General features: G+C 46.5%; 6 protein-coding genes, 1 long non-coding RNA gene and 2 pseudogenes across 8 annotated transcripts; 3 read left to right on the top strand and 6 right to left on the bottom strand.

Moving 5' to 3' along the window:
• The first annotated feature begins 7,307 nt into the window (after positions 1–7,307).
• Positions 7,308–9,281, top strand: LOC120693187 (UDP-glycosyltransferase 83A1-like). The gene has a single exon (XM_039976610.1). It carries the CDS (start codon positions 7,354–7,356, stop codon positions 8,917–8,919), a length of 1,566 nt encoding a protein of 521 aa, XP_039832544.1. The 5' UTR covers positions 7,308–7,353; the 3' UTR covers positions 8,920–9,281.
• A 17,029-nt stretch (positions 9,282–26,310) lies between these two features.
• On the top strand, positions 26,311–27,254 carry LOC120692889. The gene is made up of 2 exons (XR_005682775.1): positions 26,311–26,690; positions 26,798–27,254. It is a non-coding gene; the product is annotated as an uncharacterized LOC120692889 (long non-coding RNA).
• A 2,379-nt stretch (positions 27,255–29,633) lies between these two features.
• LOC120691313 (cellulose synthase-like protein D1) lies at positions 29,634–34,515 on the top strand. The gene is made up of 4 exons (XM_039974356.1): positions 29,634–30,958; positions 31,413–32,229; positions 32,309–33,364; positions 33,458–34,515. The coding sequence occupies exons 1-4, from the start codon at positions 30,069–30,071 to the stop codon at positions 34,163–34,165; spliced, it is 3,471 nt and encodes a 1,156-aa protein (XP_039830290.1). The 5' UTR covers positions 29,634–30,068; the 3' UTR covers positions 34,166–34,515.
• Positions 34,131–38,190, bottom strand: LOC120689075 (annotated as a pseudogene).
• A 1,554-nt stretch (positions 38,191–39,744) lies between these two features.
• On the bottom strand, positions 39,745–44,243 carry LOC120689622 (26S proteasome non-ATPase regulatory subunit 13 homolog B-like). 2 transcript variants are annotated; one of them, XM_039971975.1, is made up of 7 exons: positions 44,075–44,243; positions 43,704–43,949; positions 42,400–42,846; positions 42,226–42,306; positions 41,501–41,697; positions 41,321–41,420; positions 39,745–40,318 (listed from the first exon to the last, which is right to left on the bottom strand). In XM_039971975.1, the coding sequence occupies exons 2-7, from the start codon at positions 43,848–43,850 to the stop codon at positions 40,133–40,135; spliced, it is 1,158 nt and encodes a 385-aa protein (XP_039827909.1). In that variant the 5' UTR covers positions 43,851–43,949; positions 44,075–44,243; the 3' UTR covers positions 39,745–40,132. The 2 variants fall into 2 exon arrangements, with proteins under 2 accessions (XP_039827909.1, XP_039827910.1); XM_039971976.1 differs by lacking the exon at positions 44,075–44,243 and having other exon boundaries at positions 43,704–44,057.
• A 2,280-nt stretch (positions 44,244–46,523) lies between these two features.
• LOC120693412 (probable methyltransferase At1g29790) lies at positions 46,524–48,156 on the bottom strand. The gene has a single exon (XM_039976835.1). It carries the CDS (start codon positions 48,040–48,042, stop codon positions 46,819–46,821), a length of 1,224 nt encoding a protein of 407 aa, XP_039832769.1. The 5' UTR covers positions 48,043–48,156; the 3' UTR covers positions 46,524–46,818.
• Positions 48,157–48,962: 806 nt separating this feature from the next.
• Positions 48,963–53,232, bottom strand: LOC120691207 (annotated as a pseudogene).
• Positions 53,233–56,406: 3,174 nt separating this feature from the next.
• On the bottom strand, positions 56,407–59,211 carry LOC120691923 (choline-phosphate cytidylyltransferase 2-like). Its single transcript, XM_039975125.1, has 8 exons — positions 58,954–59,211; positions 58,395–58,508; positions 57,768–57,863; positions 57,633–57,675; positions 57,387–57,542; positions 57,216–57,284; positions 56,994–57,104; positions 56,407–56,840 (listed from the first exon to the last, which is right to left on the bottom strand). Exons 1-8 carry the CDS (start codon positions 59,136–59,138, stop codon positions 56,745–56,747), a joined length of 870 nt encoding a protein of 289 aa, XP_039831059.1. The 5' UTR covers positions 59,139–59,211; the 3' UTR covers positions 56,407–56,744.
• Positions 59,212–62,991: 3,780 nt separating this feature from the next.
• LOC120687300 (4-coumarate--CoA ligase-like 3) lies at positions 62,992–68,859 on the bottom strand. The gene is made up of 6 exons (XM_039969285.1): positions 67,794–68,859; positions 65,842–66,031; positions 65,039–65,175; positions 64,831–64,898; positions 64,638–64,740; positions 62,992–63,495 (listed from the first exon to the last, which is right to left on the bottom strand). Exons 1-6 carry the CDS (start codon positions 68,832–68,834, stop codon positions 63,325–63,327), a joined length of 1,710 nt encoding a protein of 569 aa, XP_039825219.1. The 5' UTR covers positions 68,835–68,859; the 3' UTR covers positions 62,992–63,324.
• Positions 68,860–70,015: the final 1,156 nt, after the last annotated feature.

Here is a 70,015-nt window from a genome sequence, read left to right as displayed (position 1 = left end):
TTCTTCTTCTTGATGAACTTCTTCTTCTTCTTTTCATCATTTTTCTTGTCATTTTTCTTGTTTGGACAATTGACAATGATATGACCTACTTCACCACATTGGAAGCAAATCTTGTCCACAAAAGGATTTTTTCTTGATGATTGACCTCTCTTGCCAAAGTTCTTCTTGCTCATCATTCTATTGAATCTCTTGACAAAGAGAGCCATCTCCTCATCCGATTCTTCTTCTTGGCACCCACTTTCTTCTTCATTTTTGCTATCTTGAGCTTTGAATGCCACACTTTTCTTTTTCACATCAATTTCTCTACCATGAGCTTCATCTTGAGATTTCTTGAATATGTCATGGGTGAGAATTTCTCCCAATATTTGTGTGGGAGTTGCGGTCTTCACATTTGACCTTACAAGTAAGGTCACAATTGTGTCATATCTTTCCGGAAGACATCTAAGAAACTTGTGGTTGAAATCCCCATCCGGTACCTCAAATCCAAGTCCCTTGAGGTCATTCACAATGTCATTTAGCCGGTTGAACATCTCGGCTATACTCTCATCCTTCTTCATGGTAAATTCACTAAAATTCCCTTTAAGCAAATATAACTTGGCCTCCTTCACAGTTGATGTGCCCTCATGAATTTCCATGAGCTTCTTCCATATGTCATTTGCATTTGTGAGGCTCTTGACTCTATTAAATTCATTCACATCAAGAGCACTAAAGAGCACATTAACCCCTTGATCATTTAGTGTCTCATTTTCCTCATCTAGGGGTGTCAAACTCTTTGGGTCCAAAATGACATATCCATCACTTACTACTCTCCATAGCTTTCTACTCATGGCTTTGAGATGAGCCGACATCCTAGTCTTCCATTAATCATAATTGTTCCCATCAAAGAACGGTGGCTTCCCAACATGAATTCCATAATCACTAGTCATTGTTCTACTCCAAGATGGTTAAATCCGCAATTAATAGAGTACTTACCTCTGGTACCACTTGTAGGATCAAGAACACCGACTAGAGGGGGGTGAATAGGCGGTTTAAAATCTAAAGCCAACAATACTAGAGAAATTTAATTAGTAACAAAGGAAAGCCCTATGTCAAGCTATTACTATCTCTAGATGGGTTTGCAACCTAGGCTGACAAGATACAAAACAAGCTCTAGTAAAGTAAATTGCTCAAAGTAAAAACAAGAATTAAAGTGAGCAAGAGAAGTAACCAAGCTTGACACTAGAATTTATCCCGTGGTGTCGATGACTTGCCGGTCACCCCTAATCCATGTTGAGGTGGATTCCAAGAATCAACCGCTCCTCTATCAAGAACCTCTTGATCTTGAGCCGGCTTGAATCAAAGAACCGCTCCACACCTCGATTCCACTAGAGTTGCTCTTCACCACTCCGGTGAGGTGAGCACAAGACCTCTCACAACCGAAATCGGGGCTCCTCAACAATCTCCTTGGAGGAGCTCCACGAAATCCTCTTCTCCAAGCCGTCTAAGGAGTGGCAACTCCCAAGAGTAACAAGTCGATGACGCTTGCTTGAAGTTTCCCTAGTGCCACAAAGCTCAAACTCTAGATGCAATGCACTAGGAGGCTCTCACACCCTCAAGAATGCAATATCTAAGCAAGTGTGTGTGAGAGAGGGATGTCTTAGCTTTAAGATGTCAAGTATGCAGTCCAAATGGCCAATAGAGACCCCCAATGGCCGGGCAATGGGTATATATAGACATCCCTCCAAAAACTAGCTGTTACACTCTTTTCTGTGAAATCGCGGACAGTCCGCATTTCAAAAACCGGACTGCCCGCCGTTATAAACCAGTGAGTCAGAGTGCATTTAATGCGTGTCAGAACTAGCCGTTAAGCCCTGGCAGACCGTCCGCGACCCAGGTGCGGACCGTCCGCAGTGAGTGTTCCACACCACTAGAGACGAAACATCGTCTCTGGTACAACTTTGAAATTAGCCTGCGGACCGTCCGCGCCTCAGGAGCGGACCGTCCACAGTTCAACCTTGAAAACCCACCAGAGACAACAATGTCTCTGGTACAAATTGTCAAATAGCCGGCGGACCGTCCGCGCCCCAGGGGCGAACCGTCCTCCGCACAGATCATAAGCCCAACCAGAGAAAACACCCTCTCTGGTACAATTTGAGTTAGAGTTGCGAACCGTCCGCCCACCTGGGCCGTACTGTCCGCCAGACACCTCTAAAAACCACCAGAGCCAAACATGCTCTCTGGAACGATTGCGGACCGTCCGCGCCCCAGGGGGCGGACTGTCCGCGCTTGTGCAGTCAGCTCTCAAACTTGTTCTTTTTCAAATCTTTTCAAAACGTCGTTAGCCCTCATGCATGCAACTAGACATTTTGAGCAAAATGGCACTAAAGACCCGTCAAGCATGAGTACACAACTCCTCTTGATAGTACGGCTATCTATCCAACAAATCCGGTCACTTTTCATCCACTAAACGCCTTGTGACTGGTAAAATGCAAAAGCCCTATTTTATACCTTTGCCTTGAGCCCGAGATTTGCTCATCATCTCCAAAACTTCATACGTTCACAACCAAATCTCTTTCATCCATGGATCAACCTATACTCATTATCTCAAACGAAATCGTTAATCCACAAACCGTTGTCATTAATTACCAAAACTCGAATTAGGGGCCTAGATGCTTTCAGCATGGCTTCAGTGGCGACATAGAGACGTATCGAAGCCGACAGAGAAGAAAGACTGAAGTAGTAGAGAAGGTGCGTGCCCTAGAAGAACGGGTTGCTTCGATCGAAGGTGCACTTACAGCTAGCCAACAGCAGCCACCGGAAGCCAGATCAACGGCTCAGCTGGAGACTAGCTCCGTCGGCTCGCAGCGTCGTAGCAGCGTCACTTCAACGGAACACCCAGCCGCAGATCGAGAGGAAACGGTTGCGGAACATTACCCCGTGGACGACATCGCCGTGAGGACCCCCTGTGAGCTTCTATTTCCGCTAAGGAAAAAACTGAAAGTAGTCGCTCACGGGGTTGCTGAAGTCCCTGTTCAAGGCGGGACAATCCATGGCATGGCAATTCCAGAAGGATATGCTAGAGTCATGGTTGACCGTGTCGAGAATGGATGGGAAGACCTCGACCTCGAGATCCCTAGAGGCGATGGAGAAGAGGAACTAGGATAGGCCCTCCACACTTGGATCTGTTGGAAAAAACAGTACATAAGAATTGCAGGAAGGGATCCTAGCCCGTCTCCGAGGTCACCGCCAGCTGCTCAAGGGTCTCCGAGGCCCAGTGTGGATCCACCGTCACCGCCCGCAGCCCGAGACCCCAGCGTTAGTCCATCGCCGTCACCAGCCACTTCCGGGGAGCCTAGTGTTAGTCCGCCTCCGCCATCTCCTCGCCCCGCAAAGAAGAAGAAATATGCTTGGGTGCCGCCACCGCCACCTCCAAGATATAAGAAGACCCGAGAACAAAAGAAGAAAGAGAAGCCCACGCCAGAGAAGTCAGGTTACAAAATGACTCCAGAGGAATTGGATGCTTGGGTGCAAGAAGACGTGCGCAAGCAGTTGAAGCCAAAGAAGCCTCCGCCAAAGGAACCAGTGGATCCGGCTAGCGAAGAAATTCTATCTATCCATGATGTGCCAACCAAAGCCTCCACTGATGTCGGACTACGACCGCTTGATTACAAAATCATGGGAGAAGAAGAGTAATCGGAGGTACAACCAAGTCCCCCAGCTCGGCGAACAACCCAAACAAAGCGTACCCCCTCTAGTAGTGCTTTCAAAAGAGGATGAAGCTACTGCTGAGTTTGTCAAGGAAACAAACCTCACAAAAGCTCAGCTCCTAGGTCAGGAAAAAATCCTGGTTCACCAAGGGGCAGGAAGAAAGCCATTTGTACTGGGGGAACCTCTGATGTGGCAAGAGTTGATTGACACCCTACCAACAAGAATGCGTGAGTTACATCAGTGGTACTTGAAAGCATGTGTAGAGGGGTATATAATGCTAGCTGCTCGAATTAAACATACCCATTTCTATCGGGGAATGGATGACATTTGGATTGATTTTGACCATTTTTGGTTTCTATTCCATCAAGACGCCCTAGACAAGTCCCTCGTCAGTGTATGGTCTATGTAAGTGTTTTCTGTCAATTGTATACTCTAGCTCTACTAAGTCATTTAGATTTCTCATTCCCACCTTTTATTTGTAATCGTGCAGGATGAAAATGCAAGAATGCCGGAAGAGCGGGATTTACAACGTTGGCTTCATAGATCCGAATGTTGTACATGAGGAGTGTGTACGCAAATATCCTAATCGGACCGAGAATAATTTAGTCATGTCCTTGGAAGGGCAGCACGATCGCACATTCATTCTGTTGCCGTACAACTTCAAGTGAGTCCTTTCACTTTTTAAGTCACTTCAACTAGCCAATAAGTGTATATATCTAACATTTCTTGTATCCATATGTATGTATCAATAGTTTCCATTGGATCCTACTTGTGATCGAAATCGATCGGTCCCGAGTTACTGTGTGGGACTCCTTGAATAAGCCACCAGAATTATATCAAAATCTCGTAGACATCATGCAAAGGGCATGGTCTCGGTTCCTCAAAACACAATTAGGAGTCGCGTCAACACCGACTGAGCTTGAATTCAACTATAACAAGCCGGTACGAATATCGCACATCTACTTTCATTTATTCAAACAGCATGAATATTTCATAACATGTATATATGTATATATGTATATAGTGTTTGAGATAGCAACAAGGAACCAACCTCTGCGGATACTACGTATGTGAGCACATGCACTTTTTTTTTTGCAGAGAAACCAAGAGGGTGACACAAGAAAACTTCGAAGTACGTATAACATTAGTAACAATTTCTTGTATCTAATTCCATACAGGTACTAAATTAAACTATTGGTGTTTATTTATTGTTGACAAATTTGGAGACTGAAAGAGAACCTCATCGAACCAGAAAGAATCAGGGCAATTCAAGAAGCACTATGTGGATTCCTGTTGGATGAGGTGATAAATCCAAATGGTGAATTTTATTCCGATCCAATGATAAGTGTGGCTCGAGCTGATAAACTCAACAAACGCCGTAAGAAGGATGCCGGTGCCGATGACGATGTAGATGATTAGAATTATTGAAGAATTTGTCGGAAAAAACTTATGAGAATTCATACTTGTAAATATTATTGTCTTTTATCCATGTATGTATATAATTTCTAACATTTCTTTTATCCATGTATGTATATGTATATAATTTTTTTATTTGCTTTGCTCCATATACAAATACGAATTCTAGATACGAGTACGAGTACGAATACACAAACCGCTGCGAGTACGACTACTAATACTAATTAATTGAAATTGAAAGGAAAAGAGAACAAATATAAAGCATCAAAAAGAAAAAAATCATTTAGTACCGGTTGGTATTACCAACCGGTACTAAACTGCTCGCCCTAGCTGCTGGCGTGGCCAACAATTTAGTACCGGTTGGTGTTACCAACCGGTACTAAACAGACCAGTTTAGTACCGGTTGGTGTTACCAACCGGTACTAAATGGGTCGTTTAGTACCGGGCCAGCTGACCGGTACTAAGTGCGCGTGCACTTAGTACCAGAGGAGCGGTACCGGTACAAACCGGGGGTTCCCGACCGGTACTAATGAGAGATTTTCTAGCAGTGCAAGTTGGTAGAGATCTAGTGCATTTTACTCTATTTTATATCAAACGCCAACTCAAGTTAAGCACCAACGTATGGAAGTGGCACTGTTAGCTTAGTTGTGTTTGCACTTTGCACAGTGACGGCAAGGCACGGACTTGCTCAACGAATTTGCGCTGGCGGGATACTAAACCAAGCACCAACATAAATGGACATTTATGCTGGCAGAGAGTTCATGGGGGACGCTCCAACGAGCACATGCCATTTGACCACCAGCACAAACCAGCTCGACCTCGCTTTTAGATGAGCCGATCTGGGTTTCCAGCTTGTTAGGGCATGTATAACGCGGTGTTGCAAGCCGTCTGCAAGAGATACGTTTTGCACAAAGCACCCTGGCGCAGGGAGATGACGGCGCCCTCGTCGCCTCGTGAGGCGACGGTGCGGACTCGTTGCCCCAGGCTATACCGCCGGCTGCTCCTGCGTTGTATGGCTCGCTTCAACCCATAGACGGCGTCTCCAGATCTCGTGTGGTTGGGAGACCTTTTTTTTTTTTGCCCGCATACCTCTGCCCCGTCGTCCTTCACTGGAGGCCCAAGCTTTGCCGCCGCACAAGCCGCCCATGTCGAGCCCGGCGCGGTGCTCAAATGCCGCGTCGTCGTCGGACAGCATGGCCTCTGACGGCAACGGCGGAGCCGATGGACGCGACGTGTACACGCGCATGGTGGCGTGTGAGTAGGTTGGCGTCATGGGCAGAGCACAACGGTGTCGGCCTTGCAAGTGACATCGGTGGGGGCGACTTGCAGCCACAGCACCACCGGCCGACAACGCCACAGTACTTGTGCAGCTCCAAGGGGTGCCGGTCGGTCTCGCATGGGAGCCAGCCGGCCGCCACTACGCCTTGCCCGCCGACGACTATCCTCTGAGTTGTGCAACCTCCGCTGGCTAGCCCATCTGCCGCCGGACAGTCCATGCGAGCCATACGAAGGAAGAGAGTGAAAGGATAGCTTTTTTCACCGAGAGTGGAAAACTGGAAAGATCGAGAGGATAGAAGTGCGCTCGCAACCACACATGGTAGATATTTTAGATGATACTTTTTACCATTCGGCAATTACAATTTAGTAATACAATCACCGTAGAAGATAATTATCTCATATAAGTCCTTTTTGCAAGCAAAATGACATGGAATAAAGTAAGAAATTGTATAACAATCCTTCTAATTTACTTGTATTCTCTCCAACGACGCGAACTATGTATTATGTTTAAGAAACAACAAAATGGGATACAAAAATCTATTGCATACTTGATCACCATGTTTTATGTGCTCATGCATGAATTAAATAGCTAACAGACATACTAATAGACACCTCATTGTATAAGTTGTCTATTTCGTTGTCTGTGTACGGTGTTCTAGAGATTTATAGATAACAACCGTCTATATCATTGTAACATGTCGACCCGTGGGAGCTCGTTATCCTAATGGGCCGGACCCAGTTGAGCGGAGCCAAAATGTACAATGGTCTGTGTCGCACGCGTTACACGTGGCAGTGGCAGCTTTGACATGTCACTTGCTAAATATAGCGACGCACGAGCCTATACGTGGCACGTAATTCGACAATGATGTAGAAATAGAGAGCCTACGGGTCAGAGACGTGCTGCGAAGCCACAGCCCCCCGGCGTAGCCGCCGGCGGGGTTGCTTGAATTGCTTTGACCGGCAGACGCCGGCATGTACTTGTATTCCCTATTTATTCCGAACCTCGCGGAGACTTGCGCACTCGGCTGTCGGCTCACCCAACAACACTCCGATAGATCGATCCGGCGCCACCGGACGCACACGCTGAGATCGATGGCCACCCACGGCGACGCCGCGGCACCGCACGCGCTCCTCCTCCCCTACCCGGCGCAGGGCCACGTCATCCCGTTCATGGAGCTCGCCCACCGCCTCCTCGACCGGGGCTTCGCCGTCACCTTCGTCAACACCGACTTCAACCACCGCCGCGTCGTCGAAGCCGCCGCGGGCGCGCCGCCGGCTGCCGGAGGCGGGCGGCGCCTGCGGCTCGTCGGGGTCCCCGACGGGATGGGCGACGGCCAGGACCGCGACAACCTGGTCCGGCTCAACGCCACCATGCAGGAGGCCATGCCGCCGCGGCTGGAGGCGCTTCTCGACGGCGGCGAAGGGGGCGAGGGCCTGGGCAGGGCTACGTGTGTCGTGGTCGACGCGGGCATGTCGTGGGCGCTGGACGCGGCCAAGCGGCGGGGGCTCCCCACGGCCGCGCTCTGGGCGGCGTCGGCGGCGGTGCTCGCGGTGATCGTGGGCGCCAAGAGCCTCATCCGCGACGGCGTCATCGACGACGACGGTGCTCCGGTCAAGATTGGGAGCGGCAGCTCGTTCCGGCTGGCCGAGTCCATGCCGCCCATGGACGCGACCTTCCTCGCCTGGAACTACATGGCGGGCAGCCGCGACGCGGCGCGCATGGTCTTCCACTACCTCACCACCACCGCCTGGGCCGCCGTCGCCAAGGCGGACGTCCTCCTCTGCAACACCTTCCCCGATCTCGAGCCGGGCATCCTCACCCCCGACTCCCCTGCCGCCTCCGTCCTCCCCATCGGCCCGCTCCGCACATGCCGCCCAACAACCGGTGGCGAGGCGGCGCCGCTCGTCGGGCACTTTTGGCGCGCCGACGGCGAGGCCTGCCTGTCCTTCCTCGACGCGCAGCCCCAGGGCTCCGTCGTGTACGTCGCGTTCGGCAGCTTGGCCGTCATGAGCCCCGCGCAGCTCCGGGAGCTCGCGCTCGCGCTCGCTCTGGGAGCGTCCGGCCGCCCGTTCCTGTGGGTCTTGAGGCCGGGGCTGGCAGGCAAGCTTCCGGCAGAGCTCACAGACATGGTGGCGCAGGCGCAGCATGGGCGGCTTGTGGAGTGGGCTCCGCAGGAGCGCGTGCTCGCGCACCCGGCTGTCGGGTGCTTCCTGACGCACTGCGGGTGGAACTCGACGCTGGAGGGCATCCGCAACGGCGTGCCGCTGCTCTGCTGGCCCTACTTCACCGACCAGTTCAGCAACCAGACGTACATCTGCGACATCTGGAGGGTGGGGATGAGGATGACGGCGGCACCCGTTGGCAGCCGAGGCGTCGTGAGCAAGGAGGAGATCGTGGAGAGGTTGGAGAGCCTGCTGGGTGATGGTGGCGTCAAGGAAAGGGTGGGTAAGTTGAGGGAGCTGGCGGAGAGGAGCGTGAGTGGAGAGGGACAGTCGTTGAAGAATCTCAACGTCTTCATGGAGCTTATGAGAAAGTGAACATCACACAGCATGGTTGGTACACTGACGATGCAGTTCCACAGAAGTGTACTAGTAGGCTACTGGATTTTCTCCTCCCCCGTCACCGTTATTGAGATACGTGTGCACAAAACAATAAATGGAACCCCATGGCCATTTCAAACTGTGATGCTTGTTCAAAACAAGAAGAAATCGTCCCTGTTCCTGGCAGCTGACCCTGGCGCTGAGGCACCGCACGTGCGCACACACTCTGACACAAACAAACCAAACGGATGATACATCAGTACATCACAGTATCACACACAGGCAGGGAATTTGTGACTAATAAATTTGTTCATGCATTTCTACGGGTCAAATAATTCAATATCACACGGATATAGATGTACTACGGCTCAATCGTTTTTCATTTTGATCATATCCCGGTAAAATATACGGATATCGCCGCACTGCCTGCACACCCTGTCCCCCTTCATCGCTACCGGAGAGCCGCCGCGACATGGAGCCCGAAATCACCACCATCTTGTTAGAGCAAGTAAATCAGCAATTATTATACAGTCTATTGCCGGTTATTACGACTTTCGAGAGCAAATTGAAAGGCGACAACCTCAGCCATCCTCTCATGAGGCGACGGTCATCTGGCCACCGCCTCTTCGGACCTTGCTACGCCTATTTTTTCTTTCTCTTTGTCATCACTTGAACCTAAAAGTCTAAGAATGGTCATCTTAACAATCATATTAGTCCAAGTGTTGTGTTGTCATTCGATCACCAAAATCACTTGAAATGGCATAAATGGTGTCATGTTCCTTACACTCATCAAAGTTGAACGGGGCATCTTTTGCCAGCAGGTTCGTCAAGGGTCTGGCTATACGGGAGAATTCCTTAATGAACCTCCTGTAGAAACCGGCATGACCCAAGAAACTCCTGACTCCCTTGACATTAGTCGGGGGCGGCAACTGTTTGATAACATCGAATTTTGCCCGATCCACTTCTATCACTCGCTCAGACACTCTATGTCCGAGAACAATTCTCTCTCTGACCATGAAGTGACACTTTTCCTAGTTGAGCACTAGGTGTGTCTCTTGGCACCTCTTAAGAACTTTTTCTAAGTTCTCAAGGCATTGATCGAAGTCTTTGCCATAGACTGAGAAGTCATCCATGAACACTTCTATGATGTGCTCAATCAAGTCTGAGAAGATTGCCATCATGCACCTTTGGAATGGCGCTGGTGCGTTGCATAGACCGAAAGACATTCGCCGATAGGCGAACGTACCATAGGGGCAGGTGAAGGTAGTCTTGCTCTGGTCATCGGGGTGGATAGGAATCTGATGATACTAGAGTATTCATCGAGGTAGCAAAAGTATGAGTGCTTTGCCAACCGTTCAAGCATCTCGTCGATGAAGGGAAGAGGGAAGTGATCTTTCCTGGTAGCCTTGTTGAGCATCGGGTAATCGATACACATCCTCCATCCGGTCACTGTCCGCTGAGGTATGAGCTCGTTCCTCTCATTTCGGACTACCGCCATACCTCCCTTCTTCGGGACCACTTGAACTGGGCTGACCCACTCACTGTCTTGTACGGGGTAAATGATAGCCGCGTGTAGTAGCTTAAGCACCTCTTTCTTGACTACCTCCCTCATCACATCGTTAAGTCTCTGTTGATGTTCTCGTGACAGCTTATGTTCCGGCTCTATTGGAATGCGATGGGTGCATAAATTGGGGCTGGTCTCCTTCAAGTCTTGGAGAGAATATCCAATGACAGACCAATATTTCTCTAAGACTGCAACGAGCCACCTAGTTTCACTCTCTGTCAGCTTGTTGCTAATGACAACTGGCGTGGCTCTGTTGTCGTGGAGGAATGCATACTTCAGATAAGGGGGCAGCAGCTTCAGCTCTGGAAGAGGAGGTTGCGTTATCTTCTCTTCGTTGAGCTTACTTTTTCCGGCCGGATCTGTTTCCTGGGTGATGTGTGAGACATCTTCCTCAAGAATGGGTTGATCCTGCAATGGGTCTTTCTCCGATCTAGCCTCAGCAATGGTGTTGCATGAATGGACTAGATTGACCGGAACTTTTTCTTTGCCAACCTTGACCTCGAGAATTGCTCGGTCTCCATTTGGGTTGACAAGGGGCTCTATTGGCTGACCAATCAAGACAAACTCTTCACCTTCCGGGACATCGAAGACATGGAAGTCCAGGAAGACCTTGTTACGTCCCATCTTCAGGGACATAGCCTGGAGAATTCCCTTACTTTCCACTATCTGGGCGTCGATCCACTTCAGGTGCTTACGCTCCACTTCAGGTGCTTACGCGAGAAGGTCAGTGGCTCACACAAAACGTGATCCGCCAAGGTTTTGGACATCACGTTCACCCCAACCTTCGGGTCGTAATAAGTTTCTTGTGGTTCAGTGTCCCCAATAGTGCAGAGGAGCACTCTAGGATTGCAGTAGATCTGAATAATGCTACTGCTACCCTCGGCTTCCCCTGTCCATTCCTTACTTATGATCGCAGAAAGACCCTCTATCTACAATGAAGCTTCGGGAATGAACGCCTCAGATCTTGAGCATATACACTTATGCTCCTTCGGCATGCTTGTAGCATTACCGAGTTCCAAGTACTCTTCCTCTGTGAAGAGATCGGGTATGAACATAGGCATGTCTACAATGATGGGCTCATGATCTAGGGACTTTGGTGGTTCGGTGATTTCCTCTATGTATGGTGGAGGTGGAGAGGATGCGGCTGAGAGGATTTGAAGCTGTTGTGTCTCGCTGGACTGCTCTATCGGCTCTGGTGGATTGTCATACATACCGGTGTAGTCAGTGCTGTTCAGAACCTTCTCTAGGAGAGTTCTGACTTCAGCTACTATCTTGTACATGACGGACCCCTCGGAAGCCACATTCATGAAATGTGCACTTCCCGGTTTAAGGCCATAGAAGAAGTGTTGTATAAGTATTTCCTCCGGCATCTGATGTGGTGGCCCGGAGTCTACTAAATGCATGAATCTAGCCTAGGCTACTCCAAGTGATTCATCGCCTTGCTCGAATGATAGCAGTTGTTTCCGATGGGGAATCACTTTGGAGATAGGATAGAAGAACAAGCAGAATTCATCCTTCAACTGTATCCTATCTCCTCCGACTCTCCTTGCCATCCGGTTGTACCAAATCCTGGCTTCCCCCGTCAGAGAGAACAGGAATAGCTTTCACCGTAAGGTGTTTTGGGTCATACCCGGTATAATAAGAAGAGAGCAATTCTCTTCGAAGATTTGCAAGTGAGCATAGGGACACTCGTCCTTCCTACCAGAGAAGGACTGTGCACGAACCATGGCTATGGGACTGGGAGGGATCTCGTAACCATCGGATAGAATGGGGGTGGCAAGATGGTGGCGGCTCCAAGTACTCGCGAGATGGAACTGCCAGATAACTAAAAGAGAACGCCATATGGATGGATGGAAATTCATACAGCTGATTAACTCTAAGTCTAGTGTTGCTACCGTTCCCCGGCAACGGCGCCAGAAAGCTTGTTGGCACTCCTTAGCCTAACGAATTACTCCGCAAGCGCACAGAGACCGATTGTAGCTTTCACCAGAGAGTATACCTGGGATATCGAATCCAAGGAACGGTAAAGCTTCGACCAAACTTAGAGATCTTCAACCGGACACAACCAGCGAGAAGAAGACCAAGGAAAGAGGGCCTAACTCCAGATAACCTATTGTCCTGACTAGTTGATAGGCTAACTACTGACTTGATCTGCTTTGGCGGCTGGAAGAGGAAGGACTTCAAAAAGGGATGAGAGGGGAGTCCAACGGCTACCTGCACTACTGCTAAGAAAACACCCGAACGTGGTGGACTACGAGGGAAGGATAGGGCTGTCACCACCTACCGCCTACCACAACGGCTCTGTGGGGTGGAACACAACCTGAGATAACTACCAAGCCTGGGCACCACACCCACAGCTCTCGAGCTACTTGCTCCTACCGTGTACTTAGATAGAAAGCAACCTCAAATAAGCAGAACTTGCTACTTACACAGACTCAGGATTCTGTAGATCAAAGAAAGTAATTAAACAAGTAATTAAGATAGAAAGTAAAGCTAGCGAGAAACTGAAATTGAGACAAGGAACTTACTCAAAGTATAATCCTCCGAGGTGGATACAAAATGTGGAGTAAGACTGAGAGAACTTGAGTCTGCTCCTTTAGCTCGGCTTTCACCAGAGCACTCACCTGACTCTCTTCCTACTCTAACTCAAGAGTGTAACAAAGAGACTCTCTTCTCTAAGGGATGGTGTGTCTTACAAGAGGGGGGGTTTGAGCTCTATTCATACTACTTCAGGGTCGGTACTGAGCTGAGCGTCGGTTGTACACAGGTAAGATGGTTGTGCTTGTCTTTTATGCCAAGGGAGAGCACCAGAGGCTGCCAGGTGGGGCCGGCCGGCCTAGGGATGCAGCCATCTGGCCACCGCCTCTGCGTGGACGCTCTTGATTCCCTCCTGAGGTTGGTGGCGGTTGCGTGGCTCCAATGGAGGTGGTTAGAGGCCGGCTGGCCTCTCCTAGGCTGGTCAGCCTGGCTCTGGCTCGGTTCGGGCCTTGGTCGTTCTAGGACATTGTTCACAGGATCCACATTGCTGCTTAAGCGGGTTTGGGTCTCAATTCTCTGGTTTGTTCTTGGAATTGAGCCCATCTTGACTTGGTTCAAGCCTTTCGATCTCAACTTGTGAATTTTGCCTGAACCACCCTTGAGTTGGCTTGTTCTTGGGCTCAGGATCATGAACCACACAGCTGTAATATCAAATCTCATAGTGGTAGGCCGGTCGGCCTGGCCTAGGCCGGCTGGCCTGGGATTCTCCACAATTTGGCTCCATTTTGTATATGTTGCTCCTGAATTCAAATACTCACCCAAACTTATGGAACTTGTTAATGTTAGTAAAAATCATAACAAAATAGTACCAAAAGCATGAAATCCGAAGGAATGTTGGTGGTAAAAATCATCGAAATCGACCGCCAACAACGTGCTGCTGATTGGGCGGTGGCGCAATGTCATCATCTTCTTCATCGCCATCTCCAGACATATTCAGAAATGAATCAGCTGTCATAGCATCTTCTTCACCGATTTTTCTGGGCAGTGTTGGTCCTCGTATCTTTGTTTATTGCGTCCAACATGTATTGCCCGGCGGCCTCCTCATCACCGAAGGGGTCCATCCTTAACTAAAACCGTAAAAATGTGTTAGAGTATGTGTTCATCCTTAACTGAAGCACGAGAATTCAATTCTTTGAACGAATGTGTGTGTGTGTGTGTGTGCGTGTCTGAGTGTGTGTGTGTGTGTGTGTGTGTGTGTGTGTGTGTGTGTGTGTGTGTGTGTGTGTGTGTGTGTGTGTGTGTGTGTGTGTGTGTGTGTGTGTGTGTGTGTGTGTGTGAGTGTGTGTGTGTTAGAGGGAGAGAGAGTGTGTGTGTGTTAGAGAGTGTGTGTGTGTGTGTATTTGCGTGTTAGAGGGGGGGAGAGAGAGAGAGTGTGTGTGTGTGTTAGAGGGAGAGAGTGTTGACATTTCTTAGCGTCGCCACTAGGAGGGGTTAGTTCCTAGCAACGACACCACGGAAATGACGTGTGGTATGTCTTAACGTTTATAGAAGGATCCACAAGCGCATGGATATACTGTTGTAGAATTTCACCCGGAAGTATTCAGTGTATCGTTATTTATATTTTCCCAAGGGATGGCTAGGTTGTGTAAAGATATTTACTAGTTCCATAACCATGACACGTATGAAGTAAGATGAAGACCACTGACTATACAGGGGTAGGTGATAAATAATGAATAATTAAGGGTAATATGACACACACAGAACAGCCAACTCTCATGAATAAAGAATAAACAAGTACACCTAAGGTTAGTGGGAGCATAGGCAAAGATTCCTAGTATACTATCCATGTTAGCAGATAAGTTACGTTAGCCACATGCTTAGAACTACAGGTGCCAGGAAATTAGGGACATCAGGGAGAATGACCCGCACTGGAGAACATCCAGTCCCGTTTCATCTTTGCATGAACTCCTACACGATACCCGAACGTCGGGGAGTACACTAACCGAGAAGCAGCTTCCCTGCGGACCGACAGGGCTGTCACCACCTGCGGTCTACCCCAGTCACACCATGGAGCACCATCATATCCGAAGGATCCCGCATACCCGGGCACCATGCCCGCATATGAGGTCACTACCCTAGCACCCCCGGGTCCCCCACCCTTCGAATGGACAGGTAAGATGCTAAGGCAAGCCCGAAAGCACAACGAACCGATATCCTTACCCAGATCATCTGGTCTAAACAAGCAACTACTATAACTTGATGAAGCACTGATCAAGACTAAGCAAGCTACGAACATAGCAAGATAACCAAGAACAAACTCAATATGAATAGCATAATGAAAGTCGGAATACAAAACCATACCAGAGGCCGACGATTGCTCGCCGACCCCGAGTACGACTGGATTCGCTAAGGAGATGAAGTACTAGCCTAACTCCACTACCCTAAGGAGTACAAGTCATAAGTGAGTGTGAGAGAGAGGCCTTCAAGTGGTGTGTGTGGTAAGAGTGGTGGGAGGCCCCTTATATAGTGCTTGAGGTCGGTTCCCGCCAACTCTTTACATGGAAACATCCCTAACCGACCTCTAGAGGATAAGATCAAACTTCCCGCCAAAACTCAGCCTGTTTGGCTGACATAGGGGGCTAGCCAAACCCCTATTCCCGCCTCTGGCCACTGTCCTTCTCTGATACACTGCCTGGTGCGTCCTGATGTCAGATGGTCGGTGCCGGGGCTTGGTTGGTCGGTTTGGTCTGGTTTGTGGGCCTCCTTTGCTTGTGTTACGCAGGACGCGATCGTCTGTGACTTCTGTCTGCGTATTCATCGTGTTTTCTTCTTATTCCGGACTTGTACTCCTGAAATCATAGATCTTCGAAAACAACTGTGGAGCTAGGTTAGTGATACAAATATGTGAGTAAGAGGTATAGTTTTCCTTCTTTTATGAGTATAGTTGATGGTCATATTTCGCACTTAACGATCGTCAACAGAGAGAGAGAGAGTGTGTGTGTGTGTGTGTGTGTGTGTGTGTGTGTGTGTGTGTGTGTGTTAGAGGAGATAGCGAGAGGTCGGGTGTGAGAGAAGGAGACAGCGAGAGATCGTGTGTGTGATCGAAGGAGACAGCGAGAGTTTGCGCGAGTGTTTGCGTGAGTTAGTTTGAAATAAAAAGTACAAAAATTCACTATATAAGGACATGTAATACATGTACATATCATAATGACACATTTGAATTAAGAATTAAGAATTACATAATTGACATGTACATTGAATAAGGACATAGAAATACACATGTAAAGAAAAAGTAATTAAAAAAATTAACATGGACATTGAATAAGGATAAATGATGAAAATTGACTATATAAGAAAAATTAATGAGAATTCATCATTGATAATCATAAAGGAATTTAAATTCTACTTAATATATAATAAAAGAAACACTATATCCATAATTGAATTCTAAGAATATTTCTATAATTCACTTCTACTTAATATATAATAAAGGAAACACTCTATCTATAATTAAATTCTAAAAATATCTCTATAATTCACTTCTACTTAATATATAATAAAGGAAACACTCTATCTATAATTGAATTCGAAAAATATCTCTATAATTCACTTGTACTTAATATATAATAAAGGAAACACAATATCTATAATTAAATTCTAAGAATATCTCTATAATTCACTTCTACTTAATATATAATAAAGGAAACACTCTATCTATAATTGAATTCGAAAAATATCTCTATAATTCACTTGTACTTAATATATAATAAAGGAAACACTATACCCATAATTGAATTCTAAGAATATCACTATAATTCACTTCTACTTAATATATAATAAAGGAAACACTCTATCTATAATTGAATTCTAAAAATATCTCTACAATTAATTTCTAGTTAATATTTACTAATGGTCGGCCACAATTAATATCTCTACACTATATCCACAATTAAATTCTAAGGAAATTCTAGTTCTAGTAAAAGAAAAAAGAAAAAAATGGCCGGCGGCCCATTACCATGTCGGGGACGACGGCATGGCGTCGGCGTTGAGGGTCGAGGTGGTGGTGGCGCGCAGGGGATGGTGTGGCGGCGTCGAGGTGGCGCCGGCAGCGCGTAGGGGAGGGGGCGGCGGCGTCGAACCAGACAGCGGCGCGTAGGGATTCCGGAAGGGCGGCGGCGCGCAGGGCGGGTTCGGCCGCCGGGCGGGGTCGTCGAATGCTACCAGGGCGGTCGAGGCGTGCGCGTCGTCGAGGCGGAGACGGCGGCGCGCAGGGGTGGAGGCGGCGGCGTTGAGGTCGAGGAGGCGGCGGCGCAATGAAGACACACAGGCCGCGTGGGGGCGTCGAGGAGGCGCGGCGGTGGAGGATGATTGGCGGCGCGGTGGATGATGATTGGCGGCAGCGTCGAGACGGTGCGGCGGTGGACGATCGGGCACGGCGTCGGAGTGGGCGGCGGAGGACGATCGGCGTCAGAGGGGGCGGCGGACGATCGGGCCAGCAGTGGAAGGAAGAAGTGGGGAAGAAGAGAGAGCAGGGCACAGCCTTTTATACCCTAAAGGCCTTTGGTACCGGGTAAAAACTCCACACGGTGTCTAAGAGGGCCTAAGACACCAGTTGGAATAGCACCCGGTACCTAAGGTACCCCATAGGCACCGGTTAAAGTATCACCAGGTACCTTAAGGCTTCAACGGGCGGGAAATGAAAAGTGCCTAAGGCACCGGTTGGAAATCTAAAACCGGTGCCTAAGACAATTGAAATTTGTTTATTTTAAGCCTATTGCCGCTCATGAGATCGAAATCACCGAGTATCAGTGGTAGCCCAAACCATTCTATTCCCCGCGGCCTGGGTTCGACTCCCGCACACCCCACCTTTTTTTTGCCACGCCTTTGGTACTGGTTGAAGATTTGAACTGGTACCAATACGTTATTCACAATTGCCTAATAAATTTGCTAAATGCACAAATAATTGTATTAATTACCTAATAAATCATTTAATTGCATAATAAATCTGAGAATTGCCTAATAATTTTGCTAAATGCATAATAATTGTATTAATTGCCTAATAAATCATTTAATTACATAATAAATATTAGAATTGCCTAATAAATCATTCAATTGCATAATAAATCTAATAATTTATTAATAAATTTGCTAAATGCACAATAATTGTATTAATTTCCTAATAAATCATTTAATTACATAATAAATTATTTAACATCATAAATTTGATAATTCATTAATAAATTTGGTAAATGCACAATAATTGTATTAATTTCCTAATAAATCTTTTAATTGCATAATAAATCTGATAATTGCCTAATAAATTTGGTAAATGCACAATAATTTTAATAATTGCCTAATAATTTTTTTTTTGAATGCCCAATAAATCTATTAATTACCTAATAAATTATTTAGATGCATAATAAATCTGATAATTGTCCAATAACTCTATTAATAGATCATTAAATTGCATAATAAATCAGATAATTACAATAACAATCAGATAAATCATTAATAGTGTGTTCACGAAAAATATTACAAGACATAATCATTCAACTAATGGAATATTAATAATGGTTCGCTTTACAATCGTCCCTTCATTGTGATCATGGCGTGCGTAGGGAGGCTCCTCTTCGGCTAAAAGAATACTTGTGTCAACCTCCACTGTGAATGGAGTCATATCTTCAACCTTGTTGTATTCTTCTTCATCTGTGACATCGTCGACTCCCACAATTTTTCTTTTGCCTGCCAGAACTATGTGGCACTTTGGCTCATCTCCCGCACCTAGAAATTAATTTATTTCTGGATTTGTCCTTTCTCGGTTTGCTAGACATGTCCTACACATAGAAAACATGAGTGACATATTTAGCTAGGACAAATGGTTCATCTCAATAGCCAAGCTTTTTGAGGTCTACCGTTGTCATTCCGTACTCGTCGATATCGACACCTTTTCCTATCAGTTTAACCCATTGGCAACAAAATAGAGGGATCTTCAGAGGCTCATAGTCGAGTTCCCAGATCTCTTCAATGTAATCAAAATATGAGTTCGTTTGGCCACTAGAGTCAGTGGCATCTATATGGACACCACTATTTTGATTGGTGCTCTTGTTATCTTGGGCTCTTGTATAAAAATGTGTATCCATTAATTTTATATTCTTGGTACATCAAGATTGAATTTGCCGGACCCCTGGCCAGCCAAGCTAGCTGCTCATGAATTTCATCGTTGGCCATGACTTTCTTCTGCAACCAGGTGGCGAATGTATCGTTATGATGTTTTGTAATCCATGTCTCAGACTTCAAAGGGTACATGCTTCGCACAATTTACATGTGCTCCTCCATGTATGGAGCCACCAAGGCTGATTGTTGCAGAACTGTGAGATGTGCTTTGCTCCACATGGCATGATCTGTAGCATTTACCGATTTTCTTTCAAGTGTGTCCTTTCCAATCAGCCGCCCCTCATTACGTGATACTGGAATCCCAATTGGGCAGACTTCTCTCACATAGTCAACACAAAACTCAATAACCTCCTCTGTGACGTAACCCTTCGTAATGCATCCTTCTAGACGAGCCCGATTATGAACGTATTTTTTTAGGACTGCAAAGTATCGTTTAAAAGGGAACATATTATGAAGAAAAATAGGACACAGAACCTGATGGGACCTTGATACTGTTCAAATAGTCGAACATACTTTGCTTCTCTTCCTTACTAAGAGTGTAGCACACAGAACCTAGGTAATGATGTCTTTTATCTCTTTTTTTGGATGTAGGGCAGTCTGTTGTGTCATACGTTGAAGTCTTGCCGCGCTTCCAGTGTATCCTTTAGCTTACTGTAGACACCATGGAAGCCTAAAAGGTTCACACAAAGATTCTTTGTTAGGTGCATCACATCAATTGCGTGGCGGACCTCTAAGACTTCCCAATAAAGTAACTCCCAAAAATACTCTTCTTCTTCCACATAGGTGCACCTCCGTCATCACTCTGCACTGATCTGCTGCCAGGTCTTTTTCCGAATACTGCATTTATATCTTTGACCATTTCAAACACCATTTTTCCACAACAGTGCCTAGGTTTGGTACAATGATCTGTCTTTCCACCGTAGTGAGCATGCCTCCTTAATGGGTGCTTGTTCGGAAGAAATCGACGATGACCCATATACATAATCTTCCTACAGTTTTTGAGATACGTGCTGTCGGTTTCTTCTAAACAATGGGTGCATACCCTATAACCCTTATTGGAATGTCCGGAGAGGTTGCTTAGTGCTGGCCAATCGTTGATGGTTACGAAAAGCAATGCACGAAGGTTAAAATGTCCCACTGTGTGCATCCCACATACAAACACCCTCCTCTTTCAACAACAATAGAAGATCATCAATCAGTGGTTTTATATACACATCTATATAGTTACCAGGTTGCTTCGGGCCGGGGATAAACACCGGTATCATAATGAATTTCTGCTTTATACACAACCAAGGAGGAAGGTTGTATATACAGAGTGTCACAGGCCAGGTACTATGGCCACTGCTCTGCTCGCCGAAAGGATTCATGTCATTCGTACTAAACCCGAACCTTATATTCCTCGCATCATTTGCAAATGTTGGGAATATTCTGTCCACCTTTCTCCACTGCGATCCATCAGCGGTGCGTCTCAACATATTGTCTTGCTTACGTTCTTCTTTGTGCCATTGCATCAATTTAGCATTCGTTTTGTTCATGAGCAAACGTTTCAGACATGGTATTAAAGGGAAATACCACATCACCTTGGCAGGCACCCTCTTCTTGACACGCATCCCCTCAATGTCTCCTGGATCATCTCGAGGAATCTTATACCAGAATGTGTTGCATACAGGGCATGAATCCAAATTTTCATACTCACCTCAATATAGGATGCAGTCATTAGGACAAGCATGTATCTTCTGTGCTTCTAATGATAAAGGACAAACAACCTTTTTTGCCTCATATGTTGTCTCCGGTAAGGTGTTACCCTCAGGGAGTAAGTTTTTTATAAGTTTCAGCAACTCCTCGAATCCCTTGTCAGACAAACCATTTGATGCCTTCTATTGCAATAATTCTAATGTGGTACCCAATTTCTTTTGGCTTTGTTTGCAATCTGGGTACAACAATGTTCTATAGTCCTATAACATACGCTTCAGATCTCTCGATTCCTTTTCTGTTTCGCAAACTTCCTCAGCTTCACGCAGCATCTGACCCAGATCATCTTCTACAACATGTCCTTCAGCATCTTCTTCAGGCTCACCCATTGCTGTGTCATCAAAAAAGGCACCGTAATTACCTGCAAAGTCAGGAATTTTGTCCTCTTCTTCTTCATTATTCTCCAGCATAATTCATCTTTCTCCATGCTTCGTCCAACCATAGTAGTTCGGCATGAAACCACTACTGAACAAGTGACTGTGAATGGTTCTTAATGATAAGTAATCCTTCTCATTCTTGCAGTTTTTGCATGGACAGCAAACGAAACCACCGTACTTGTGGTTCTCAGAAACTTTTATGAATTATGCACGCCATCAATGAACTCCATTGAACGCCGGTCCGTCATGTACATTCATTGCCGACTCATCTGGGTTCACATTTCATTTATTAACATCAAACGAGTGTCAACATAAACCATTTGTAAATCAATATTGGAAGTAAAAATAATAAATTAAATAAATCAATGATTGATTACAAAATCAATTGGAGTGTCATCAAAATTATATACTATAAATAATTATATTATGCCTAATATAACAATAAAATAACCCAATTTTTAACTACATCTAAATAAATAGTTATCTTATGCCCAATAATTTATATAACAATAATATAAAACCTAAAACTAAATCGGGTCCAAAATATATCTATAAATATTTATCATGTGTATAAACTAAATCAAATGCTAACTACATCTACAAAATTAATTTGCTAAAGTATTGAAAACAAAATTACTAACCTTTTAAAAAAATGAAAAAAATCGCCTCCCCTCCCCTCACTCAGCTGCCATAAACAGTGAGTTCACGACAGCTTGGAAGGGGAAAGGGGGCGGGGTATTTATAGTGCCGGCACAAAGGCACCGATTGGAGATCAGCAACCGGTGCTAAATATTAGTCAATGGCACCGGGTGAAGGTACCAACCGGTGCCTTTGCTCTAGGCACCTGGCGGCACCGGATCATCGCAAGACCCAGTGTCGTTATCCGCACATTAGGCACCGGTTGGTGCCACCAACCGGTGCCTATTCCTTCTTGGGCTTTTGGTACCAGTTGGTGGCACCATCCGGTGTCTATTCTCGAGTTTTGGTACTGGATGGTGCTTTAACCCGGTACCAAAATGCCTCCTTTCGAGCGCTGCTGGCCAAAGGTACTAGCTGCTATTGCAGCCGGTACTGAGCATCAGTACCGGCTGCTCAGTACCAGCTGCAACAGCAGCGGGTATCTTTGGCTAAGACTTTTGGTCCATTTTCTAGTAGTGCGGATTGATCGCCGCCGTCAGGTGACTATATGGTGTTTAGATCCTAAGAGCTAAAATTTAATTCTATCACAACAGATGTTTCCATGCTAACTAAGAGCAGCTCAAGTGGTGGTTCCACTGGAGCAGTTCGCGCAAGTCGAACAGAACTCCGATTCCATACCGACAGTGTTAAATTCGATGGGTGGGACCCAAACTGTAAATAAAACTAGCAAAAGGACAGCGTTCTCTCTACTTTGATTGCTTTTGTTAATAGCTTTCATCTGTGCAGCTCATTTTTTTTATTCGGCTTGGTTCGAACTGAAAACACGGTTCGTTTTTCTTCTCTGACAACAAGATTCGATAGTCACAATGTGCTCTGTTTGTTTTTTTTTTTGCGATGGTTCGATTATTTGCAACACTGAAGCCGGCCTAAGAGAGCTAAAGATGAGCTAATTATAAAAACTAATTGCAGAAACTTACGGCTAATTCGCGAGACAGATTTATTAAATCTACTTAATCCATGACCAGCACATGTTCACTATATCATCACATAGGCTAATTATAAATTAATTAGATTTAATAGATTCGTCTCGAGAATTAGTCTAGAGATTATGCAATTAATTTTTTTATTAGTCTATAATATTTTTAATTAGCAACTAAATATCCAATATGATAGGGTGAAAGTTTAGCCGTGCCGGATCCAAACGGGACGGCGACTTCATCCTCGGCAGTCAGTTTATAACGGAGAAATCCCAAATCATTGTATCACGTTACTTCCTCTTAAATTGTCCATTGCTAGTTGCTACACGGAGAGCCTGTCCAGACCAGGGTTAACCATTTCGTTTTCCGGTCAAATCCCGGTGTTTAGCGGAAACGGAATTCCGTTCCGAAATTTCGGTAAATTTCGGCGAATTTCGTTGAATTTCAGTCGAAATTTGTTGAATTTTGAATTTGAAAATGAAATATACCGAAAAATACCGAAATTTCGGATCCCGGTAACTAGCGGAAACGAAAAATTTTCCGAAATTTCGGCGAAATTTCGCCGAAATTGTTAACCCTGGTCCAGACTCGCCGAATTGTCTTTTTTTTTTCATCCCTATCCACTTCCTCTGCCAATACTGGTTTTGCGGTACGCGCCACCAGTGCACGTGGGACAGTGGGCCACGCACGCCTTTCACTTTCACCTTCTTTTTTATAACCTCCAACTTATATGTGTTCTAATTTTTATCTTTATTTTTTTCACTTCTTCAAATTTTTATCCTGAAATTTTGTGTCAAAACATTTACATTCAAGTTTTTATCTCAGAGTCTTTTGCTTGGACTTTTTGGCTTCCAAATTTTTGCTTGTACAAAAATTCGGCACCTCTCTTTTTTAACTTTCATATGTTCTAACTTATCTTCAACTTTTTGTTTCTTTAATTTTCTTGTCCTGGAATTTTGTTTTAAAACATTTATCTTCAAGTTTCTATCAAATAATCTTTTGCTTGGGTCTTTTTGGCTCCCAAATTTTTGCTTATACAAAAATTTTGCACCACAATATTTCTTTCCAAAATTTATCGATCTCAAAATATTCTACTCTAATTTTTATGAAATCTTTCTCTACAAAGGTTTTTTTCTTTCATTTTTCATAAAAATTTTGTTCGGAATTGTTTGTATATGTTTGGTTATTCTTTATATTTGTATAAGTTATGTTAGTTTTTATTTGTGATATATAAATATGTCACTGTAGATTGTTACATTCGAGTGGGGGAGGGAGACGAGGTGACGTGAGGACTCTGGAAACTGTTGGACCGAGCACATGAGCTGAACATGGAAAGGGATTGGCCGGACTCTAGACAGAAATATGGAGAAAATAAATTGTCCGAAATCGACCGTACACAACTCAATTTACGGGCGACCGTAAATTAGCCGAGTCCCTTCCTCTGTGTCCTGTGTGAATATTGACACGACCAAGGAATTCGCAGGTGTCGAGAGAAGACAAGACGTTCGCGAGAGAGGAAGAGGTACCTTTTGCTGCTGTGCTGCTCACGGTAGGAAATGTGTTGTCCTAGTTTACCTGATTCTATCGTCCGTTCAAGATCAAACGGTTCACAGAAGGCTCTCAGGATAAGTTCTGTTGGATTCATGGACTAAAATTTAGTTAGATGCTCCAAACAGGTAGATTAGAAGGAAACATATCACTGCAAACCAACATTTTCGTGCAAACCATGTACTTTCTCCGTCCTGAAATATAAGACATTCCAACATTCTTGGAGAGTCAAAGTTTTTCAAATTTGATCAAATTTATACAATAAACTAATAATATTTATGATATCAAATATGTATCATTAGATTCTCCATTAAATATATTTTTATAATATATCTGTTTGGTGCCATAAATTTTTATGATTCTCTCTAAAATTTGGTCAAATTTGAAAAACTTTGACTCTCCAAGAATGTTGGAATGTCTTATATTTCAGGACAGAGGGAGTAAATTTCAATCTGGGCCACCGGATCAACATCCAAGGGGCATAGAGAGATTGGGTTACAATTAACTGCCTGTCTCTAATCACACTTTTGCAAATTCCCCCTCTCACTCCCCCTGCACTGCCCTTTAGATGTTAATCCGATGGCCCAGATTGAAATTTGCACGGTTTGCAAAAAGAGGTTAATTTGCATATGATATTTTCCTAGATTAAAAATAGATATTAAAGTTTAGTTCTACCATAACTGAAATTTAGTAAATTAGTCCTCAAAATCTATCTAGTTTAGACTAAACCAACCCACGGACTAGGAAAAATCCAAACACACTGTGTGCATGCAGGTACAGCAACAACAAAATTCAAGGAGGAAATGATATTTTTATATTTCTATATATGTCCCATTTAATTTTGGGTCAGTTGGATCCATGCCACTCCAATTTCTTGAAATTGGATCTCATGTTGAAAATCATGCCATTACAGACACCCAATTTCACGGAGTTGTGGTGGCATGAATCGAATTTTCCCTTTAATTTTTAGTCCTAAAATAGACTGAAGTTTAGTCACATACTGTTAATCCAGACTAAATTTAGTCCTAGATGATACTAGCTAGGTCAGAGGACATGATCACGCTGCCATTCGCTGATGATACGCGTGGCAGGTCGATGAAGGGTATGTTGATTATTGGAAGAAGTGGAGGGTGGAACTGCACGAGTGCAGAGTCGTCGTCCTACATGTCAAACATGTGTATGTGCCTGTAGATCCTGTCCTCCATTGCTAAATAAGAATAAGATCCATTATCGACTAATTAGCATTACGTGTTTCCTACCACATATCCTTCCATTATCTGATATTTTCACGTTTAATGTATTCCTCAAAGGTCAGCAAGCTAGCTAGGCACGTCGAGTTGATAGATCGATCTGTATATATAATAATAAGTAGCTAAATATGTCCCTCAATTTTGATCCGAGGGTTGCTTTTGGTCCCTAAGTACCAAATAGTCCATCTAAATCCTTTTTTTTCATTTTGGATCAGAATGGTGCTTGGGGCGATATGGCATGTGCCACATGTTCGTGCCACGTCGGTTTTAATTATCCTTGGATGAGTTATCACGTTAGAGCATCTCCAAAAAATTAGTTAAATCATTTCGTGAATGTAAATTTGGCTATTGCTAAAGAAAAAAGGTTTCCAACGAACTTTGTAAATGACCCTCCAAATTTAGTGGCTCTTCATCCTACCTTATGTGCTCTCTATTTTTAGATAGTCTAGCTCACTAGCCATCCTTGAGCAACTCCAAGAACTTCTCTAAATCTATCTAGATAGGTAAAAATGAAAGAAAACAGCAAAAAAACAAACAGTATCCAACAGTCCTCCATCAATCTCGCTAATATATCCTATTCGCTATCCTCGACCTCCCGTGCGCTATTTTTGCCGGGCGGATTCATTCGCCATCCATGGTCTTTCGCACATGGTCCCACGGCCTGCGGCCTCCCGTGCGTGCTTCCTCCCCCCGCCGTCCCGCCGCCGAACACCGTCGCCGCAGCACCGCCTCCGCTGAGCGCCACCTTGCTGTCGTCTAACGCGCACGTCGAGCGCTGCGCTGGTTGGCAGCGGCGAGGTCGCTTTTCCCCCACATCTCTGTTTTCCGGCAGCCGCTGCCGCTCGCCGGAATTCGTGAGCTCCAGTCCACCTCGGTTCAATTCCTTCCGTCGTGAGCAGCTCCTCTAGCCCCTCGACTGATTTCCAGCTCCAGCATGACCTTTTCTCCGCCGGAGAGGCAGTGGTGTGCAGCGACGCTGTCTCCATTGCCGCCTGTGAGGAGCTTCGCGGTGAGTCATTATCTCTCGTGATTTTCGAGCAGCATCAGTCACCGTTCAGGCTCTAGTTGGTTCCTGCGATGCTCATTGTGTGTCTGTTCTTGATGGGAAACGTGCAGGATAGGCATCATGTGTCACCGCCGTTGCTGTCTGAGCCTCTGAGGCACCCATCGCTGCCCCCTTCCAGTCGATTCACGGCGAGCAGGGCGCGACGAACCCTGGCAGACGCCGACGTGCGACGGGAGGCCAGGCGGCGGCGGGAGGCCGGCCGGTGGCGGCAGCAGCTCGCTTCGTCAGCGACGGGCGGCAGCGTAGCCTTGGTCCGGCCCCACCTGCAGAGAGCTGGAGAGAGGAGAGACAGAATTGGATATGAAGAGTGTAATTTGGCTAGTCTGTTGGAGAGAAGCACAATATAGAGATATAATATTAGCTAAATGGTTAGCTAAACTGGAATTTAGCTAATGTGATTTGAAGGAGCTCTTGGAGATGCTCTTATAATTACCTCATTCCCCTATTAGTTCGGCCAATTATCTCATGTGAATTTGAAACATTACAAAAAAAAAAGAATTTGTCATACTCAGCTGAAGCACAATGTCATTGTTAGTTTTGTTTTTTTCCAAAATGAAAGTAACAGAAATGTTTTTACCAGAGCCTGAACAATGTCATATGTTATATGTATAGAAAAGGTTCAACAAAAAATCTGAAGCTAGATATATGTCCGGTAGGATAGAAGATGATGCATCAGGGGCGGACGCAGTATAGGTGCATGGGTGTACAGATGTACACCCAATAATTTTGACAAACAAAGATTCAATTTGTATGCATATACATATAGGTATACCTGTAACTGGGTCAAATTGTATTTATTTGATCCTAAACAAAAGAAATAGACCTTTCTCAACCTGCTTGCTTGGCCTGCTGCCTCACGATCCAATCCCCGTTTCTGTCTTCCACGAATCTCATCAGTTCGGCGTCTGCTTGCCTTGCCGGCAGTTGATATAATGGAGGATAAGTCTGTCGCTGCCGTGGCGCCACACTCCCACGCTTGCTGCACAGCTGGCAATGGGAGGTGCAGAACAGATCACGGCAACAGTGCGCATGCGGAAGGCCGACAGCCACAAATGCGGAGTCGCCGAGGATGAGCAGGTCACATCGATGCTATACACAGCTACAGCCACAACGTGTTTAATTCCTGCCCCACCAATGGTTCGTACGAAATCAAATTGGCTATTGTTTCATTTAGCTATGAATTTTTGTAAAGAACAAGCTAAGAAATAGTATGGAAGGTCAATATTTAAATATTTCTTGGTTACATTTATTAATAAGAAATTTTTCCTACTTGTTACTGATGAAGACATCATCTCTCGTTTCCAAAAGCAGCTTCGTTGAGTTAATTTATAATTTTGTTTTATTTGCAGTGTCGAAGGTATTGTTTGGATAATGGATTAAGAAACTATTTTGTGTTGTACCATGTACATTTGTATGATTAGGGTTTACTAATTTTTATGTACACCCAATATCAAATTCCTGCGTCCGCCACTGTGATGCATGCTTGTGTTCCAGATATGATGAGTGAAAAGGATAAAATAGACCATTCTACCATGCTGACTCATCGAAAGGGTGCCCACATGCGGCTGACATGGCATGCCAAATATCCATCTATATACATGGACGAATTTGATCCTAAAAGGAAACATGAGGGAAGTGATCTATTTAATAGTTTAGGGACCAAAATGATCCTTAAGGAAAGTTTAGGAACGTATTAGGCTACTTCTACTTTGCCCATAATAAACCAATGCAAGCGTGAGTTGGGAGCAACAGCAAAATGAGGGGGCTCGGCTGATCGTGTGCGCAACTCGCACGAGACATGTCGAGTGATGCCATGCATGATCGATGGAGGTACGCCTTTTGGTTGTTGATGAAGCTCTGTCCGTGTTGACCTCTGCAAGGAACGTAACACTCTGACGTTGGGGGTTTGGGATCCTCAGTCCGTTCGGGCTGCTGCGTCGTGGTGTGCAGTGCAGGCAGACCCGAGACCGGGAGGAAGGTCAGGTCAGGTCCCTGAACACATTACAGATGGGAGGGGAGTGGCAGGCACGACGACCCTTGCTCCATCTCATCTCCACGACCACGACGCAGGTAGGGCAGCGCAGGGTTCCCTTTTTTTCTCTAGTGAACTGGCCTTGCTCATTGACTCTGGACCATTGTTCCGTCATGGCAGAACACAACTGATCAGGTACTACAAGGTAAAAAAAACCTTGGTACGAATTGCTGCTGCCCATGAACCAGGGCCAGCGCCCAACCATTCACCTGAATGCCGGTGACGCAGTACAGGTGAAGTTAACAGGTGTGAAAATGAAAAAAAAAATACGAGTAAAATGCTCAGAATGGATACAAGTGGAGATTAGTACTAATTGCCCCCGTGCATCGAGGAGTCGGAAGTCTGGAAACGAGCACATTCAGGCTGGGGACTCTGTTCGGTTGGGTAGAGGACCCCACATGGCAGCCAGAGCACCGATCAGGGTCGTTGCCGCCTTGGCGCGCGGTGGCGTCGTGCGCCCCACCCCCACCCCGCTTCCTCTCCGGCGCCTCTCATTCCCCAACCAAACCAATCAGGAACAACCCCTTGAGCTCCAGCTCCAAGCATTCAAATAACCACGCCAGGGGGCAGCCCGCACATCGTCAAGAAAGCCTTGTTTGCTGCTGCTGCAACATTGACCGACGCCTGCTGAAGCGATCCATTGTATTGGACAGGTTCAAGCTTCAGCTTTCTTTCCTGTACGGCTTCGTTTGTTTGGACTTGGTCTCCCTCTGCGAGATCAATCAATCGTCCTGTCGTCCTCTTTCTGCCATTCCTCTCGGCAAGTCGTCAGATGACGAACAAAAGGTAAGCCGCTTTCTGCTAGTATTGGTTCTCCTAATGTGAATCCACTCCTAAGATGTGCTCTTTCTACGAATATAATGTTGTCGTGGATCTCTCCATCTCTGTTTCTGCAAGCAAATTCAGAAACAGAGCTACCAACAAAAGTCTCATAGGAGTAGGAGTGCTAGACTAACGCCTTCAGTTTCTGCCAATTTTTCGTTTACTTCTGCTACGCATCAGCAGGCAGGCTACTCCATCTGCTGCTGCATTCATGCTTTCTTGCTGCATCATCGCACAGCATGCATAGCAAGTCCTCATCACGAGCCAATCACCCTTGGCCGCTTTCCTTTTTTCATGCAAAATTCCATCCTTTTACTGCACGCGCATTTCGCTTGTGCGACGGCTCTGCTCACGCCAAAAGTTTTCCATCCTTCTTCCGGCAAATCGGATTCTGCAGATCGCCATAGCATCCAGGTGAAACCACTCTGAGCTGTGAACAAGGCCAGGAAGTGTCCTCGAGAGCCATCATGGCGTCCAAGGGCATCCTCAAGAACAGCGGCTCCAGCCGCATGCCGGCGCAGGGCGCCGGCAAGCCGCCCGCCGCGCCCACATCGGCGCCGACGGTCGTCTTCGGCCGCCGGACCGACTCCGGGCGCTTCATCAGCTACTCGCGCGACGACCTGGACTCGGAGATCAGCAGCGTCGACTTCCAGGACTACCACGTCCACATCCCCATGACGCCCGACAACCAGCCCATGGAGGACGAGGACGGCGCCGCCGCCGCCAGGGCCGAGGAGTGCTACGTCTCCGGCTCGCTCTTCACCGGCGGCTTCAACAGCGTCACCCGCGCGCACGTCATGGACAAGCAGGACGGCGCCGGCGCCGGCCGCCGCGGCGGCGCCAAGGGCGCCGGCGCCTGCATGGTCGAGGGCTGCGACGCCAGGGCCATGCGCGACGCCCGCGGCGACGTCGTGCTCCCCTGCGAGTGCGACTTCAGGATCTGCGTCGACTGCTTCACGGACGCCGTCAAGGCCGGCGGCGCCGCCTGCCCGGGCTGCAAGGAGCCGTACAAGAACACCGAGTGGGAGGACCTCGCCGGCGGGGCCGAGGTCACGAGGGCGCTCTCGCTGCCCCGCGGGCCCGCCGGCGCCAACGGCCACAAGATGGAGAGGCGCCTGTCGCTGGTCAAGCAGACCAACGTCAACCAGTCCGGCGAGTTCGATCACAACCGCTGGCTCTTCGAGACCAAGGGCACCTATGGCTATGGCAACGCCATCTGGCCCCAGGACGGCGTGGATGACGACGCCGATGGCGGCGCCCCAGCTGGACCTGGGCACCCCAAGGAGCTCTTGACCAAACCATGGCGGCCGCTCACCCGCAAACTGAGGGTTCCAGCTGCCGTCATCAGTCCTTACAGGTGAGCATCGTTATCATCTCTTGCATTCTTATCTTACTAACAAATGCCAACAGTTTTGTTTACCTGAAAGAACATATCTTGTATACATATGCACCGTTAACAATGTATTTCTAAGATAGAATAGAACAATGCAAGTGCCGTAGCTTGCTTATCCACCATAAAGAGAATAGCCGGGCCATTTTGCATGCAACTGGACAGAATTTAATTTACAGGATACAAGGTCACTACATTTGTACTCTAGTTGAGTTCCCAAGCAAAGCCTATTATTTCTACTATATACCTATGATTATACATTTATACTAAAACAATGTTGAGGGATAAAATACCAAATAAGTCTAACATTGTACTGTACTAGTGTTGAATTTAAAAACATAACGATGGTTTCTGCCGCTACATTGCCGCTTTGTTGCACCGGTCTTCTTTGTCATGCTGTTCACACTGTTCCTCCATGCAGGCTCCTCGTCTTAATCCGATTGGTCGCGCTGGCCTTCTTCCTCATGTGGCGTATCAAGCACCAAAACCAGGACGCCATTTGGCTTTGGGGAATGTCAATTGTCTGTGAGCTCTGGTTTGCGTTCTCATGGGTACTGGACCAGCTCCCAAAGTTGTGCCCTATCAACCGCGCAACAGACCTCTCTGTGCTGAAGGAGAAATTTGAGATGCCCACACCTAACAATCCAACAGGCAAATCCGATCTCCCTGGAATTGACATCTTTGTGTCAACTGCTGATCCAGAGAAGGAGCCAGTCTTGGTCACTGCAAACACAATTCTCTCCATCCTCGCAGCTGACTACCCTGTAGAAAAGCTTGCATGTTACGTGTCAGATGATGGAGGGGCATTGCTCACCTTCGAAGCGATGGCTGAAGCAGCGAGCTTTGCCAATCTCTGGGTGCCATTCTGCAGGAAGCATGACATAGAACCCAGGAACCCTGACAGCTATTTCAACCTGAAGAGAGATCCCTTCAAGAACAAGGTGAAGCCGGACTTTGTCAAGGACAGAAGGCGGATCAAGCGTGAATATGATGAGTTCAAGGTCCGTGTTAATGGCTTGCCAGATGCCATCCGCCGTCGCTCAGATGCGTACCATGCCCGTGAAGAGATCCAGGCAATGAAACTTCAGAGGGAAAAGATGAAGGCTGGAGGTGATGAACCGTTTGAGCCGGTGAAGATTCCCAAGGCAACATGGATGGCTGATGGCACTCACTGGCCTGGTACCTGGCTCCAACCCTCACAGGATCATGCCCGAGGTGATCACGCAGGAATCATACAGGTGCTGCTCCCATCACAATCATGTATCACCTCCATCTGGTCTAGTACTATACTAACATATGCATTCTTCTGTACCTCAGGTTATGCTGAAACCACCAAGTGACATGCCCATGTATGGGAACATCAATGAAAAGTCACCTCTTGACTTCGCAGGAGTGGATACACGGCTTCCAATGCTGGTGTATGTCTCAAGAGAGAAGCGCCCAGGATACGATCACAATAAGAAAGCAGGTGCTATGAATGCACTGGTCCGTGCTTCAGCAATCATGTCCAATGGTCCATTCATTCTTAATCTGGACTGTGATCACTATGTCTACAACTCAAAGGCCTTAAGGGAGGGGATGTGCTTCATGATGGACCGTGGTGGTGACCGCCTCTGCTATGTGCAGTTCCCTCAGCGGTTTGAAGGTATTGACCCTTCTGATCGTTATGCCAACCACAATACAGTTTTCTTTGATATCAACATGCGTGCACTTGATGGTCTGCAAGGACCAGTGTATGTTGGTACTGGATGCCTCTTCCGTCGAATTGCTCTTTATGGCTTTGATCCACCTCGTTCCAAGGATCACAGCCCAGGATTCTGCAGTTGCTGTCTCCCACGCCGCCGTAAGGCATCAGCTTCCAATGCTAACCCTGAGGAAACAATGGCTCTTCGCATGAATGATTTTGATGGTGATAGCATGAACCTCGCAACATTCCCCAAGAAGTTTGGAAATTCAAGCTTTCTGATTGACTCCATTCCAGTAGCGGAATTCCAGGGAAGACCCTTGGCTGACCATCCATCTGTCAAGAATGGGCGTCCACCTGGTGCTCTAACAATCCCTCGTGAAATGCTAGATGCATCCATCGTAGCAGAAGCAATCAGTGTGATCTCATGTTGGTACGAGGAGAAGACAGAATGGGGTATAAGGGTGGGGTGGATCTATGGGTCTGTCACTGAGGATGTTGTGACAGGGTACCGCATGCATAATCGTGGATGGAAGTCGGTTTACTGTGTCACACAGCGTGATGCCTTCCGTGGCACTGCTCCTATCAACCTTACTGACCGCCTTCATCAGGTGCTTCGATGGGCCACTGGTTCTGTTGAAATCTTCTTCTCCCGTAACAATGCATTGTTAGCCAGCTCCAAGATGAAGGTTTGCACTAGATGCCCCTGAAGCATTACTATCCCTTACTAATGTAATGTTAATTCTTAATCCAAAAGAATGACCAATTTTCTCTGTCCACAGGTTCTTCAAAGGATTGCTTACCTCAATGTTGGTATATATCCCTTCACATCCATCTTCCTCATTGTTTACTGCTTCCTTCCAGCACTTTCCCTCTTCTCAGGGCAGTTCATTGTGCAAACACTCAATGTCACCTTCCTGACATACCTACTTATCATCACTATCACTCTTTGCCTCCTGGCCATGTTGGAAATCAAGTGGTCTGGCATTGCACTTGAGGAGTGGTGGCGAAACGAACAATTCTGGCTCATTGGTGGAACTAGTGCACACCTGGCTGCTGTGCTGCAAGGTCTCCTAAAAGTGATTGCAGGGATTGAAATCTCATTTACACTCACTTCAAAGCAAGTGGGTGATGATGTAGAGGATGAATTTGCAGAACTCTACATAGTAAAATGGACATCATTAATGATACCACCCCTCACCATCATCATGATCAACCTTGTTGCCATTGCTGTTGGCTTCAGCCGAACAATTTACAGCACAATCCCACAATGGAGCAAGCTTCTTGGTGGAGTGTTTTTCAGCTTCTGGGTGCTTGCTCATTTATATCCATTTGCAAAGGGGCTCATGGGCAGGAGAGGAAGGACACCCACTATTGTGTATGTCTGGTCTGGACTTGTTTCCATCACCATCTCATTGCTCTGGATTGCGATCAAGCCTCCATCACAAGCTCCCAACTCGCAGTTTGGCGGGTCGTTTTCTTTCCCCTGACTCAGTCTGTGTTCAAACCTATAGCTCTTACTGAATGGATACAGGAAATTATGAAAGCAACCTAATGACATTCAGGTTTTGCAGCATACCTAAAGAATGCCCTGTGATTTAGACAATGGGTTACTTTGCAGCTCAGTCTCATTACAGAGAGGAAAACATAGGATATATATATCTATTCTAGCAATCAAAAGGTGGAACCACTGTTTTGATTCTTTCTGATATTTTATTTCTTTAGAGCTCGTTCTCAGTTGAATTGTGTGCCCAAAAAGGTGTAATGTGTTGTTAGCATGTTAATAATGTTACTCTATAAAGTTTTTCCCGGTTGAGTACAATGTCATTATTTGTGTCTTTTTATTATGAAGATTAGCGCCATTAACTAAGTAGTAGCACACACATACAATGCTGATTTTAACTATCTGGGGTAGAATAAATATCATCAATGTGGAAAGAAAGTTGCCTCTTTCTCAATCAACAATAATAAAATACTATTCACAGTAACAATGTGGCAGTGAAAGCTGTGAAATATCTATAGCATACCTTCACATTCTGAGATCAAGTGAAATTCCATTAGTTGAGAGTGCAAGTTGAAAGATCCGATATTTATAGTACTAGACTAAATTTCCTGCAATAAGTGATACTTTTCAGATGGCTCTGTTTCATCACAGTATATCGGCTAACCTGTTTCAGAGTAAAACCAAAGGATCAAGAACATTCAAACTATTACAATTTGAATGATCATAAATGAGGAACCAATAAACCGGATACAAATTAATCCAGTAAACATAAGAGAACACAGGTTCATCACTGCATTATTATACAGCCAAGTATTTCAGCATGAATCAAATAACCAGTAGGAGTTTTCTACATGTTATTGAGTTATTAAAAGTTGGCAGTGTTTTGGGTGGCTGGAGGGCCAGCCTATGCATCCTTCATGTCGAGAGATAAGGATGCCAACTAACTGGTTTAACCACTCGCTTAAAATTTATCCTACCAAACAAACTAACACATCCAACGTGAAGGATTGCGGGTCCTCTGGCTACCCATAACAGGCATACATGTCAATTAAAGCATACATGCACATCAATTGCCACCATGCACTTAACCCTAGTAGCCAATCTTCCAAAAAGAATACACGCGATTAATAGATGGATGTCAGACAACTACAAACTGAAAGAACAAAAATGAAAACAACAATTAACTGCAGCAATAAGCATGAGAGAATACACCACCTTGTTGAGGCCAGAACTATGCCAGCATAATGGTTGAGTAATAAGCACAAAGCAAAATGGGGATTTAGGCATATGCTTTCGTCATGGCTAACAGAAGAATGGCTAGCATAATCAACTATTTATTGGCATAGTATCATAGGAGAATACATCACCTTGGTGAGGCCAGTTGCCAAACCTATGCCAGCATAATAGTTGAGTAATAAGCACAAAGCAAAATGGTGATTTAGTCGTATGCTTTCTTCATCGCTTGGCTAACAGAAGAATGGCTAGCATAATCAACTATTTATTGGTTTGCGTTAAAAAAAGTCAACTATTTATTGGCATAGTATTATCCTTCATGTTTTCTGTGTCCAAGTACAGTTATATTTATGACCATAGCATGGACCCATCTTATGATCATATAGACACTAGATGTTGGAGCTGCTTCTAGAGTGGGGTTAAGTATTTTCTTCATTGGATATTTACCGCATTCAACACCATCATGCCTAAGCATTCTGCATTTAAACATTAAATAAAATAGTTTCTGCTAAAATTAAGAAGAAAAAAAGGACAAAAGTGACATGACAGTAGAACATTTAAGAAACTCATATCTCTGAGGTAAACAACTATTCAACAATTATGGTACCTGTTGTTGGATATCACAAGAAAAATGGCGTAGCACCTTTTTTTAAGGGCAGTATAATACCTACCAAAGGCAGAAAGCCATTAAGGATTCATCATCCTTTAGTACTGTATAGCTTTATGCAGCTGTGCATGACCACCTGTAGTTGGGAGAGAAACAATATACTTGTCTAGTTGACATAATATGGCTTATGAAGCTGAGCATACGAGGAGCAGCCTGTTCGGCTTATGTAGCTACAGTAAGCCGACTCGGAAAAGCTTCCAACGCCAGCGGCTGGGGCTGGCTGGAGCTGGCCAGCCCAGCCGGCCGAACAGGCGGGAGATCACTGGATGAGTTCTGACCCATCACTTTTCAACAGTGGCAGCGGAATTATCCTCCAAAACGAGTTTATAGCCAATGGACTGAACAAGTAAAGAACAGGTTTTGGTACTAGGTTTCATGCCTAGATTAAGCATGTCTTCGATCATAGCAGCAGCTGAACCAACGATTGCATTGAATGATATACTGTTCATTCCAACATCAGTATGTTCCATCTCTGCTATAAACTGCTTGACAGCATGCAGATCCCTGGTCCTGCAAAGTCCACGAAGCATCAAGCTATATGTACTAGTGTGGGTGCTATTCCTGATTGTTTCATCTGTTCAAACAGCCCGCAAATCTCTTTCCACCAAATGAGCACAGAAACGACCATGTAAAACAATAGTGTAACAGACATCAAGAGCATAATTTGCATGTATAGCCTCTCTTAAAGTTCTTAAGGCCAAAAAGCTCCAGCCCTGTCTAACATTATCACTGAGGGTTCCTGCATGAACATAGGCATTCAATTCAGGATTGCTCACAGTTACATCACGGTAGGCATAAATTGTATGGTATACCCTTCCTGACTGGCACAAACTATCGAGTGATCCGACATAAGTGTAGCTGTCTAGCCTTAATGCGCGAATCGATTTTATCAACGTAGAACTGGATGGCTCCTGACGGAAAACCTGACTTGCACAGAGCACTCAGCATGGAATTGCAGGCCACAAGATCATCAAAAGAAGTATCTGAGGGTAGAATCAATCTACGAATTAGACCTATGTCCCATGAGAACCGTAATAACTGAGCTAAAGTAAAGTGTATGCATCCGATTTATCTGGCTGCCATGAATATTCATGTAAATATCTTCGGCCTCATCATATCTGCTCCCTTTTGCCATACTATCCATCAGAACAATGTCTGGGCTGCAGTTGGCAGACACCATGGATCTCAAAAGCTCGCTGACCTTTTCATGCCCACCAGCTCGCAAGAATCCTCTGACAAGTGGCGTGTAAGTGACCGCAGAAGGAGCAGTACCAGAATCAACCATCTTTGCCAGCACGCTAGAAGCCTCCTCTAGTCTTCCTTGGCGGCACAGACGAGCGATCAAACATGTCCACATGGCCGCGGTGGGCTTGCAACCTGAGACAAGCGTGAAAGAAAGCAGCTGCAGAAAGCTCGGACATGGTTCCAGGCTTCCACCCTTACTGCAGCAAGCAAAAACAGCCGTGAGAGAAGCAGAGCTTGGTTGAAATCCCTGCTGCACCATTTCTGAGTTCCCCTCCCTGCAGCGATGAGTGAGCAAGATGGCGTAGGTGAGGTAATTGGGCGCCGGGTGCGCATCTCACCGATCCGTTTCGAGATGGCCTTCCCTGAGAAGGATGTCGAGGACGACGTTCCAGGCGATGGCATTGGGGACTGTATCCCCAGTGACACATTTGATCGAATACCTCCGCAGCGAGAGTGTAGAGGGCCCCGCGCCAGTAGAGCCCGAGCAGGAGGAAAGTCTGGGGCTTGATGGGGCAGCCGAGGCACTGGATCTCGCGGAGAAGCGCGTGCGCGGTGCCGAGGCGGGTGGCGCGGTCCAAGGAGGACGGGTGGAAGTAGCCGGGGCGGCGGGCGCACCAAAGGAAGAAAGAGAGCGCGAGGCCGTCTGAGGGGCAGCGGGAGACGACGGAGTCGACAAGCTACGGCGTTAGCAGCTGCGGGGGGACGCTGGGGCTGCGGCTTGGGTGCGAAGAAGGCGGCGGCGCCCACCTGCGCGCGGCTGGGGAGCATGGAAGGAAGTGGACGAGGACGCAAGCGGCGTCGCTGGCATTGCAAGTGCGGACGACACGCGGCAGGGAAGGATGGAACGCCGCCGCAGGGAAGGACATCCCGGCACAGAAGAGCGGCGCTCTCCTTCGGTGAGCGGCGAGTCGGCTCGCTGAATGGAGCTAGAACAGCATCAGCACAGCAGAGAAGCTGGAGCTCGCTGAGGCTGTTTAGTTACCACCCCCTTAAACCCCCTAAACGCAAAAAAAAACATCACATCGAATATTTCGACACATACACGTAATACTAAATGAAGTCTATTTACAAAACTTTTTGCATGGATGGGCTGTAAATCGCGAGACGAATCTAATGAGCCTACTTAATCTATGATTGCAACAGTGATGCTACAGTAACCGTCCGTTAATTATAGATTAATCATGGATTAATTAGCATCATTATATTCGTCTCGCGATTTACAACCCATCTGTGCAAAAAAAATTGTAAATAGACTTGATTTAGTACTTCAAATTAGCAAGATTCTTTCGCAAAAAAAATTTGCATTTTCAACTAAACAGGGCCTGAATGTAGCTAGAGCAGCAGCACAGCAGAGAAGTTGGTAGTCCATAGTTTTCCCAAAAAATTATTAAAAAATAGTTTTCCCAAAAAAATGGAGTTTGTAGTCCATAAACGTTATCCTTCAACACATTTGCCGTTTGGTACATTCATGCGTATCAATACCGTCCCTTAACAACATACAACACCAATTCATCACACCGTCTGTTTGGTACATTCAAGACGCGTAGCCCAAACCAAATACTAACCAAAAACTCGCATAGAATCAAATACCACCGGGCTACAGTACCGAGCGCGGCATCAGAGGCGACCCTTCTCTCCGGCGTTGATCCGAGCGATTCCCTCCTCCGACGGCCGCTCCGACGGCTCAGCGGGGAGGGAATCGGGAGGATCGACGGCCAAAGTAGCTATAGCTCTAGGATTAGATTAGTTTCGTTCTAGTAGTTAGGGTTTGCCGGTGGAGTTCTTCGGCGCGCCTCTGCTCGTTGGCGACAGCGACGCGATTGACTCCATGCCAGCTTCTTTTGTCCCTCTGGGCTTGCGCCGCTGCATCTGCACATGACTCCGACGGCGACCCAGGGAGAATAAGGTGTCCTCTTCGAGCTTCTAGCGCTGGTGGCAACCTCGGCATCGGCTCTGAGTTGTTCCGTATGAGGTTCGTGTTGGTCCTCTTTGTGTTGGATCTTACTTGCTCCTCCGTGGGCTTTGTTATCCTGGTCGGGGACGGTGTTGCCAGCTGTGGATTGGGTGCTCTTCCTCCTCCCCCGACGGTGTGCTCGCTGATGCTCCTTCAGCGTCCCAAATCCATCTCGACGGAGGTCTGGGGTGGTGGTTCTTGCGGTTTTCCATGCTGTGGAGGCTGCCGGCAGAGGTTCTGGAAGCGGGGGCTTAGATTTCAGCCAGTTCGGGCGGATCGGAGCTTAGGCACGCGATCAGGATTCCGGAGCTGGAAGATGAACAGGAGATCTCCGGACTCCTTTGTAATTTTCCTTTTCTTCAAGGTCCTGGTTGTAAAATGGAGGCTGTACTGTTCATCTGGCTAATATATCCTCCCCTTCGCAAAAGAAAAAAAAAATACCACCAGTGCACGGAAACGTTACATGTTAACATCAGCCACAAAGATCCTTCAAAGACTTGAAAGATTCAGCAAGATTTTCCTGCATCCATGTCCAACGGACGAGTATAAACTCAGTTACAAATCAAATTCAACTGGGAAACTACAGTAACACCCTGCTAGTATGAAATTTCCAATCCATTGGCCTCGTCTCAATGACACTCCGTGAAGTTCTAACCATCCATGTCCAAAGGATAACAAAAAGGAAATTACAGGCCCCGATCAGTAGGACGCAGTCACAGGCAGGCAGAATGCTCAGGGCAGCAAGTTTCATTATCCAGAAGACGGTGACTACAAGCGTCACACACAGAGCATCTCACACTTCGCATCAAGACATCGCTGACCAAGCCTCTCGCAGAAGTGGAACAGACGCAAAATTACGCAGCAACAAGATCAGGGGTCTCCGCCTCAACTGAAAGCAATGTGGTATGCACCTTTCCAACCCAGGCATCCAGCCTCTCGCGCAAAGCCTTGACCTGTGAAATTCCAAGTACTCTAGGCTGGACCCACGAGACGTGAACTGTACTGTCTACTTCATCAATTATTCCCTCAATAAGATGAACCTGAGTAGGAAAAGAAAGAAACGTTATAAATTGATTGCCAGCCATATGTCAGCCAAACAAGAGAGTGACCACCCAAGTCTCCAGTGATACTTCAACACCTAAATAGTGGGCATCAACAGGTCGCACTTTTGCAAGAACAAGCTTAAAGCAGTGACTAAAATAAAAAATATATATCTTACAGAGGGCTAGAAATACAGAAAATAGTATCAGATATTACTAGACCTGATCACGGGCCACCCGACCCGATAAACCCGACCCAACCCGCCCGAAAAAAAACCCCGATCCACCCCGACCCGACCAAGTGACGGGTCGGGTACGGGCCAAAATATTTGACCCGAAATTCAAAAAAAAAAAACGATCCAACCTGAAAATTACACACAAAATTCCGGGCCAACCCAACCCAACCCGAACCCGACCATGTCATGGGCCGGGCATGGGTCAACATTTTTTGACCCGAAACCCAAAGTGACCCGACCCGAACCTGACCCGACAGATGATCAGGCCTAGATATTACACAGTCAACAACTTGAACATAAAGGTTAGTTCATGCATTGGACAAACACTGCAACAAGGACAACAGGTCTGTGAAGATCAACAAACATTTGAACCAAAAATACTCAAACATGCAAAGCAAAATCTGCCGCCCACACAATTAGTCAACTTCTATAGAAATGAAAGAATTCAAATAATGAAGTTCCAGAAAACCATCCATTGGAATAATACAACAATAAACAAGACTAGCACAAGTGTTGGGAGGACAGCCACATAACATTGTATTGCATGTTACTCTTGCTGTTTCAGAACCACAGACCACCATGTAAACATACATTGAGTTTCCAATGAACAAATTCGTTTAAAAAATTGGGAGCATAAAACAGAGAAGGTTGGAGCTTTCTAAAAAATCCATGGTCCATATCACAACAGAATTCCACAAAAATGAAAATAATATCTTAAGCTAAAAAGAATATAGGATATCAAAGGGGGAAAAGGAAATGAAGTTACCGAGAGGCTCTTCATAAGAAGATACTCGACATCACTGATAGAAAGCTTAGTCCGCTCAGCAATAACACTCAATGGGATAGTTCTATCTTCTGATGGACGGCTGCAACATGAAGAAAATGTGATGTCGAAGGAAAAGAAAATGGAGGTGCTGTCAGAAAAGTAATATTCCACAAATGTTACCTAAAGATTATCTCCATCAGACAAAGAATGTTGATCTTCTCAAGCAGCTTCCGTTCATTCTGCACCAAAGCTGGCTGTGCAGTAAGTGCGGCATTGTGAACCCTGCAAAGTTCTTGGTAGAGAGCAAGGTTACCGGTGTTGAATGCTTGTAACATATGGTAGACCCACTCCACCTTGGTTCCAATAAGACAATTGATCTGTGGGAAGAGATAAAAATAACTTTTAAATCAAAGAAGCACCAAATCAAAACACATAATTTGCAAAAATAAAAAAACTATAGTTTCGATTGAATGATGTTCCTGTTACATTAGTCAGCTTGTCTTATACTGAAATAGAATAATATCCAAATAAATTTTGTTCATACGAAACTACATCCTCTTCAATGTCAACCATGCAAATGTAAAGAAATTACTCTGCAATAACAAATATACTATGAGTGGCTACAGTATGCAAATCTGTATACTGGACTTTATATTCAAAATTTTATATAATGTGGTACCTTCACAGTTAACAGGTTGAATTTATTGTCTAACCAATAACTGCGCACACAAACTCATGCACTTGACACTGATAATTAAATAAGTGTGCTGCTGGTATTTGTGTATAAAACTATAAAACAACAAAAGAAGTACAAAGTGGAATGGATGCCATCTAAAGAAAACTACAATACATGAAGAGTAAGGATGAGAATAGAGTAGGTCATGCAAAAACAAAGTACTACTTACAATTGGGTGTGATAACAATTCCCCAAAGTTGTAAATGTTATCACCAAGCAAGGCCGAGAGAGAAAGATCAAATGCCAAGTCCTGACATGATAGAACATAGTCAATAAATCACAGCTTAAATGCAACTGAATGATTTTTTTTATGATACACAACGTTTTGATGAATGAAACATACCATCTTGAATGACTCAGAGAGAGATTCCACAGTTGTGTAGGCCAGATAGAGAAGAGCGTTCTTGTAGAACTCAGCAAATTCTTGGCGGGCCTTGTGGTATTGAGATGATATCCAGTAAAAGCTAGCATGAACTGTGGGATCAACATCGGTCATACTATCCAGAGTGGTTTTCCCTTCCTCCAACAAATTCTTGCACTCCTTTTGGTTTCCTTTCTCAAGATTAATTGCTGCAATTTGCATCTTCACGTAGAGAATTGGCTCATTAATCCGCGACTCCCTTGTCTCACGCAACTTTGTGATCACCCCCTCTAAGAAAGTAATTGCAGCATCCTTGTCAGGATATTGGCGAGAAGCTATCACCGCAAAATGGGCAAGCTTTAGCAGATTAATCTTGGTCTCGAAGTCAGTGATGAAGTTGTTGTAGAGCTGAATGATAGTGTCTCCAGTCTGTGGAGGAAACAATGGCATTAGAGTCATGAAAGAAACTGAGTGTCTAAAGATCTCAGCGGGTAAAATAATGTCAAACAATAAAAAAATTGACAAAACTTTCAATCATAATAGGTAGTCAAAGCACAAACTAGAACAAAAAATGTTATAAACAACCAAAATGATAATGTAACCGCTACAGAACAAAATCGTTCTAGTGCAGTTGCCTGTTGAACAACAGTTTAATTTATCAATATAACTCATGATACAATACACAGGTATGTGAGAAATCGACAAAAAGGCTATGGTGTATATTAAACAAGGCAAGCAACGAGTAAAAAAACATCTCAGTTTCCTGAGATTTTCCTTAGACATCATTATTCTTCAGCAGTTGCCCATGTAACCGGCACTCAGTATATCTAGGTCAAGTGAAGCAGCAATTCATTCCCTATGTCTGATGAATATCAATTCTAGCATTCAACTGAAGTTGTGTGCATTGCAGACAGAGAAGGCCCAGAAAAATTATTTTGATAGTTTTATCCATTTCGACTCTGTTTGACTGAAGCTGCAGCAGGATGCTTAAACAACATGCATGCAGTTTTATTGGCCCAATATGCAAGCTGCTGAATCTGACAGTACATGGGAATAGAATTAAGAATCATAAAGGCAACATATAATTGCCCACTTACTGCGAATTTTTATGCAATTTCCCCAACATAGGTAACTCAAAAGATTAGGCCAGCAACAATTATCCGGTCACAAGTTCAAATCTTACTAAAGGAAGGGAGGGGTGGGAGAGATCCGCCTCATGAACTAACACATCTGGAATCGATCGGCAAAACCTTCCCTAACCCTAAGACGAGGAGGAGGAACCGAACCTGTGCTGCCTGGAGCTGTAGGAATTGGTCGAGCTTGAGGGTGAGCTGGTGCCACAGCTTCCGCTGGTAGAGGTCGGCGAGGGAGGCGTACCAGTCAGCGAGGTCCGGGCGCGCCTGCCGCTGCGCCTCCACGTACTGCAGCGCCATCGCAACGCCAACTCCGGTTCCCCGAGCCGAGCAAGGGAAGCTGCCGAGTCGTTAGGGTTCGCGGGAGATCTGCGGCGGCGGCGAAAGCGAAGGCGGCGGCTGCGAGGGAGACGACGGAAGAGGAGGGTAACAACCAACAACCACCAGCAGGAGCAATGCGAAAAATAAAACCCTAGCGCTGGCGGAGGCGAGGCAGGGGAAGGAGGGAGGGGGGAGATACTTGCCGTGAGATGGAAGGGAAGGATCCGGATCGATCGATTAGATCTATCTGGTGGTGGAGTCCTGGACTCCACTGCGAGGAAGAGAGGAGAGAAGCCCGACGGCTGCGCTGCGTGCGACGGAGAGAACACGGAGACGAGTCGGAGACGACGGCTTTGCTGCGCTGCGGACTGCCCAATGAATGCGCTACCCCATGTGTGCGTCCGGCGGCCCATCTAACAGTGCGACCAGACTCGGCCCATGGGCCCCGTATCAATTTCCGCTGCGCTGTTGTAGAACCAACAACCTACCGGCCCCGCCATATGAATTAGAATTATCTATCTCAAAAAAAAAGGAATTAGACCCTAAAAAAATTTATGCTTAGTTTCTTAATTTTCTTTTATCTTGAACTTGACTATTTGACCTCCAAAACAAATTTAATTTAGTTTTTTGACCTTCCATCACCTGTAGTTAGGTCTACATTCTTATTATATCCAAGCACATCAATTTAGATTTTTAATCAGGAAAACGATAACATAAATAAATTTTTCATGAATTAGCATTTTTTCACTAATAAAATCACATGAACATGGTAAAACCGTGAAAATTTACTGGAGTCATATCTAAGCATGCTGGATTCAGAAAAAATCACTAACATGTCATTTGAGCTACTAAAAAGCAGATATTGTAATTACTATATTACTAAGCATAGCTTTTTTAGGGTCAAGAAAATAATTTTCTCAATCCCGTAAATTTTAGAGGTAACCGAATAAATTAGTAGGAGCTTATCTTCAGCAGCCTCCCATAAATATTTCGCAATAAAATGTTATTGTATTGTTCTAGTACCACATTTATAGATATTAAGAGAGGTACTTTTGCAATTCTTCGGTAATCTCGTCTCAATACATCTGCTGTATTATGAGAGCAGAATCTCTCACTTTATTCGGGGAAGTTAGGATGAAATATTTGTACTTTATAAGGCAAATAGATGTACTGGAGTTTTTGCAAAAAAAAAAGGTAATGGAGAATTGTTTGACCAATTTGACAGTTTAATCTAACCAACCAAAAGATCTTACTTAAGTGCTTAACATATGGGAATCCCACATTCTCGAAAATAAAAATCCAACAGAAAAATTGTACTATCTGTAAGCAGTTCAACTTGCAAATCAGTAATCAGTGGAGGAAAAATTGCTATCATATGGTGAGGCATGTTAATCAGTGTAGTGAACGAATTCTCTAGAGGAAGGCTGCTAATTATGACATTACTCCCATTTACATACAATAATGAAAAATTGCCAAGGTTGCTTGCCCATCAGCTCTACTGCTTGCACACATTGCTGCCAGTGGCGGACCTAGGATTGAAACTTAGGGTATGCCATGTTAAAATTTTAACATACAATTCGGTATTCGGTACAATCTAAAAAAAATCGATGCAAAATAAAAAATTCCACGAGCAATTCGGTATACAAGTAATTAGGTTCAATACTTGCATAGATTACAATATAAATAGTAGAAGCAAATTAAAGGTTTGTTTGGTTGAGCTGTGACTTTTGGAAAAGCTGTTGTGAGCTGTGGGCCATAGAAAAACAGCTGTGAAAAAAGCAGAAGGCCATCTAGTTCGGCAGCTGTAATTGTTTATCAGAAAACTGTTAAAGGGACTCATATATCATCCACAATCATCTCGATGCGGCCCTCTCAAGGGAGGGGAGCGGCGTGGGGAGGGCGCGGAGCCTCAACAACGATGAAGGTAGAGACGCGCACTCATCAGAGCAGGGCCGCGCACCCGCGCGGACAAGGCTTGTGGTGCGCTGGCGGGAGAGGAGGTGAGGGGGGCCGAGGAAGCGGTCGCGAGGAGGAGGAGAGAGCGACGTAAAAAAAATACAAACATGTATCTACATAATCAATGGCAACTGGGTAATTTGTATGCCCAAAAGTCAGTAAAAGTAGGAGAAAGTGCTTTTGGATCTATACTAATGAAAAGCTGACTTTGGAAAAAAATGTTGCCACCGGTAGAAACAAGAGTAATTTTAGAAGATTGTAAACCATATCATAAATCTTATGCCTCCCAATTTGAACTAGAACTGAAAGGTCATCATGATTGGTAAGACCTTTGAAGCTGTCCTCATATCTAGTGTCATCAATATGATTGTCAAGTTGCAATTCAATTTTATTAATCCCAGTCAAAGAAGTTGTTAGAAAGAGAAGGGCTGGCTTAGGGTCTGTTTAGTTCATTTTGCAAAAAAATTTTGCAAAGAAATCTTGGTCATTTGAAGTACTAAATGAAGTCTATTTGCAAAACTTTTTGCATAGATGGGTTGTAAATCGCGAGACGAATCTAATAATGCTAATTAATCCATGCTTAATCAATAATTAGCGGATGATTACTGTAGCATCACTGTTGCAAATCATGGATTAAGTAGGCTCATTAGATTCGTCTCGCGATTTACAGCCCAACCATGCAAAAAAATTTATAAATAGACTTTATTTAGTACTTCAAATTAGCAAGATTCCTTTTCACTTTAATACGTTTACGACTTTTTTGCGTTTACATGTACAGAACTAAATAGGGCCTTAGGGTATGCCACGGCATACCCTGGCCATCCACCGGATCCGCCAGTGATTGCTGCAGAAATTGCGAGCATGCAGCACAACACAAGCAGACTGCTGCAACATTACACCGGCATGTCTGCAATCTGCATTGCTTCGGTCTTCAGCGAAGAAGATGCTCCATTGATCGATATCATTCGCCCCATTTCACAGTGTGCGCCACCTAGCTGAATGGCTTCTGCAGCAGCGCGGTGAGGTAGACCTCGTCCTTGCCACTGTTGCTGCCGCCGGCGACGCTCTTGTCGGCGACGGCCCACTTGATGGTCTTGTAGCCGAGCCTCCGCAGCATGGCGGCGTAGACGCCCTCCAGGTCGCTCCTCCGGCACCAGAAGTGGTCCACCCAGAGCAGCCCGCCCGGGCGCAGCACCCGGTCGGCGTCGTACCACAGGAACTCCAGCGGCACCTCCGGGGTCCACCGGTTCACGGCGTGCCCCGCCCGCACCACGTCCATGGTCCCGTCCCCCACCGGGAACCGCTGCTGCAGCGGCGCGTGCAGCGGCACCACCCCGCGCGCCGCCGCCGCCTCCGAGTAGGGCGCGCCCAGGTTCATGGTGGTGGTCACCACCGTGGCGTTCGCGAGCTTCTTGAGCCGCGCCGCCAGCGTGCCCGTGCCGCCGCCGATGTCGAGCCCCAGCCGGATGGGCCCCGCGCGGCTCAGCGACGCTAGCCGCAGGAGCTGCGGCGCCGTCAGGTCCAGGGGCCCCCGCGCGCGGAGGAACCGGGCGGCCTCCGCGCGCGCCACGTCGAAGCCCAGCGACGGCGGCAGGCAGGAGAAAGACTTGCAGCTGCCCTCCATGGGCCAACGGACGGCGGCGTCGGGGAGCGGGGAGAAGGGGTCGGCGGGGAGGAGCTTGGATGCGGACGCGGGCGCGATGGGGGAGAAGCACCTGCAGCGCGGGAGCGGGTGGCATCCGCGGAGAAGGAGCGGCTCGGCGAGGGAGAGGGCGTCGTCGGGGCAGGGCGCGAAGGGGGTGTAGGACATGTACCGGTGGAGGAGGTCCGGGTGTGCGGAGCAGGCGGAGGCGACGGGGGCGAGGCGGGAGTAGAGGAGCAGCTCCGGCGGGGGAGGCGGCGGCGGCGGGGACGAGGAGCGGAGGTGGTTCAGCTGCGACACGCCCGCGCGGATGGCGTCCAGCTGCCGGATCAGGACCAGCTCCTGCTCGCCGCCCTGCTGGCGCTGCTGGAGGAGGACCGGCGGCACGGTGGCGGCGCGGAGGGAGAGGTGGTAGAGGGACACCAGGTTGGTGGCCACCACCGACAGCAGCAGCAGCACGTTGAGCCTCAAGCTGAGGTTGAGGCCGCCACCGCACGGCCAGCCTGCCCCTCCTGCTCCTGCTCCTGCTGCGGCTGTACCTGTGGTGGCGGAGGTCACCCCCGTCTTCCTCATCGCCGGCACAGTAGTCGGCTAGGAGAATGTAGGCGGGATCTGGACTCTGGAGGTAGATTGCTACGGCCGTGGAGTGTGTGGATTGTCGAGTGTCAACCGTGTTCGGCTGGAGGTACAGTATTCCTTTCTCACATTTCACCGGCCCTAAACTCCAGTCACCAGCCAGTTAACTGTATTTTTATCTCACACCACTCTAGCTCCAACTTTCAGCTCCAGCCTGCCGAACACGGTGACCTACGGAGAGGAGACTGCTGTTGACCACTTGACCTCTGTCTGCTGTGTTTTTTATTTTTTTTTGCACTTGCTCGCTGGATTTGGTACCTACACACTATACACTACACACGGGGTTGTTAGGTTTCAAAAACTAAACTTTAAACTATATTAAATTAAAGAATATATTGATATTTATTAGTATTAAATGAAATCTGATTACAAGACTAACTGCAGGACTTTGGGGCTAAACTGCGAGACGAATCTAATGATATATATTAATACATAATTAGCGGATGGTTACTGTAGTATTATTGTAGCAAATTATGAATTAATTAAGTTTATTAGATTCGTCTCACAAATTAGTACTATCTGTCAAAAATATTTTATAAATAAATTTTATTTAATACTTTTAATAGTAAGATTCTTTTTAATATAATAGAAGTTAAAAAAACTGATGGAAACAAACAGATCTACACACGAACGGTGGCCACTGGCCAGTGACTGTCAACCTCATCACTCCCCTCCATCTTCAGCGAGCCATGCGTCGAGCGAGTGTGCTTGCTCTCCAACTAATTTTTGTCCAATTGCATACTGTAATTTGCCTCTATTTTGTTAAAAAATGTCAAGTTTAACAGTCATCTCTTGTTTCTAGAGAGAGATGAGAAAGAGGTAAATATCTCAAACAGCAAAATAGGTCCACTTTGCCCTAGTATGACAACCCGAGAATTGCAATGCAGGAGTAAACATCTACTAGTTCACCTTTTTCTTTCAAGCCTCTGTACAAGGTACATTATTTCCCAAAATTTCACCTGGGACGTTATTTTCTCATTTTGTGTACATGACTCTCTTAAACAGAAAAAAGAATCTTATTTTCTCTGAAGAGTCGAATTCATCAGTTACCAGAAAAGGCAGAAATGCTCTGTATCTGCTAACCCAGCGACGAGCCTGAATCACTCATCATAATTTGATCTCAACCAGCTATGAATATCAAGCTTCGCCTCACTGCCGGAACCGAGCAAATCAGCGATCCGAAAATCCCCGTGAGACCGTACGCGATGGCGCAGAAAGGCAACGCTTCGGGTTCCTTGGCTGACAGTGCTGCTGTTCCCAATCCATGAGCACTGCACCATCAACCAAACAAGGTTACATGCCAATACCATTCAGGGCCTGAATCTTGATCGTGCTTTACAGAGCAAAAGATTGAGCTAGATCGACTCGTTTAGAACAAATTACCTGGACGCTGTTCCTATTCCTCTGGCGATGGGGTCATTCAGACCAAGTTTATCCATTGCTGCTTGGACAAAATTGGCACCGATGAGACCGGTAAGGACAACCACGGCAGCGGTTAGAGAAGAGTTTACACCTGAACCACAGGAAACCCCATGAACCTGCCGGTCAACAATTTATGGCAAGGATATATGGCACGAAGATTCAACTCTTTCTGAAGAACTGAGTCAATCAGACTACAGGTTTATTGCTTCACGAACTGGGTATCCCCCAGATTCTTGTCCCGTGACATTTTATTGCTTTCCAGAAAAGCAGAGTAAAACTTCTTTTAGAAAAAAATCGACTACAGGTTTAGGTAAATTAATTGACCTACGGTTAACTTTACTGCGAATACAAGCTATGAACTCATCATCATAACACATGATGTAACTTGCCGGGAAATCTAAGCTAGGAAACCCATTCTTATCTCCTCATTTCTACTGACAGGAATATAGAAAATTCACAAGAGAATGCAAACCAATGTTTTTACCTTCAAAGAAAGATACTATGCTCAAAGCCAGCGCCACGGTAATACACCTGGGCAATATCGATATGGTTAACGATGGTTCCAGCCCAATCAGGCGCCCTAGAATAGCAGTTGAGTACAAAGAGAACGTCGATGCAAGGGCAATTGATGCCACGGTAATACAAGCTGAAGTCAGGAAGCATAAAATAGGTAGCATTCAGACAACAGGCACTTGTAGCAAAATAGAGCTTAACAGAAATGATGTGATATAGCCATGTTCAGTGGTACCTTTCTCGCCTTGAACATTGAGAATGCAAATGATATGATCACAGACCCAAGGAAACCCATTAGAACGTCACCAGCTCCAGGATTAGAAGCCACCTTTGTATAGTAATCACCTGGACAACCACTTTAAATTTCTGAGAACACTATGATATTGTGTTTATATGTTCTATGGTACTCCGGCCACAAATGCTTTGAACGCAACTCTTCTGAAAAATAAAGAATACACAGTTTAACTGTAGGACTAGTAGGGTTTAGCTTATGAACCTAGCACGGCATCAAGTCCAGACCCGGAGAGATACCCATAAGCTACAGCTGCCAAATCTGCAGAAAGTGCGCAGGAGATGATTGGATGCAAAACACCCAGATCGTCAGGAAAAACAGAATAAGATGCATGCATGGTTCGGATCCTATTGATCGAGTTTATATAAGCGTATTTACCCAGAACCAACCATGAATCCCAGCAAAGTGGCAGCGAGCAGGAATGGAAGGCTTGTTTTTGCTGTGGTACCAAATGCTGTGGGATTGAAATATGCAACGCCAAATGATGCAACAAAGATAGCACCACATGCCTAGGTTTCGGAGGTCGAAAAAGGCAACGGCTTGCCCATGGGCTCTGCTGGTATAAGCTGCGTCTTGACAAGTTTTCTCACAGCTAGCGCTGTGTACCCTGCGACCGCGAGTGAAGCAAACCAGCCACCAACTAGAGAAGAAAGCCAAATGAAAACCATGTAAATGTAGTTGTCCCAAATTTATTTTTCAGAAATGGAAATATAGACTGCCATGACAGAAAAAAAAAGAACCAGGCCATTGTGGTAATCAAATCCAATTCCTTCTCTACCATGTGTTTCATGTGCAGTCACTTAACCCATAGGATCACGATGCTATCATCAGTCAGACTGGCTTCGTACTTCAAAATTTTAAAGGGAACATATCTAGTGCAAACCAAGGACCTCGTGCAAACCCGTGCAAACCTACTAAACAAAGTTTCAAAAAATTCTGAAAAAAATCATGAATGTGCTTCTCAGATTACATCATCTATATATAAAATTTCATGGTCAAATTCGTCTTACTCTAGAAGTTACAAAAAAGACAAATTTGAGATGCATTTGAACCATTATTGTTGTCAGAAAATTTGTCTTTTTTGTAACTTCTAGAGTAAGACGAATTTGACCATGAAATTTTATATATATATGAGGTAAGCTGAGAAGCACATTCATGATTTTTTTCAGAATTTTTTGAAACTTTGTTTAGTAGGTTTGCACGGGTTTGCACGAGATACGTTGCCAATTTTAAAACCGTCATCTTTTTGGTTGCAGTTCTGCTAACGTACATAACTGAAGAAAACCTCCTCCTGCCTTAGTGCATTTTGCAGGCATGAACTAATTCAATTTTGTAAGTGAGTGTCATATTTCAAGTTTTTCTTGACCCTTCATATTACTAGATGGGTAGCAAGAAATTAAGTTAATTTGTTGTGTGAAGAGAAACAATGAGTGGTAGTGGTACGATATGACCGGGATGGATACATAGTTACATACAGATGATTGCGAAGATCTTGAGGCCTGAAGCCGCTGGGACATCCCTGCCGGCCAGCGGCAGCACGACCAGCGACGGGACGTAGAACACGGGCAGCCACCTCTGGATGAACAGCGTGGCGGGCTCAAAGAAGTCCAGGAATCCCTTGGCGAGAGCCGGCACGAAGGCGTCCAAGACGACGAGCACGGAGAAGACGCAGAACATGCCGAAGAGGGCGCTTGGGAACTTGATGGACGCGGCGGCGAATGCCTGCTTGAGGAACTTGTCGGCGGCGATCACGATGCCCAGCGACACGAGCAGGTGCGCGACGCCAAGAATCTGCGTGCATACATACACGCATCGATCGGGTTCAATACTTCAATTCAAGAAGAGAGGTTGTTAAGCGCAGAAACGAAAAGTTGAAAGCAAGCATCTTCTCACGGTGGGCAGCAGTCCGGATGAGCCGCTGGCGCTGCCGGCGCCGGCGGTGGAGTTGGGGACGATCAGCCGGCGGCGAAGGTCGGACGACGAGGATCGGGGAAGCGCGGCGGTGCCATTGTCGGATTTGGGTGGACCCATGAAGCCAGTGCCGCAGGCAGCGATGCAGCGGCTCAATGCTGCCGCTGCGCGGCCATGGGGCGGGGGAGACGCGGCACAAGAGGGATGAGGCGTGACCGATCCGCGTCGTCGGCATCGAGGAGGAAGCGTGCAGGAGCGGACAGCCGACGTGGCGCGGGGGCGGGCGGAGTGGCGGCGGCGGTGGTGGCAGCGGAAAGTGGCAACCCCAATCATGGCGGTCGCTGCCATGGAGTAGGAGGCCGTTGCTCGAGGCGTGCAGAGGAGGAGGAGGAGGCGAAGTTTCCCTCCGTCCTGCGGGCTGATCAGCTGATGTCCCTCCCGCTCCTCGCGCGCGCGCGCGCCGGCCCAGAGCAGGCAGGTGGTAGCGGGCGCGCAGATTCGATGCGACGCGCTGGGGTGGGTGGGGGGCTACTGGGATAGCCGGCGATGGAGGTGTGGCCAGAAATCGCCGGCATGGCAGCGAGCGCGGATGGGGTTGGGATTGGGATTGAGACCCCCTCACCTCACCAGGCTCACCTCATCGATCAATTGATTATCCTCGTCCGTTTCTTACAACGACAGCGACGGCAGCAGGAGTACCAAGCGAATGGATGGGAATATCTTAACCAGCGACATGCCGCGGGCTCACGGCGGGCACCCGCTACCAGTAGAACGCCGGGGAAGCAGAGGAGGGCAGCCGGGGTTAGACAGGGGCTCTCGCCGGGGCAATTTCCCCGAGCGGGAGACCGTCCTGGTGGCGGGCGGCGCTGCCGACTGCAGACGGTGGCATGGCGGGGGATGTTGAGGCACGGTGGGCAGCCACGGCGCCGACCGGGCGGGGGCGGGAGCTGCGGTGGAGGTCGCCCGCGAGGAGAGCTGGAGGAAGACGACGACGGAAGGGTGGGCGCGCCGGCAGCCGGCATCAACGGCCACCGGCCACTCCGCGCCCCCGGAGGCCCCGCGGCTTGTGCCAGATGCGGTTGCGGGCCCTCCTGGGCTACAAGCCCATTCAAGCGTCTGGCGGTCTACTGCAGCAGCAACGGGCTGGGCCGCTCGCACGCACCCATGTTCGTTCGAAACCTCTACAGTTGCACGAGTTCTCAACTTCACGTACTGATCATGTTTTTTAAAAAAAAAATAATTAGATCTGTGTCATTACAATTTCTCGAGTTCACTGATCTGCCATTACAATTCACCTATTTAGAGATATGCTGTTACAATTCGTTTCTTTGCTTGAGATGTGTTATTTTGTACATATTTGATGCTACATGTAATCCAATCGGCAACACTGGATATTTTTTCCTTGCCTGAACAAACAAGTTCATCGGTTCAAGGTTATACATCAATGACTGATATACCATGCAAAGATTCAATAATTTTATGCTGGTGTGTTGACACGCGCGAGCGATCCATTGCCTGAACGCTCCGCGCACCACTCTTTGCTGGATGTTTGTTTATTCGGCCCAATAACACTTGGACTGAGCACTGGCACACATGGGCCGGCCTATTGCTACGCTTTATGGTCTGTTTAGACTGTTTTGCTTTTTCTTTTTGCAGCTAGTGGCTAATCTCTCTTCCTTTTCTTCTAGTTTATTATTATTCTATTCTCTATTTTCTTTTTTATTTTTTTGTTCCACTATTTTTTACCTATTCTTTATATACCTATCCTTCTTATATTTTTTTGATAATTTTCTTTTACTCCATCATAATATAAAGTTTGAGATGCATAATTTATTTTATTCGCTCTGCAGATTAAATTGTTCTGCCATGTTAACTCATTTTGTTTGTGATGTTTAATTTTTTTTGTTCATTCTAAATTATTATTTGTTCATTATGTGTAAATTTTTTTATTGTAAAACTAATTGTTTGTTCGTGATGTTAAAATATTTGTTTTCAGTAGCCGAAACTAATTATTTAGTATTAAATATATTTTTTTTAAATATCATGCAAACAAAGGCAAGCGTGGTCTTATTTTGAAGATCCATAAAGATAATGGTGTAATCAAAATTTAGTTTGGATACATATTTAAGATTTATATTTTTTAATTTGAAACCCCTTTTACATGTGGCTGATGTCAGTGATCGCACTCCCCATCCCCTTCAGGCGATGGTTCCAATAACCATCACCGGAAGTGATCCATAGTCACTCACGCCCGCATTGATAGACACTGATTTATCTTAGGTCCAAGCCATATAAAGCCAGGAAAGCAGATCAGAAAAAGTCCTTTTTACCTCTGTAGATAATCGGCTGAGTCCACGTTTCACCTTGGACTCAAAAACCGGACATTTGGACTCCTCGGACTCGAGATACTAGACACATGACCTTCCTAGCTAGTTTATCTTAATGGTTTTCTTTTACGTTATTTTTGAAGGAATATTTGAAAAATCATAATAAATAAAAAATTATAAAATAGAAATCTAATTTTGTTGGACACCACTTGAGTAGACGTATGCAACGAACATATCGTATGATATAATTTAGTAAAAAAATATTTTTTTACTTTTAGATATATATTTTTATGTACTTAATTCATATCTACATTTTCGTGATCCAATTATGGTGAAATTATTATAGTGGGATAATCATTACATTCTTGAGATGTAGTAAGAATTTCTTGTTCATTGGATCTTGTATGCTTGAGCAACCAAAGAGTGATATATCTTGGAATTGAACTCTTGAATCTATAACTCTGGCATACATGATCCATGAGCATGAAAATTTACTACAGCTTAGTCATATAATGATTAGACCACTATAAAAAGTTCACCGTAATTGGACCACGAAAAATATAGCTATAAATATATATATATAACTAAAACAAAATATTTTACTAAATTATATCATATCATATGCTCACTGCATAGATTCACTCACGTGGAGTCCAACAAAATTAGATTTTATATTTTTTGTGATTTACTATGTTTTTTAAATATTCATTCAAAATAAACATAAACGAAAACCACTAAGAGAAACCAAATCGGAAAGTCATATGTCCGATATCGAAAGTCCATGGAGCCCAAAAAGACCGGTTTTCGAGTACAGGATGAAAACATGGATCCGGTCCATTGTCCATGGAGTTAAAATGGACTTTTCCATATCATTAGAAAAAAGCTACCTAACCCTTCCTCACAGCAATGCTAAAAACGCCAAACATATGTATAGGCTACCTAATCCTTGCACCAAATATGTATAGGCCTTTGCTCAGCTGCCTCCCCCAGCATTTTTGTATCAGGTCTAGAGGACATGCAAATTAGTACAAGGCATCATCAGCTTGAGCTGAAGACCAATTGGGTGCAACATGGCAGTCGCGGGTACGTCAGACACTTCCACCTGCAGTACCCAATCCCTTCATATGGTCAGCCATTTATAAATGCTAGAGAAAGTAGTTTTATTTTGAGCTAATTTGCTTGTCCTAAATGCCATAGATTTAGGATGGAGGTGCTACCATTTTGCATTGTGCCAGTATTGCCCAAACTTTTCCAGAACATACTCCCTCCGTCCTAAAATGTAGAGCATTCTAGAGTTTTTAAGACATACTTTATTATATTTGTGTAGAAAAAACTCTTCTACCCCTAATTATTATGCATTGGGACTCTATTTGGATTATTAAATACTCCCTCCGTCCGGAAATGATCTACACATGAAGGTCTTCGCAAATACCAAGGGGCAGCAGTTAATACATGAATAGGCCAATGGATGCTATGGAATTTGAAGAGACACCCAATACATACACATGACTACTACTCATGTGAAGATTAATTTAGGACGACTCTAAAACACTTATGTGTAGATCATTTCCGGACGAAGGAAGTATGTGCTAACTAAAATAGCATACCCTCTCCCCATGCACCTCTCTACATGGTTGCACGCACATCTTTATATTGAGAAAGACCTGAAAACATTGCACAATTAAAATGGTTGGGTCCATTTTCAACCTACAATACTTTATATTTGAGGACAAATTTTGAATGCTAGAATGTCCTACATTTCATGACGGAGGGAGTAAGAGCATACTTCCTAGAGACAGGGATATGAAGACCAACATTACAGGTGACGAGCATGTATGGTGAATGTTTGTCTTTACCCATTATGGATGGAACATATAATATATATATAACCACGAAAGAACAACAATCTTGATTAAAAAAAGTTAATCTAACCCTTACGTACAAAGAAAACACGGCCGTAACGATGCCCAAAACAACAAACGCCTCTCCTATAGACATTTGTATATGGCTTCCATTTGCGTTACAAAACTAGAAACACCTCAGCAACTGTGTTGCACTCTTACAAGCATCCACGTTCCATGTCGACAAACCACACATCACCTGAGGATGAGCATCGGTCCACTTCACTCTAGACCGGTCCACGAGGGTTCATCTACACTGCAGCAGCAACACATTTAGGCCACCACCGGCTGCTGCACAAGACCAGCGTTCATTCCTTTGCCCAGCTGTCTCCCCAGCCTCTCTTGTATCCTGTCCTTGATGGCTGTTTCCTGAGTACAATAATTAAAAGATGTCAGTCAGTTCAAGCTGAGCTAGTAATTTTACCCCAATTGTTAAAGTATTGACTTATCAATTATCTAACAGGTTTAAAATTCCATTTAGCTAGCTTTGCAAGATTGTACATTCTTAGAAAAGCATATTACCATATTGTGGCAGTGTTGCTCAAACTTCTCCAGGAAACCGGCAACCCAGCGATCCGCGTTGGCAAGCCATTCTTCATGATTCAACCCAGCGGTCTTTGCCACTGTTTGCAACTGGGAGGCATAATTCACACAAAGCATGATATCAGTAAAACCTCATGCGAAGGAAAGTAGTAAACCTACTTTTGAAACAAGTACTGATCAGTCTCAGGGCAACACGGTTACCTTTTCCTGATGTGCCTTCACAGTCTCTCGTAATTTATTAATCTTCATATTAACTTGCAGTTGTTTCTCCTGATGAAAATAACAAGAGTTGGAATATATGTATGTTAGTACTTGCAAAACCTCTGAAACAATCATGTTCCATCATTATGTGCCAACAAAGAAGTGTGTAACCTTGACATAGCTCACGCCCAGATCCTTCCTAGAGTAGCCCCGTGCTAAATTTCTCATGACATACTGATTATAGTCCTTTAAGATCCTCATAATGAGGTCCGAAGTTGAAACCCCATCTGTCCTTCTTGTTTCCTTGAATTTCCCGATCTTTTTAACCTAATATACATACAAGCAGAAATATTTTCAGTGTGGAAGCGAAGGAATAATGCATATAATATTTATTTGGCTATGACTAATGAGACTTACAAAGTCATAGACATCATTTGCAGCCCCGCTAGTATCAGCATAACTGTAGTAACAAGAAAGGGACAGCAGTTGGTTGAACTGTTTAGAGGGAGAAACAGGAACATCTGAAATAGGCCTCGTGCAGGTCAGACTTACGGTAGCGCATCATGAGCAACATAGTCAATCTGATGCTTATCAATGAACTCCTGTGTGAGAACCCACGGAGCATCAGGAATGACCTCATCAACCCACCTAAAAGCAGCAGAGAGATGGTCAGTCAATCAATATGGGAGGAAGGAGCAGGCTCAATTTCACTCGTGAAATAGCAGTTTTCCAGAATCTTGCTGTAGTTGTTTTTTGGTATCATCTTCAGCTAAACAGAAGAGGCTTAACGAACTCTTAACCAGCAGCCTCAGGCGCTTAACAGTTAACACAATCTTAACAAGTTGTGATAAAAATTTCCAGTGCCTTGAATTTCCAGTTGATTAAAAAGAATAGGTTATTGAGGGATATGTCACGAGTATTAGTGTAAAAGACCTGGAGCACAGAATGAACAAAAAGATCTGGTGAGCAAACAGACATGAGCACTACAGTAGCACTGCTGGTGGATCTTGATATCATTCAGAGCATAAGTGCAAACAGGAATATAAATTCCGCAAGAGTGCGATGACTCGATTAGCACCATTTACAGGCACAACTACAATTGGCATCATAAAAATGGGTAGTTGGTTGAACCGAATCAGCTAGCAGCAATAAGAGCAGTATAAGGCTGGATTTACTGACTTGCAATGGCGCAGGGACTCGTATCGCTCTTCCTGGGTCATGACGGTCTTGCCCTTGTAGCGGTTGGTGAGCTCGTCGTTGCAGCACCCGACGAGCAGATACGTGTTGGGGAACCTGCGAGTTGCCACAAAAAACACATGGGGTGTGCATGAGTATTAGATAATGGAGAGCGCGCAGTAAGAGTTAACAATGGTAGCAGCTGCATCGCCACGGGCGAATTAAGCGGAGCGAGCAGGAGTACTAGTAGATAGATGGCACGCTTGGCACAAACTGCACCCGGATCCCGTTGACGGAGGAGGTTGAAATGTCAACTCCGGTGGGGTGACGGGCAATTACCCGCGACTCGAGACGGGGAAGGGAGGGCGAGAGATCGAGCGCGCGGCGGCGGCGGCGGGGTCCAGATCTAACGGAGCCCGCCCGCGGCAGCCGAATCGACGGACGCGGCGGCGCGCGAGGACGCGAGGGACATATGACAGGGACGGATCTACGCGACGCCGCGTCGCATCGCCATCGGAGCGGCAGAGGGGAGGCGGGAGGAGAGATAGGAAGGGGGCCGTACAGCTTCTTGGCCTGCTCGATGGCGCGGGCGTGGCCGAAGTGGAAGAGATCGAAGATGCCGTCGGCGTAGACGCGCACGGGGCGGCCGCCAACGCTGCTCCCGGCCTGCTTGGCGGCGGCGGCGGGATCCGCGGCGGCCGCGGGCTTGGCGCCCTGCCGCTTCCTGGCATTGGAGACTCGCGCCATCTCTCTGGGGGTCCGGTTTCAAGAGCTCCGGCTCCTCTCTTTGACGCAGCACTGCAGCGCGCAGTGATGTCAGGAGCCGAAGTTTGAGCCGGAGAGAGCCGCACTAAATACATCATAACGGCTAAACTTTAACACATATTAGCACTTATATATACTAAAACTTTTAAGTTACACGAAAAAGAATTTAGCCTAGTGGTTACTGAAACTTCAGTATCACCTTAGATTCTGAGGTCGACTTGCCAATTCAGTCCTCAAAAATGCTAATAGGGGTAGAATTTGCGTACGTGTATTCATACGGTGAGTGTACGTGCATTGTGAGTGTCTGAATTGTACTGTGTAATCTCAAAAAAATTATAACTAAAATTTAGCCTATGCAACCGTCCTAATTAAATAAGTTAGTGTTAAAATTTAGCACTTTCAACCATTAGCACCTAGATCCAATCACAATCTAAGACTGACTCCAACAACGACATGCAAATGCAAAAATGCGCTACGCCCAATGCTTTTGCATTGAAAAACAGCCTCCAACAGACAACACAAACGAGATAAGCATTTTGCCTCCGCTTCCCACCGCGACGCAAAACTGCATCACCTCTCTCCACCGAGGCAAATCTTTCCTCCACTCTCTCTCCTCCGTCCGGCGGCTCCCTGCTCCCCAGCCGTGGCCTCACCGGGGCGTGCACGAGCTCTGGGGCCGCAGCCCCGCGAGGGCACTTGCGAGCTCCGCCGCCGGGCCTCGCTCTCCAGGCCGGCCTCTTTCTCCCGCCGCCACCGTCCCTCTCCAGGCCGGCGGAGGAGCAGAGGCGGGGTGGACTCCAGGCCGGTGGAGGAGCAGAGGCCAGCTCGTGCGGTGGTGGCGGCGGCGCCGGCGGCGCGGCGCCCTCCTCCTCCGCCGATTCGAGCTCCTCCGTCACTGAATCAATAGCCACCGTTGTCGATTGAAGCTCCGCCGCCGCTGATTCGAGCTCCGCCGGCGAGGCCTCGTACTGCCGTCGAGCTCCTCCCGGCGGGCACGGATGGGATGGCCGGCGCCCCTCTCGCTCCGCCTTCCTCCTCCCCCGTGCGGTGCGCGGCACTGCCCCTCCTCTTTCCCGCGGTTTTTGCGTCGTGGCGTATGCTTTCGCTGTTGGAGAGATGAATTTTTTGTCTCTCCAACCTCTACTGTTTACGCGAGGCAAAGACCAATTTACCTTCCAATTTTGCACTTTGTTGTTGGAGTCCGTCTAAACACACTCTCCTCTCGTTTCCCTCTGCCCGCCGTCGGCCAGCAGCAACAGCAGCCATGCCTGCCGCGCCGGCTGGTCGGGGCAGAGTGATGCCGGGCTGATCGGTGAGCGTGTACTCCATACAAGAGCACAGTGGTGCACGGGATGGGGTGCGGAGTTCCTGGAAGGAGCGCAGCCAGTAGCGGAGGACGGAACAAAATTAAGGTATGGCGTTGCTGCACTAATAAAAGCAAAAGTTCAATATAACACTTGTCCTAATGTATAAAGGGATAAAATCTTCCCTAAATAATTCAGCTCAAAGTTAAGCGTGTGTGGCTCTAGCAAAATCTGAGGTATGGCAACAGCCATACCTTAGGCTGCTCCGCCACTGCGCAGCATGCAGGATGCCCATACGGACGGAGGTGCTGTAATAACAAGGGGAATAAAGAAAATAAATGCATGGGCCGGCGTTAGATCAATCTTAATGGGAGATTTTATGGAGAGTTTTATGATATTTAATATTATAAATTTTGCTAACATGGCAAGAAGAGAGAATGGTAGAGTTTCATAGAATGTGAGGAGAGTTTTATCACCACAAAACTCATCTGGTATAATTATCTAGTTCACAGTCTAGGTAACTGTGCCCAAAGAACCAGGGGCGGATCCAGGAAAAAATATAGGGGGGTTGACCACAATACACTAACTCATCAACACATGTCATATTCCCAAACTATATCAACGGGATAGTCTACAGTAGTTTCATGTGATAACATGGAATTAGGGATTTGAGGTCAGAAAGTTTAAGTTCCATACCTGGACGGCTGCGGCGCTGCGTGCCGGCGTGCCGCATCTTGTCATGCCAAACGCCGAGCCTCCGCGGCTCCGACTACGCCGGACCGCCGGTCCATCCGCCCTCCGCCCCTACTCCGGAGTCCGGAGCGCCCGGCCGCCCGGGGGCCGCGGCCACGCCGGGACGCCCCTTCGCCCCCGCAGACCGGGACCGCGGGTCCCTGCGGCAGCGCGGATGCGCAGCCGAGCGGCCAACCGAGCCCCTGCCTGGCTACCTGTCGCAGAGCAGCCCCCGCCCCGCCCACCGGTGTCCCACCGCCGCCGCCCCTTCCGCACGGGCGCCGCCTTGCCGTCCGCTCGTGAGCAGCCGAGCGCCCGAGCCAGCCTTCTGTCTTCGCCTCCAGGGATTTCGATTGGGGAAAATCAGTGGTGGGTGGGCTGAATCCTAAATGGGCCATCGGGGCGCCATTTGGGCCGGTCAACGGGGCGCGATTTGGGCCAGTCGGCCTGGGCAGCTGGGTTGGTTAGTTGTTTTGGCCCATGTCACGAAGAAAGTGTCTTCTTCTACCTCCAGCATCTCCATTGCTCATCCATGGTGGTTAAAAATTAGAGGGGGGCTGATGGGGGATCCATGGATTCCCAGACAGTAGGGGGAGCTCGAGCCCCCTTAGCCCCCCGATCCGCCGCTGCACAGAATTTCCACTGAAACTAACCTTAGATGAGCTGGCCCGGGTCGGTGGCGGATTTGATCCCGTCGAACAACCTTTACTAACGGCCGGCTGGCCTGCCTGCCCAAGGCAGGCAGCAAGCAAGACTGCGAGATCGAGCAATTATTTTTTAAAAAAAACAAAAATAATTATGCGTTTGTTTATCGAGATTTTTTTTTATCGAGCAATTGTATGCGTTTGATTTTTGACACTTGCCATGCAACCGTAGGCATCCATTCCCGTTGATAAGACTATAAGAGTCGCTGACGGCTGAGATTATACAGGAGGGCATACAATGCAGCCTCAGTAAGTCAATACTATTAAATATGAAAATCACCAGTTTTTTAAAAGAAAAAGGACATATATTTGCGCACACTGCGATAGGAGACAAGAACCCGGTCCAGCCGTCCAGGCAAAGCCCGCCAGCGACCAACCAACACCGCCCGCCCGCCCGCCCGCCCGCCGGGTTTTTCTTTTTCTTGGTCGCATTCCGACCAGGGTTAACCATTTCGTTTTCGTTGCAAATCCCGGTGTTTAGCGGAAACGAAATTTCGTTCCGAAATTTCGGTAAATTTCGGCGAATTTCGGTGACTTTTGGCCGAAATTTTTTGAATTTTGAATTTTCAAACGAAATTTTCCGAAAAATACCGAAATTTTTTTTCCCGGTAAGTAGCGAAAACGAAATTTTTCGCCGAATTTCGGCGAAATTTCGCCGAAATTTAAAACCCTGATTCCGACTCGGGCAAACAACACGCGGAGCACATTCGCAACCAGCACCGCATATTCCTTCAGCGACTGATCTCTTCCTAATTAGTCACCCGCTGCTGATCCGCGTAGTATGTATCGTGTTTCCAAAACTCACAGAAAAAAAAGGAGCGTCAGCAGCGCAGCGCAGCGCACACCATACATAAGTACAGCCTGCGCCATCTGTTCTCTCTAGAAAACTTGACTATGACCTAAGTGACCAAGGAAACTTTTTTAAGTTGTAATTGAACTGTGCACGGATAAAGAGCAATAATTCCTCGTGGTTTAAACCATGCATTCCAATTCATTCCTCGTGGTTTAAAGGACGTAGCGGCTGTTTCATTTGCGCCGGCCATTATTTCCTCACAACGCGTCTCATGATATTTCTATATATAGCTACAAAACGAATCTCATCTGCAAACGTAAACCTGATGACTGCTTTGATGTCAAAATTTGCACAATTTGACTGTTACAGACCAATAATGAATAAACATCCTATCCGTCAACGAGGCAATACAAATGAAACTAAGAAGTGGATTAGAAGAAGAGAAACATCATTCGCCCTGTTGGCTCACCGATCCAAAACAGACAAACCTCCAGACCGTGTGGATTTAACTTAACTAATTGGCGACCTGAATGAGCACTATTCACACAACGGCAACAGCTTCAAAATAAAGCTGAAAACGCTGGCGCAGCTTGACTCCTGCGGTCCTGCCTGCCCGCCCGCCCGTGGTTACACCGTTACAGTCTCGAATGGCGCTTGGTGTTGGACTTGGAATAACTTGTCGGACCAGCAACAGCGTCAGCAGCGGCGAGAGAGTGCTTGAGAAGCCGCCTCAGCACCTTTCCAGCAGGCGACCTGGGTATCGACTCCACGAACACCACCCTCCGCACCTTCTTGTACGCGGACACCTGCAGTGCCACCTCACAAAGTTCCCTTCAGGAAAACAAATACTACTGATTATTTGAAAAATAAATACTACCGTTTACAGATGTCATTTCAGGATGCAGTGTTAACCAAAAGGCATAGTGGTAATTGGTAAAGATGGCACCGGCAGGCGTCAATGTAGCACCCACGACAGTGATTACAATCCAATCCCATCGGCCACAGCCAACAGGTAAGTATAATACGTAATGCACTAATGCATGGTCACATTACTTGGACACAATCAGGAAGAAAGACTCCTAGACGCAAGCCAAAGGTTTGGCAAGAATTGCAAGTGCATCTCTAGCTATGAAAGAAAAGGTCTCGAAGCAACAGCTAGGAGCATAATTCTTCAAGGAAACGGGGAATCTAATTCCCCAAGTCAACAAAAGGAGGAGTGCATGCCAGCCTGGCCTGTATGTACTTACTAGATGATGTGTTAATCACACATTTTTTTGGAACAGAAGAAAGGCTAGAATGCTTCGGGATGTTAGCATGATGTGTGTCAGGCTAGCCTGCTACTGCCAAACCACCTGACCTCACACTCCCAGATAGTTATACATTGCTATCCGGACGGATGTGCTGCTACCCTGAGACTGATTGAGAGCGCATGCATGATGCGTGCCCATGGGCCATGGCAGCTTCTAGCAGGCAGCACTGCTGTACAGGTGGGGAGCATGCACGATTGCACGGCAATCACAAGCCACACAATCTCAATTTCCAGATTTGCTAATATCTGTATTTTAGTTACTAGTCCTTTTTCTGGTGAAAGCCACATTTATTTATATATATGTAGATTCGTTACAACGCTTTGCCTGAAATTTGATGGCTAGGAGGAAGACGCTGCTTCTAGCAGAAGCAGCAGCAGGGCAGCACTGCTGTACAGGTGGAGGGCATGCACGCACCCACAAACCAAAACCTCAATTTTTAGACTTCTGCTAATCGCTGCACCTTATTAGTTACTAGTCCTTTTTCTAGTGAAAGCAACATCTATTTGTATATATGTAGATCCGTTACAACACTTGCCCGAAATTTGATGGCTAGGAGAAAGACGCCGTGTTATATGGTGACAGCAATGGCAAGTTGAAGAAACACCTGAGTGTAGTGTGTGGTTTAGTATTCTCTTTACCTGCTTGGCCACATAATCCATCACTTGCGTACATGAAAGGCTGCTTCCAGATTTCCTCACCACGAAAGCTACTGGTATCTCTCCAGCTTCCTCATCCTCAGCACTATCAATTGAAACACAAATTCTTGGAATCAGGTTCAAATGCATGACTGCAGATCAAGATACATCAGTTCCTAGTGAAGTTAAAACTCACGATGTCACAGCCACATCTACAATTTCTGGGTGCTCGACCAAAACTGCTTCCAAGTCAGCTGGAGCTATCTGATGGCAAGAAAAATGGTACAACAATTTGTTACTACGAAGTACAACCAAAAGCTTTCCCCCACGATATCCACAACAACAATGGCAAAAGTAGAGAGCTTCAGCTGGGCCTGCTACTCTGCTACAGGAAGCCTGCATACCTGAAATCCTTTGTACTTGATCACCTCCTTCAAGCGGCCCACTATGTACAAGTACCCATCTGAATCGAAGTAAGCAACATCACCCGTTCGCAGCCAGCCGTCGTTCATTGCATGTGCATCCTCATCATTCAAGTAACCTGTGAAGAAATAATTCGTCAGAATCCAAATACAAATGAGCAGATGAAGAGTTATCCGATACTACAAATAGTAATTGATGCGGCGCAGTACTACAACAGAGCGGTATAGATTGGACCGGAGAGTACTTCTCAGTTTAAGGAGAGAAGAATCAAACTACATTAGCTAAACAAATAGTCCAATCAATTTCAAAGTACATAAGCTAAACGAACAGTCTGATCGACCTCAAAGTACATAAGCTAAACCAACAGTCCGATCGATCTATATCCGAGATTCAGTTCCTGATAAAGGCAGACAATTTTACATGGATCTGCGTACCACTGCAATAGTGAGTGAGATCTGTAGATTGACATCAGTGATACAAGGAAATAAGTGTGACTATAAAGACAACAACCAACCAAACCATTTGCAGCAAACGAGATGGATTCTGTTATCTTGAGGAGCTAAACAAAATGGCATACAGAGAGATAAAGTAAACACATCTTATTATGATTTTCAGTGACCAGATAAGCAGATATAAGCACAGTCAGGCTAAGTTTGCATAGAAAAATTAGCAATATGTCAACCTATCTCTTTGAAAGAATTCCCTGGCCTTGAATGCTAATTTATATCTAAACATTTTTAATATGAAGTGACAAAGTATCACAGTTAAGCTCGTGATACTGTACCTCTCATTATAGCTGGACCATGGAGCCACAGCTCCCCACAAGAGCCTGGAGGCAGGTAGCAACCAGTTTCCAGATCAACGATTCTGGCATGCATGTTTGGAGCCAGAAGTCCTACTGAAGCATACTTCTTGTGCTTTAAAGTATTGAAGCCGCGAGTTGCTACAGCAGCAGATTCTGTCATTCCATAACCCTGTGCGCACATTAAGTTGCATGAAGGTAAGATTTTTTTTTTCACTATTGGGTTTCCCATTTCCCATTCAAGAATGAAAAACAAGCAGTCTTATAGAGAATTTAACGATGTTCTACAAAAGGAACAACAAGATGCTGATGTGACTCAGCAGCAACACAAAAAAGCAGTACAACCAAGAACATCTCCTAGGACAGCAACAAAGTTTAAAAAGAATAATTACTCCAACAGTATGTATTTATCTACAGAAAATAAGATAAAGAATCCAGTTTGCCATTTCAGTTCTTCAAATTTAATCACCATTGAAAGATGGCTACATGTTCAGATGCAGTTAGTATCATGAAAAGTGTATGCCAATCTATTTCTAGAACCAGGGATTTCCCACATGCCCTGCTTCTTTCGGAGTAAATTCTTTGTTTTTGGATTTTTAGGGGATAAAATCCTTTTCTGCTGCTACTAGAAAGTGTAAAATCTTTGTAAAGCCCACTGCTGGACTAAACAGTACACATCACCAAGTGATGGTTACAGGTGATCAGGTATGCTAACTGGGAACATCGACTTTAAAATTCAGAACAAGGCACATCATCATATTACCCATACAACCATGTCCTAATCCTTTTGCCTAGTCACACACTCCGAAACCATGTCAGATTCTGACATCCATGTCATATACTCATATTTTTAGTGGTATTTAGCAATTGACATGTTCCCCCAAAACTTGCCGAATCGGACACCCACCAGCCCCTTGTCCGCATAACATTGGTGAGGACAATGGAAGCAAAAAGGACTACTTCATCACTTGTCTTTACCTATCTAGCTTTAGCACACATAGAACATTGCATGTCTGACTACTCTTAAGCAAAAAACTGAACTGAAAGACCCCACCCATGACAGATTCCAAGTGGTATTTGGCATATTCCAAAGAATTGAACACCTGCACCTGAGTTGAGACACCAGCACAGGCACCCATGTCCATATAACACTGACTTGGATAATCTGAGCAAAAGGATTACTCTGACATTTGTCTTCAACTATCTGGCACTCTTCAAAATTTTTGCATGGTTCGTTTAAAAAGAAAAGAGAATATTTTGCATGGCTGCCTACTCTTGAGTACTTGAGGCAAACTGAAAGTCCACACCTATACAAAAGCTGAATTTTGACATCCACATTTCAGAGCGGCATTTCAGAGCGGGGCATGTGGTCAAAACTAGGAAGTCAGAATTGACCAAAACTGAAATTTTGTCCTATACGACAACTGACTCCTACTAGATTTGTGCACCACTATGTAATATAGTACCAAAACAGAGTGCATTTCATCAGACATTCATTAGTCGGTCCTCTGCCCTTCCTCACTGCTACCCATCTCTCTCTTGTGTGTGTACTCATGTCGACGGCGATCGCCGGCGGCCACGGGGCGTGACAGGACACATGGATCAACTACTGTGAGTGGAGTAGACAAATATGTAACAGGGCTAGTTGTTCATGATCACAAAAAAGAAACGTGGGAGGTGGACTAGCTGTTCGTTGCTGATGTATGTCTGATGGATTTGTAGTCTGAATATATAGTAGTTAGTCGTACTGAAGGTTTCTGTTTGTGAGGGGCAGTACTCTGCAGCGTGGCTTCATGGCTGAAGATGTCGCTGGGATTTTAGAGAGCGAGAATGTGTATGTGGCTGGGTGGGCTGTCAGCCCGTTTTGCATTGTACTGTAAACTCTTAGCAATGTTTTGGTCCCGCTGAATAAGAAGAGTAGGGTAGGCAGGCACCTGAATGAAATCGACGTGAGGGAAAGCCTTGACGAAGTCGTTGATGAGCCTGCCGCTGGTTGGCGCTGCACCACACGACACCTGCACCAAGGAACCCAATGCCGGCGGCTCGACCGCGTGCACCAGCGCCGCCATGATGGGCGGCACGAGTGGGAAGTGCGTGACCCTGAATCTGTCGATAGCCTTGACGGCGTCGCCCACGTCGAACCTCTTCATGACGACGACCGTGGTGCCGAGCGAGAGCAGGCCCACGGCAAAGAGCGAGAGGCCGTAGACGTGGAACATGGGCAGCGCCGCCAGGTAGACATTGTCACAAGCAGGTGCCACGTACTGCGAGGCCTCGAAGCGCACGAAGAGCTCCACCGTGGCGATGAGGTTGCGGTGCGTGAGCACGACGCCCTTGCTCCGGCCGCCCGTCCCCGACGAGTAGAGGATGGCGGCCGCGTCGTCCTGCCCCACCGGCGGGGCCGCCGGCGCGCCGGTATCGTGCAGCAGCAGCGCGTGGAAGGGCGCGAACTCGGGGGCGGCGCCGCCGGCGACGCGGAAGGTCTCGGGCACGAGGACGACCGGGACGCGCAACGGCGGGAGGCTCCCGGCGCTCCCGGCCGCGGCGAGCACGAGGGCCGGGCTGGTGTCCCGCGCCCTAGCGGCGATCTCGGCGGGGGCGCTGGCCGGGTTCATGGTGGTGGCGACGCCGCCCGCGGCGAGGACGGCGAGGAACGCGACTGGGAAGGCGACGGAGTTGGGGAGCGCGAGGAGGACGACGTCACCCGCGCGGATTCCCCCGCGGCGGCGGAGGCCCGCGGCGAGGGCGCCCACGAGGCGGCGGAGGTCCGCGAGGGAGAGCGCCTCGCCCGTGGCGGCGTCGACGAGCGCGGGGCGCGCGTCGGCGGCGGGCGCGCGGGCGAAGATGTGCGGGACGAGGGAGAGGGAGGGGTCGGCGGGGAGGCGCACCGGAGGGTGCATGCTCGCGTACGCGCCGGAGGCGGCGCAGTAGAAGGCGGCGGCGGCGGCGCCGTGGGCCGCCACGCCGTCCTGCATTGTCACTGTTGTTGATCTCCCGTGGCGGCCGTGGGACTCCGGCTGCACCTGCACGTGCACTGCCTGCCCGAGTATAAATAGGCACGATTCTGCGGCTGGGATGCGATGCGATGACACTTTTCTTCGGTGGATCGAGGCGACGGCTTCAAGCCTCAGAAAGGGCAAAACCCACGAGAAATCTTATGCTTCACGCAACAGATTAATTTGCACTGGAGTATGTAAATCAGTAATGCCAGCCAGGCAGGCAGAAAGGCAAATTCAACCCATGCTGTGCTGCCGATCTTGGACAATTAAGCATGTGCGGAGAGGAAAAAAAATCTCTCAAAACCATTGCAAATTTAACTCATCACTTCAAAGCCGTTGAAATTTAGGCATCCTCTTCAGTGCCATCACTTCTAATTTTTCATCCTTTGTGTGCCATCATCATTATACCATGTAACACCATTAAACAAGATCTATCATAATTTTTTGTTCTGTTTTCCAACTATATTCTCAACACCGGCCACATCTCATCCCCAACTTTATCCTCTCCTGACACCGACCCGTTCCTCGCTCCCACGCCGCTGCACGGCGATATGCACCTCCCTTCTCCCCACCGATGGAGGAAGGAAGATGCCGTGCAAAGACCGGAGGAGCGCAGCGAAGGCTGGTGCGCACGGGGGGTGGTGGCCGGTGTGCAAGCCCCAGTAATGGCTAGGGCGCACGATGGAAGATGACGGCTGACGTGCAAGCAGATGGGGGCGGCTGATTTGCGCGCGACCGACACCGTTTCCTCCTTCCATTGCCTCTTGCCTTCACCGTCGATGCCGAGCGTCGAGCTCGGGTTGGCACGAGCACATCGAGCTGATAGTGGCGGAGGCAATTGATAAGGACACGCCTGCACTGTCCAAAGATTTGCCCAATCTTTCACGGTACAGATAGCAAGAATAAAGCTAACTGAATTTGGCCCAATTGATAAATAGTCCAAATAGTTGTTCAGTCAAGAAAATAGCAGTATTAATGTAGTAGCACAGCTCAAGCTTTTCACGACAAACAACAATATTGAGAACAATTTATTCCCTCAACCAATGATAGCAGCAGCACCAACTAGAGCTAATGAATCTCACGGCAAATAAATTGTTGTCAGTTTGTCTAACCAACCAATCGGAGATCAATAGGTCTGTCTGACTCTCACGGCAACA

Source organism: Panicum virgatum, chromosome 9N, assembly GCF_016808335.1.
Source record: "Panicum virgatum strain AP13 chromosome 9N, P.virgatum_v5, whole genome shotgun sequence".
NCBI classification, from domain to species: Eukaryota; Viridiplantae; Streptophyta; class Magnoliopsida; order Poales; family Poaceae; genus Panicum; species Panicum virgatum.
The sequence above is the reverse complement of the archived record's forward strand: the minus strand, read 5'-3'. Positions and strand labels throughout refer to the sequence as shown.

What these genes read in the sequence shown, in the direction of transcription:
- LOC120691313 (XM_039974356.1), top strand. Translation starts at nt 30,069, where the DNA reads ATGGCGTCCAAGGGCATCCTCAAGAACAGCGGCTCCAGCCGCATGCCG. An exon ending in GCCGTCATCAGTCCTTACAG is followed by an intron (nt 30,959 to 31,412) that starts GTGAGCATCGTT and finishes TCCTCCATGCAG; the next exon opens with GCTCCTCGTCTTAATCCGAT. An exon ending in TAGCCAGCTCCAAGATGAAG is followed by an intron (nt 33,365 to 33,457) that starts GTTTGCACTAGA and finishes CTCTGTCCACAG; the next exon opens with GTTCTTCAAAGGATTGCTTA.
- LOC120687300 (XM_039969285.1), bottom strand. Translation starts at nt 68,834, where the DNA reads ATGCAGGACGGCGTGGCGGCCCACGGCGCCGCCGCCGCCGCCTTCTAC. An exon ending in CTCACGTCGATTTCATTCAG is followed by an intron (nt 66,032 to 67,793) that starts GTGCCTGCCTAC and finishes ATGTGCGCACAG; the next exon opens with GGTTATGGAATGACAGAATC. An exon ending in TCAAGTACAAAGGATTTCAG is followed by an intron (nt 64,899 to 65,038) that starts GTATGCAGGCTT and finishes TCTTGCCATCAG; the next exon opens with ATAGCTCCAGCTGACTTGGA.
- LOC120691923 (XM_039975125.1), bottom strand. Translation starts at nt 59,138, where the DNA reads ATGGCGCGAGTCTCCAATGCCAGGAAGCGGCAGGGCGCCAAGCCCGCG. An exon ending in GTTGCTCATGATGCGCTACC is followed by an intron (nt 57,676 to 57,767) that starts GTAAGTCTGACC and finishes TTGTTACTACAG; the next exon opens with TTATGCTGATACTAGCGGGG. An exon ending in CAAATGATGTCTATGACTTT is followed by an intron (nt 57,543 to 57,632) that starts GTAAGTCTCATT and finishes TATGTATATTAG; the next exon opens with GTTAAAAAGATCGGGAAATT.
- LOC120693187 (XM_039976610.1), top strand. Translation starts at nt 7,354, where the DNA reads ATGTACTTGTATTCCCTATTTATTCCGAACCTCGCGGAGACTTGCGCA.
- LOC120689622 (XM_039971975.1), bottom strand. Translation starts at nt 43,850, where the DNA reads ATGGCGCTGCAGTACGTGGAGGCGCAGCGGCAGGCGCGCCCGGACCTC. An exon ending in TCTCTGAGTCATTCAAGATG is followed by an intron (nt 42,307 to 42,399) that starts GTATGTTTCATT and finishes CTATCATGTCAG; the next exon opens with GACTTGGCATTTGATCTTTC. An exon ending in AATTGTTATCACACCCAATT is followed by an intron (nt 41,698 to 42,225) that starts GTAAGTAGTACT and finishes CTCTTCCCACAG; the next exon opens with ATCAATTGTCTTATTGGAAC.
- LOC120693412 (XM_039976835.1), bottom strand. Translation starts at nt 48,042, where the DNA reads ATGAGGAAGACGGGGGTGACCTCCGCCACCACAGGTACAGCCGCAGCA.